The sequence below is a fragment of the Abramis brama genome (genome assembly GCF_963993115.1).
Source record: "Abramis brama genome assembly, chromosome: 14".
Taxonomy (NCBI): Eukaryota; Metazoa; Chordata; class Actinopteri; order Cypriniformes; family Leuciscidae; genus Abramis; species Abramis brama.
In genome coordinates, this window is record NC_139976.1 from 3,184,389 (window position 1) to 3,246,062 (window position 61,674).

At 42.5% G+C, this 61,674-nt stretch overlaps 1 protein-coding gene across 1 annotated transcript; it reads left to right on the forward strand.

The window, feature by feature from the left end:
• Positions 1 to 2,597: 2,597 nt before the first annotated feature.
• LOC311096286 (uncharacterized protein) lies at positions 2,598 to 42,026 on the forward strand. The gene is made up of 9 exons (XM_084135353.1): positions 2,598 to 2,671; positions 5,112 to 5,508; positions 5,598 to 5,672; positions 6,727 to 7,098; positions 7,176 to 7,262; positions 7,587 to 7,682; positions 7,908 to 8,888; positions 39,624 to 41,098; positions 41,642 to 42,026. The coding sequence occupies exons 2-8, from the start codon at positions 5,211 to 5,213 to the stop codon at positions 41,075 to 41,077; spliced, it is 3,363 nt and encodes a 1,120-aa protein (XP_083991479.1). The 5' UTR covers positions 2,598 to 2,671; positions 5,112 to 5,210; the 3' UTR covers positions 41,078 to 41,098; positions 41,642 to 42,026.
• The last annotated feature ends 19,648 nt before the right edge of the window (positions 42,027 to 61,674 follow it).

The window sequence follows — 61,674 nt, forward strand, 5'->3', positions numbered from 1 at the left end:
CTGAAACAATAAACTTTAAAATATCTAAATAGGCTGTAGTAGCGACGGTGAATTCACCTGCGGCAAGTTTACTTTTCACCAACTCCATTTTCTTCTCTCCAGGCTAAAGGCGTGCACGCAACGGCGTCAGGTCTGCCCCCGCCCCTCTCCATAATGCACGTTGCACGCAGCAGCCAGACTTTCTTTACGGTGAACAGCAGCGATGATTAATAAATGTTTTTTTTGTTTTTTACTGAGCGGAAAAGATTAAGCCCGAGGTCCGACCAGACCCGAGTCATTTGATTATATTTTCGACCCGAACCCGCGGGTCCCGTCGGGTTTGTCGGGCCGACCCGTTGAGAACTCTATGCTGCGTCATCAGAGCATGATCGTCATAACCGGTGGTGCCACTGATTTTCTCTACACATGTGTATAAACTGTATTGTGATTTATATAATAATAATAAAAATTATGAATATTGAAGTGACTAGCTCCTTGTTCCAAAATGTATTTTTATCTTGTTTATGAATGTTATGTGCTCACCTACTAGCATAAAATTATTTGCTATTTAATTTTGATTTGCATCATGTATAATGTAATAAATTACCTAATCTTTACCTAAGATTCATAATCTGTCTATTTTCTCTTTTGTTTTTGAGTAATATAACATTAATTAGCCTAATGAGATAAATGTGATATTGATATTTGTGATACCATCTAAGCAATTTTTTTTAATTTCCCTAGTGATGATACTGATACGTATTTGTGTCAAATTTGTGTGGCAATGCAACTTGATTTCTAAAGGACCTGAAGAATGTTGCAGCACTGGTTGCAGTTCTCTTTTAGAAGGTTCAGTTAGGGTGAGGTTCAATTATTGCTCAGAATACCAGATCATGCTTAATGTTCACACAGGCTGCTGCTCCTAGTCAAAGCAGACAATATTCTTTGAATAGCTTGGAAGCTTGGCAGCATTTCTCCCCACACAAAAATACCATAATAGATTTAAATTCTAAGCAATTTGTCATTATGGTTTTATAACGTCATAAAAAGTTGTTTCTCAATTGATTTTTCACAAATTCTCCAAACTAAGTTTAATGATCTCAAAAACAATGAATACAGAAACATACAGCAAAAAAGTTCAGGTTCACTGCACAATTAAGTAAATAAGCAGAATTTCATATCAATAACACATTTAATAAAACAAAAGAGGATGAGTCATTTACTGTATAAAGTCAGGTCTTGTGTACGATCACCTCAAGACCCCATTGCTGATTCATAAGTTAGATGAACTCGTTTATACTCTATCTCTTCTCTCCAATTCTTACAACACATCAAAATTCTCTTCCAATGCCCTCCACTCTTATTCTCTCTTCTTCCTCTCCTTTTTATACATCTCCTATTATTCTTCCATCATCTCTTTCTACCTTATCAACACTTTCTTCTCCTCTTGTTCTGCCAATTGCACTTCTTCCTCTTCTTTTTCTTCCTATTCTTCTGGTAACTTATTCATATAAAGGGAACTCATAATTGTTGTGTAGTTTAATAAAATGTACTTTGTGGAGATATGGCTTAATTTAAACTTGGAAAGGATAAATTTGTGTAAAATTAGTATGTTTTAAAATGTTGTGTGTGATTTGTATTAAACCATCAAATATTTACAATAATGTTTAGGGAAAATACAAACTTTTGAGGTGCTCTGTTAACTGTTTTGAGAAGATTAACCTTAGTTTGACTAAATGTGTAAAAGCAAACTGTAAAACAGGCTGAGAGACTGAATAGCCTATCCTCATAATTCAGATTAATTTGATAGTCTTAGTTGTTCTATCTACGTTCATCTATTCAAGACTAAAAAAATGTGTTTCTGAATAGCAGGTGTACAAAGAAACACTGGCGTTATGCAACATGGGGGAAAAATGTTGTTGTTGTTGGAGGTGGGGTATTGTTGAGTTGTCAACCCATCTAGAAAAGGTCCACCCACACTTAATACAGTCATAAGATTGTGAGGCCTGTAGTTCATTCTTCATTGTATTCTGCAACTGGATTAACTAAGTGTTTTGAAATTTGTGAAGCAACATTTTTGTATCAGGTAATGTCACTTAGTTCATTTTATCACTTTGAGCTCTAATTACTCTTTCAGTAATCTGCTTTTGGTAAATCTGAATTATTTTTAAAACATATATAAGTTTTGGTTACACTTTACAATAATTTGTTAAAATTAGTCAATGCATTAACTAACACAAAGTGACAATGAACAACATAATTTTACTCCATAATAATATTAAAAAAAATAGGTTACCCTTTATTTTAAAGTGTCATTGTTACAGTGTAATTATATATTTAAGTACTGAGTAATATTACGCAACTACATGTACTTACTATAGGGTTATGGTAGGATTAGGATTTGGTTGAGGGTTAGTTGCATGTAATTATGCATAATTTACCATTATTACTATGGTAAGTACATGTAACATATGTAAAAAGGACACTGTAAAATATACAAAAATATAAGACAGTAATAGATAATAAATAAGATAACAAAAAATATTTTTTTTATTAAAAATGTGTTGACAACACTACATGTAATACAATAAATATAGAAACATGTATGTTCATGTGTGCAGGTGCAGGAGGTTCTGTTTATTACAATGAGTTTTCTATTCTCATTGTGTGTTTCAATATTGCTGTTTGGTGAGTGTTTTTTACTTTGAAGTTTTATTACATGAGGCTGGAATGATGCTACAGTATATTCAAATAAGTGAACTGACTGTATCATCTTTCAAAATGAAACCATTGTTCTTATATTTTTTATTTGTTTGTTTTAAAGGTAAAATAATTGATGGACAATCAGGTAATTCTTTCCATTCATCTTCTTATAATAACACTACACTTATACTTCATCTTCACCAGTTTTAATACTGCTTCCCCTTTCTACCTCTAGCTTTCTATTAGACAAACAAAGCATGTAAAAAAAAAAAAAAAAAAAAAAAGATCTTCATTGTGGAACTTTATGATAGACATGTTATTTCAATAGTACAATAGTAGAGACACTTTTAATAACTTTTAGCTGAATATGTACATTTAGCATAAAAAAAAAGTTGGCTAAAGTAAGAGGGCCCTATTTTAACGATCTGAAACGCAAGTATCAAGCGCGAAACGCAAGTAACTTTGTGGGCAGGTCTTGGGCGCTGTTGCTATTATACCGGCGGGATAAATGACTCTTGCGCCCGACGCAAATCTAAAATGGGTTGGTCTGAAGTAGATACATTACTCATAGGTGTGGTTTGGGCGTAACGTGAAATAAACCAATCACAGCGTCATCTCACATTCCCTTTAAGAGCAGGCGTGCTTGTTCCATGGCGGATTGCTATTATAATGGCGGATTTGCCAGGCGCGCACCAGGAGCGATTCACAGCCGAGGAGACTGACGTTCTCGTCAGGGCCGTAAAACACAAAGAAGTGACATTGGGGATGGAGAAACCCACCCAAATTAGCTTCGGTTAAACAGGTGTATGATAATTTGGGTAAATGTGTAAGCTAGATTTATGGCTATTTTTTCACATGTTCATGGACACAACAATGATTTCCCTCTTGTGTTAATATTTTTCCTTGTAATAATATATGATTTGCAAAAATGAGAACTACTGCGTCTGTGTGTTGATGAGATAAGCAAAGTGTATGGGCGTTGTGCACATGCTACATTGATTATGGCTAAGCATGCACCCTTAAAATAGCATATGAATAACATGCGCAACGCGCCACTGACTTTAGACTTTAGGTTTTTCCTGGTCTACGGCAGAATTGTTTTCTAAACCTGCAAAATAGCACCAGGGAACGTTTGCGCCAAAACACTCCTCCTCTTTGCGCTGAACCGCCCCCGGGAGCACAAGTTCATTCCCTAGTTTACTGGCGTACGTCTGTGGAGGGAAAAGTCTGCTGTGCGCGGGTGCAAAATAGGAATGATATATGCGTCGGTGTACAAAGTCAATTGCGCTGGGTGCAAGATAGGGCCCTCGGTGCAGAAACGATCGCTGCACTGCTACGCATCGCTCCTGGAACGGATCGCCGGACCGCATCCGCGTGCAGTGTGAAACCTGGGTACGGGAAAAAATACGCATCGCATACGCACTGCAAACGGAGTATGTGTGAAACGGGAAAAACTATAAATGGAATCAGAAGTTCCCCACTACTTAGTTTATTGAAAAGTGCAATCATTTATGTCTCAGATAAATGCACGGATCGTGACAAAATTTGTTCTGTGTTGCAATTTGCCCTAAAACTATGGCCTAAAATTATGTACTGTTTGTCATAATAAAGAGCATATTTTTTGAGCATGTCACAATACGGTGTACACATCTAAAGGGATGTACACTGCGTCATGGAATTTCATCTTGAAAACCACATAGTGTAGGCGTGTGCATCATTTCACCACAAACTGTCAATCATTCTGTCACAATGACATCATGAGATACACATTCCACATTTCAATACTTTAAAGGTGAACTAAGTAACTTTTTTACCTTAACTGAATAGCTTTGGAGTCATTGGAATGGTTCTATTACTTATTTCGGGTTGAATGGTGGTCGTTTCGCACCCCCCTGGTGCCCGTGAGCGGAGAATCCGCACTTGCAACTTTGAGCCGGCGGGTCGCCGGCCGCCGCATCAGGAAGTCTCGCGTGATATCAGGTCTCGCGATGTAAACAATTGCTTTACGGCCAAAAGAAATCTGCTAAAATGCTGTCATTATTGCGCTCCCTCACGCTGTTCGAACCCGAATGAAGAAGACGTTTTAAAGAATGTCCCATCTGCTTTGATGTCGTTGATCTACTAGCCTCTGGTGTCTGAGAATCGCCAACAAGATTTTACAACAGTGTTGTCAAATATCTATTCCGAAGCTGTGGGGGGAGCTCTAGAGAAAAACCTGCGAGCATACAGCGAAGAAATCCCGAAACTACTGAGCCCTGCTTTAAAACATTAGGCAACCAATACATTACAATACTTATCAATACTTAAATGTTAGGCTAAAAAATGTTTAATAAAAAAATGTTACAAGAGATGCTCATTCTTAATCTAATTTTAAATAGTACATGCAATGGTATGTAGCATTGAAATATGAATGTACAAATATTTACAAGCATTATTTTAATGTTTCCATTACAGCGGACCCCTGCGACAGCTACAGTGATCTGAATGATTCATGGAGAGCCACCAACAATCACTATCCATCTCAAATAATGTGTGACTGTGAGGTCAGCTGGAACGGCTGGTACCGTCTCTATTTTGATGATCAGAGCGTTCAGATGCCAGACACATGTGTTGATGAGTATAGTTGTGGCACTCATGCTCCACTGTGGCTGAACGGAGGACATCCAACAGTTGAGGATGGAGTGGTCACTCGAGATGTCTGCGGTCACTATGACAATGACTGCTGTGCTTTTCAGTCCAATCCCATTAAAGTCAAAGCCTGTCCAGGAGATTATTATGTCTATGAGTTTGTGAAACCATCTTTCTGCTATTTGGCATACTGTGCAGGTAAATATATTTACAATCGTTTTTTCACATAATTAAGTCGTAATTGCATTTTTGTTGATTTAATTTTGATCTTATTTTACTTTTCTCAGATGTAAGGAACATCAACATCACGTATACCTTCTCAACCTCAGCTATAGAAATGACATCCGTGGCTATTACGACTGGTAATGTGATGTTTTTGAAATGTTTCTGAAGTATTTTTGTTCAGATTAGCAAACCTATGCAGATCCAAGTTTTTGACTGTATGTAAAGTATGTGTGTGTAATGTGCAGCTGTGATTTTGATTCAGGTTTGCATAATTACTATTAGAGAGTTGTTTGCAGAATATAAGTGCAGATGCATTGTTTTCAATCACAAAAGTAAAAAAGGGTCTGGGGAAATGAATTGGAGCAATGTAGAAATATTCCAAAAATGTGCTTGAGTACATTTAAAATCCCTAAAATCACTAATTAAAACTAATTGATTTCTTAAGTATTTATCACCTTTAATGTGAGAAATAATAAATAGTACGGATTAAAGAACACTCGTGCAAGCAGGGAATTTTAATTGATTGTAGCTGGTGCGTCAGTAATTTGGCATAATTTACATCACGAAGAAAAAATCTACTTTTAGTAGCTTTCCAAGGCATGGATACAAGAATGTTTCCAAATCACTGGAATTCTTTAGTATACAGTTTAATCAATAATTAAAAAACAATAATTAATTTAGTTTTCCATTAAGACAATGACCCTAAATGTCAAGCCAATGGCTGAAAAACAACAATAATGTCATTGAGTGACCAAGTCAGAGTTCAGATCTCAATCAATTTACAGTATGGGTGGCCTTGGAAAAAGTCTGTTAAATCCCATTATCCATGCATGCAATCTGACAGACCTTGAATGGTTCTGCAAAGGGGGAAAATTACAGTTGCCAGATGTGAAAAGCTGATAGAGACTCAAGACTGTAATGTTGTACTGTAAGGTGCATCTACTAAATACTGACGTAAATGGAATGAGAGCAGTCAATTATTTGTGTTTAATACTTGCCATACATTTTTGAAATGTATAAAATTATACTAGTAAAAAAAATTTAAAAATAAAATAAATATGTAGTTCAGTTTTGGAAAATCATTTAAAAAGTAACATTTCGAAGATGATGAAGAATTTTGATTCTAGGATTTCATTATTAGGGGGAATTTACAAAGTATTTACAAACATTATTTTAATGTTTCAATAACAGCGGACCCCTGCGACAACTACAATGATCTGAATGATCCATGGAGAGCCACCAACAATCAATATCCCTCTGAAATAATGTGTGACTGTGAGGTCAGCTGGAACGGCTGGTACCGACTCTTTTTTGATGGTCAGAGCGTTCAGATGCCAGACACATGTGTTGATGAGTATAGTTGTGGCACTCATGCTCCACTGTGGCTGAACGGAGGACATCCAACAGTTGAGGATGGAGTGGTCACTCGAGATGTCTGCGGTCACTGGGACAATAACTGCTGCTTTTTCCAATCCAATCCCATTAAAGTCAAAGCCTGCCCTGGCAATTATTATGTTTATGAGTTTGTGAAACCAGATTTCTGCTCTTTGGCTTACTGTGCAGGTAAATACATTTACATCTTCCGTTGTTTACACAAGTTATAAAGCTTTGTTGATTTACAGTGCATCAATATTTTTCAGATGTAAGGAACACAAACACTACCTATACTACTGTCACTCCGGAGACAATGTTAACCACAGAAACCACAACGATGGACATTACAGCTGGTAATGAAATGTGCTAATTTTCCATCTGCAGGATTTATTACATGACAAGATCCATCTTAAGCATTTGTGTCTGCATATAAAGAAGTTAAAAAATTAAAAATTAAAATGTGCAGTTAGAGGTCTCTTCTGTTTATGACTTCTGTTTATGATTTGCTATTAGTAAGCAAATAATACATTTTATATATATATATATATATATATATATATATGTGTGTGTGTGTGTGTGTGTGTGTGTGTGTGTGTGTGTGTTTGCCTTAATGTCTGAGTAATTGTATATTGTTTTAATATTATCAATTGTATAATTTTTTTTATTTTTTTCCCCAGATATTGGGCACAATACCACTTTCTATACTACTATCATAATGGAGACCACTTCAAATATAACAACTACATTTATAGATACTACAAAAATGGACACTGGTAATTTAATGTGCTATGTGAAAATTATGTTTTTTGGTTTTAATGACCAGATCAGATCTGTAATGACTTGCATGTATATAAGTTAAACAGTTTGTGAAACAATTGGGAATTCCCAAATATGATATAAATTTGATTTGTGAAATAGCAGATGAAATTATGAATAAATTAAAATGTATAAAACATTTTCTAGTTTAAATGCATAAATATATTTACTGCCCCTTACAGAAAAAGTGGATACAACACTGAAAATGGAAACCACACAAACAGAAAGTAAGGCTATGGAGACTACAACTCCAGAAAGTACCACAACTGAGAACACAACAGCAGAAAGCAACTTAACTGAGACCACAACATTGGGCACCACAAAAAAAGAAAGTATGACCACAGACAAAACAACTCCGGACGGTACAACAGCCGAGACCACATCAGCAGAGAGCACCACAACTGTGGGTACCACAACAACAGAGGGTACCACAACCAAGACCACAAAAGCAGAAAGCACCACCCCTGAGGCCACAAATGTGGTTACTACAACAACAGAAAGCACCACATCAACAGAGGGTACCACAAGCGAGACAAAAACAACAGAAAGTATCACAACTGAGACTACAACAGCCGATACCACAACAGCAGAAAGCACCACAACTGTCCGTATCACGGGAACAGAAAGTTCCACAAGCCAGACCACAACAGCAGAAAGCACTACAACAACAGAAAGTATGACCACAGGCACAACAACTCCTGAAAATATCAAAACTGAGACCACAACAAAAGAAAGCACCACAGGTGAGACCACAACAGCAGAAATTACAACCACAGGCACAACATTTCCAGAACGTACAACTGCCGAGACCACAACAGCAGAGAGCACCACAACTGTGGATAGCACAACTGCAGAAAGAACCACCCCTGAGACCACAACTGTAGGAACTACAACAACAGAAAGCACGACCACAAGCACAACAACTCCAGGAAGTACAACAGCCGAGACCACAACAGTAGAGAGCACCACAACTGTGGATACCACAACAGCTGAAAGTACCACAAGTGAGATCACAACAGCACAAAGCACCACCCCAGAGACCAAAACTGTTGGTACTACTACAACAGAAAGTACCAGAGCAAAAGAAAGTATGACTACAGGCACAACAACTCCTGAAAGTACCACAACTGAGACCAAAACATCAGGCACCACAACAACAGAAAGTACAACCACAGCCACAACAACTCCTGAAAGTACCACAACTGAGACCACAACAGCAGAAAGTAACAGACCTGAGACCACAACTGATGGTACTACAACAACAACAGAAAGCACTACAACAACAGAAGGCACTACAAAAGAAAGTACAACAACAGCCACAACAGGAAAAATCACCACCCCTGAGACCAAAACTGTAGGTACTACTACAACAGAAAGTACCACAGCAACAGAAAGTACCACAAGCAAGACCACAACAACAGAAAGTACAACAACAGAAAGTACGTCTACAGGCACAACAACTCCTGAACGTACCACAACTGAGACCACAACAGCAGAGAGCACCACAACTGTGGGTACCACAACAGCACAAAGCACCACCCCTGAGACCACAACTGTAGGTAATACTACACCAGAAAGTACCACAGCAACAGAAAGTACCACAACTGAGACCACAACACCGGACATCACAACAACAGAAAGTACAACCACAGCCACAACAACTCCTGAAAGTACCACAACTGAGACCACAACTGTGGTGGCAACTACAAAAACAGAAAGCACTACAACAGAAAGTACGACTACAGGCACAACAACTCCTGAAAGTACCACAGCTGAGACCACAACACCGGACACCACAACAACAGACAGTACAACCACAGCCACAACAACTCCTGAAAGTACCACAACTGAGACCACAACAGTAGAAAGCACCACACCCGAGACCACAACTGTGGTGGCTACTACAACAACAGAAAGCACTACAACAGAAAGTACGACTACAGGCACAACAACTCCTGAAAGTACCACAACTGGGACCACAACACCGGACATCACAACAACAGAAAGTACAACCACAGCCACAACAACTCCTGAAAGTACCACAACTGAGACCACAACAGTAGAAAGCACCACAACTGTGGTGGCTACTACAACAACAGAAAGCGCTACAACAGAAAGTATGACTACAGGCACAACAACTCCTGAAAGTACCACAACTGAGACCACAACAGTAGAAAGCACCACAGCTGAGACCAAACCTGTGGTGGCTACTACAACAACAGAAAGCACCACAGCAACAGAAAACAATACAATAGAAAGTATGACTACAGGCACAACAACTCCTGAAAGTACCACAACAGTAGAAAGCACCACACCTGAGACCACAACTTTGGTGGCTACTACAACAACAGAAAGCACTACAACAGAAAATACGACTACAAGCACAACAACTCCTGAAAGTACCACAACTGAGACCACAACAGTAGAAAGCACCACAGCTGAGACCAAACCTGTGGTGGCTACTACAACAACAGAAAGCACCACAGCAACAGAAAACACTACAATAGAAAGTATGACTACAGGCACAACAACTCCTGAAAGTACCACAACTGAGACCACAACAGTAGAAAGCACCACACCTGAGACCACAACTGTGGTGGCTACTACAACAACAGAAAGCACCACAGCAACAGAAAGTACAATAAAAGAAAGTACGACTACAGGCACAACAACTCCTGAAAGTACCACAACTGAGACCACAACAGTAGAAAGCACCACACCTGAGACCACAACTGTGCTGGCTACTACAACAACAGAAAGCACTACAACAGAAAGTACGACTACAGGCACAACAACTCCTGAAAGTACCACAACACCGGACACCACAACAACAGAAAGTACAACCACAGCCACAACAACTCCTGAAAGTACCACAACTGAGACCACAACAGTAGAAAGCACCACACCTGAGACCACAACTTTGGTGGCTACTACAACAACAGAAAGCACTACAACAGAAAATACGACTACAAGCACAACAACTCCTGAAAGTACCACAACTGAGACCACAACAGTAGAAAGCACCACAGCTGAGACCAAACCTGTGGTGGCTACTACAACAACAGAAAGCACCACAGCAACAGAAAACACTACAATAGAAAGTACGACTACAGGCACAACAACTCCTGAAAGTACCACAACTGAAACCACAACAGTAGAAAGCACCACACCTGAGACCACAACTGTGGTGGCTACTACAACAACAGAAAGCACCACAGCAACAGAAAGTACAATAAAAGAAAGTACGACTACAGGCACAACAACTCCTGAAAGTACCACAACTGAGACCACAACAGTAGAAAGCACCACACCTGAGACCACAACTGTGCTGGCTACTACAACAACAAAAAGCACTACAACAGAAAGTACGACTACAGGCACAACAACTCCTGAAAGTACCACAACTGAGACAACAACACCGGACACCACAACAACAGAAAGTACAACCACAGCCACAACAACTCCTGAAAGTACCACAACTGAGACCACAACCGTAGAAAGCACCACACCTGAGACCACAACTGTAGTGGCTACTACAACAACAGAAAGTACTTCAACAGAAAGTACGACTACAGGCACAACAACTCCTGAAAGTACCACAACTGAGACCACAACACCGGACATCACAACAACAGAAAGTACAACCACAGCCACAACAACTCCTGAAAGTACCACAACTGAGACCACAACACCGGGCATCACAACAACAGAAAGTACAACCACAGCCACAACAACTCCTGAAAGTACCACAACTGAGACCACAACTGTGGTGGCAACTACAAAAACAGAAAGAACTACAACAGAAAGTACGACTACAGGCACAACAACTCCTGAAAGTACCACAACTGAGACCACAACAGTAGAAAGCACCACACCTGAGACCACAACTGTGCTGGCTACTACAACAACAGAAAGCACTACAACAGAAAGTACGACTACAGGCACAACAACTCCTGAAAGTACCACAACTGAGACCACAACACCGGACACCACAACAACAGAAAGTACAACCACAGCCACAACAACTCCTGAAAGTACTACAACTGAGACCACAACAGTAGAAAGCACCACACCTGAGACCACAACTTTGGTGGCTACTACAACAACAGAAAGCACTACAACAGAAAATACGACTACAAGCACAACAACTCCTGAAAGTACCACAACTGAGACCACAACAGTAGAAAGCACCACAGCTGAGACCAAACCTGTGGTGGCTACTACAACAACAGAAAGCACCACAGCAACAGAAAACACTACAATAGAAAGTACGACTACAGGCACAACAACTCCTGAAAGTACCACAACTGAGACCACAACAGTAGAAAGCACCACACCTGAGACCACAACTGTGGTGGCTACTAAAACAACAGAAAGCACCACAGCAACAGAAAGTACAATAAAAGAAAGTACGACTACAGGCACAACAACTCCTGAAAGTACCACAACTGAGACCACAACACCGGACATCACAACAACAGAAAGTACAACCACAGCCACAACAACTCCTGAAAGTACCACAACTGAGACCACAACAGTAGAAAGCACCACACCTGAGACCACAACTGTGGTGGCTACTACAACAACAGAAAGCACTACAACAGAAAGTACGACTACAGGCACAACAACTCCTGAAAGTACCACAACTGAGACCACAACAGTAGAAAGCACCACACCTGAGACCACAACTTTGGTGGCTACTACAACAACAGAAAGCACTACAACAGAAAGTATGACTACAAGCACAACAACTCCTGAAAGTACCACAACTGAGACCACAACAGTAGAAAGCACCACAGCTGAGACCAAACCTGTGGTGGCTACTACAACAACAGAAAGCACCACAGCAACAGAAAGCACTACAACAGAAAGTACGACTACAGCCACAACAACTCCTGAAAGTACCACAACTGAGACCACAACAGTAGAAAGCACCACACCTGAGGCCACAACTGTGGTGGCTACTACAACAACAGAAAGCACTACAACAGAAAGTACAACTACAGGCACAACAACTCCCGAAAGTACCACAACTGGGACCACAACACCAGACATCACAACAACAGAAAGTACAACCATAGCCACAACAACTCCTGAAAGTACCACAACTGAGACCACAACTGTGGTGGCTTCTACAACAACAGAAAGCACTACAACAGAAAGTATGACTACAGGCACAACAACTCCTGAAAGTACCACAACTGAGACCACAACAGTAGAAAGCACCACACCTGAGACCACAACTGTGGTGGCTACTACAACAACAGAAAGCACTACAACAGAAAGTACGACTACCGGCACAACAACTCCTGAAAGTACCACAACTGAGACCACAACAGTAGAAAGCACCACACCTGAGACCACAACTGTGGTGGCTACTACAACAACAAAAAGCACCACAGCAACAGAAAGTACAACAACAGAAAGTACGACTACAGCCACGACAACCCCTGAAAGTACCACAACTGAGACCACAACAGTACAAAGCACCACACCTGAGACCACAACTGTGGTGGCTACTACAACAACAGAAAGCACTACAACAGAAAGTACGACTACAGGCACAACAACTCCTGAAAGTACCATAACTGAGACCACAACACCAGACACCACAACAACAGAAAGTACAACCACAGCCACAACAACTCCTGAAAGTACCACAACTGAGACCACAACAGTAGAAAGCACAACACCTGAGACCACAGCTGTGGTGGCTACTACAACAACAGAAAGCACTACAACAGAAAGTATGACTACAGGCACAACAACTCCTGAAAGTACCACAACTGAGACCACAACGCCGGACACCACAACAACAGAAAGTACAACCACAGCCACAACAACTCCTGAAAGTACCACAACTGAGACCACAACAGTAGAAAGCACCACACCTGAGACCACAACTGTGCTGGCTACTACAACAACAGAAAGCACTACAACAGAAAGTATGACTACAGGCACAACAACTCCTGAAAGTACCACAACTGAGACCACAACCGTAGAAAGCACCACAACTGAGACCACAACTGTGGTGGCTACTACAACAACAGAAAGCACTACAACAGAAAGTACAACTACAGGCACAACAACTCCCGAAAGTACCACAACACCGGACATCACAACAACAGAAAGTACAACCACAGCCACAACAACTCCTGAAAGTACCACAACTGAGACCACAACAGTAGAAAGCACCACACCTGAGACCACAACTGTGGTGGCTACTACAACAACAGAAAGCACTACAACAGAAAGTACGACTACAGGCACAACAACTCCTGAAAGTACCACAACTGAGACCACAACAGTAGAAAGCACCACACCTGAGACCACAACTTTGGTGGCTACTACAACAACAGAAAGCACTACAACAGAAAGTACGACTACAAGCACAACAACTCCTGAAAGTACCACAACTGAGACCACAACAGTAGAAAGCACCACAGCTGAGACCAAACCTGTGGTGGCTACTACAACAACAGAAAGCACCACAGCAACAGAAAGCACTACAACAGAAAGTACGACTACAGCCACAACAACTCCTGAAAGTACCACAACTGAGACCACAACAGTAGAAAGCACCACACCTGAGACCACAACTGTGGTGGCTACTACAACAACAGAAAGCACTACAACAGAAAGTACAACTACAGGCACAACAACTCCCGGAAGTACCACAACTGAAACCACAACAGTAGAAAGCACCACACCTGAGACCACAACTGTGGTGGCTACTACAACAACAGAAAGCACCACAGCAACAGAAAGTACAATAAAGGAAAGTACGACTACAGACACAACAACTCCTGAAAGTACCACAACTGAGACCACAACAGTAGAAAGCACCACACCTGAGACCACAACTCTGGTGGCTACTACAACAACAGAAAGCACTACAACAGAAAGTACGACTACAGGCACAACAACTCCTGAAAGTACCACAACTGAGACCACAACACCGGACACCACAACAACAGAAAGTACAACCACAGCCACAACAACTCCTGAAAGTAACACAACTGAGATCACAACCGTAGAAAGCGCCACACCTGAAACCACAACTGTAGTGGCTACTACAACAACAAAAAGTACTTCAACAGAAAGTACGACTACAGGCACAACAAGTACCACAACAACACCTGAAAGTACCACAACTGAGACCACAACAGTAGAAAGCACCACACCTGAGACCACAACAGTGCTGGCTACTACAACAACAGAAAGCACTACAACAGAAAGTACGACTACAGGCACAACAACTCCTGAAAGTACCACAACTGGGACCACAACACCGGACATCACAACAACAGAAAGTACAACCACAGCCACAACAACTCCTGAAAGTACCACAACTGAGACCACAACAATAGAAAGCACCACACCTGAGACCACAACTCTGGTGGCTACTACAACAACAGAAAGCACTACAACAGAAAGTACAACTACAGGCACAACAACTCCTGAAAGTACCACAACTGGGACCACAACACCGGGTATCACAACAACAGAAAGTACAACCACAGCCACAACAACTCCTGAAAGTACCACACCTGAGACCACAAATGTAGTGGCTACTACAACAACAGAAAGTACTTCAACAGAAAGTACGACTACAGGCACAACAACTCTTGAAAGTACCACAACTGAGACCACAACAGTAGAAAGCACCACACCTGAGACCACAACTGTGGTTGCTACTACAACAACAGAAAGCACTACAACAGAAAGTACGACTACAGGCACAACAACTCCTGAAAGTACCACAACTGAGACCACAACAGTAGAAAGCACCACACCTGAGACCACAACTTTGGTGGCTACTACAACAACAGAAAGCACTACAACAGAAAGTACGACTACAAGCACAACAACTCCTGAAAGTACCACAACTGAGACCACAACAGTAGAAAGCACCACACCTGAGACCACAACTGTGGTGGCTACTACAACAACAGAAAGCACCACAGCAACAGAAAGTACAACAACAGAAAGTACGACTACAGGCACAACAACTCCTGAAAGCACCACACCTGAGACCACAACTTTGATGGCTACTACAACAACAGAAAGCACTACAACAGAAAGTACGACTACAAGCACAACAACTCCTGAAAGTACCACAACTGAGACCACAACACCGGACATCACTACAACAGAAAGTACAACCACAGCCACAACAACTCCTGAAAGTACCACAACTGAGACCACAACAGTAGAAAGCACCACACCTGAGACCACAACTGTGCTGGCTACTACAACAACAGAAAGTACAACTACAGGCACAACAATTCTTGAAAGTACCACAACTGGGACCACAACACCGGACACCACAACAAAAGAAAGTACAACCACATCCACAACAACTCCTGAAAGTACCACAACTGAGACCACAACAGTAGAAAGCACCACACCTGAGACCACAACTCTGTTGGCTACTACAACAACAGAAAGCACTATAACAGAAAGTACAACTACAGGCACAACAACTCCTGAAAGTACCACAACTGGGACCACAACACCGGACACCACAACAACAGAAAGTACAACCACAGCCACAACAACTCCTGAAAGTACCACAACTGAGACCACAACAGTAGAGAGCACCACACCTGAGACCACAACTGTGGTGGCTGCTACAACAAAAGAAAGCACCACAGCAACAGAAAGTACAATAAAAGAAATTACGACTACAGGCACATCAACTCCTGAAAGTACCACAACTGAGACCACAACAGTAGAAAGCACCACACCTGAGACCACAACTGTGCTGGCTACTACAACAACAGAAAGCACTAAAACAGAAAGTACGACTACAGGCACAACAACTCCTGAAAGTACCACACCTGAGACCACAACACCGGTCATCACAACAACAGAAAGTACAACCACAGCCACGACAACTCCTGAAAGTACCACAACTGAGACCACAACAGTACAAAGCACCACACCTGAGACCACAACTGTGGTGGCTACTACAACAACAGAAAGCACTACAACAGAAAGTACGACTACAGCCACAACAACTCCTAAAAGTACCACAACTGAGACCACAACAGTAGAAAGCACAACACCTGAGACCACAGCTGTGGTGGCTACTACAACAACAGAAAGCACTACAACAGAAAGTACGACTACAGGCACAACAACTCCTGAAAGTATCACAACTGAGACCACAACAGTAGAAAGCACAACACCTGAGACCACAACTGTGGTGGCTACTACAACAACAGAAAGCACTACAACAGAAAGTACGACTACAGGCACAACAACTCCTGAAAGTACCACAACTGGGACCACAACACTGGACACCACAACAACAGAAAGTACAACCACAGCCACAACAACTCCTGAAAGTACCACAACTGAGACCACAACACCGGGCATCACAACAACAGAAAGTACAACCACAGCCACGACAACTCCTGAAAGTACCACAACTGAGACCACAACAGTACAAAGCACCACACCTGAGACCACAACTGTAGTGGCTACTACAACAACAGAAAGTACTTCAACAGAAACTACGACTACAGGCACAACAACTCCTGAAAGTACCACAACTGAGACCACAACAGTAGAAAGCACCACACCTGAGACCACAACTGTGGTGGCTACTACAACAACAGAAAGCACTACAACAGAAAGTACGACTACAGGCACAACAACTCCTGAAAGTACCACAACTGAGACCACAACACCAGACACCACAACAACAGAAAGTACAACCACAGCCACAACAACTCCTGAAAGTACCACAACTGAGACCACAACAGTAGAAAGCACAACACCTGAGACCACAGCTGTGGTGGCTACTACAACAACAGAAAGCACTACAACAGAAAGTACGACTACAGGCACAACAACTCCTGAAAGTACCACAACTGAGACCACAACACCAGACACCACAACAACAGAAAGTACAACCACAGCCACAACAACTCCTGAAAGTACCACAACTGAGACCACAACAGTAGAAAGCACAACACCTGAGACCACCGCTGTGGTGGCTACTACAACAACAGAAAGCACTACAACAGAAAGTACGACTACAGGCACAACAACTCCTGAAAGTACCACAACTGAGACCAGAACAGTAGAAAGCACCACACCTGAGACCACAGCTGTGGTGGCTACTACAACAACAGAAAGCACTACAACAGAAAGTACGGCTACAGGCACAACAACTCCTGAAAGTACCACAACTGAGACCACGACACCAGACACCACAACAACAGAAAGTACAACCACAGCCACAACAACTCCTGAAAGTACCACAACTGAGACCACAACAGTAGAAAGCACCACACCTGAGACCACAGCTGTGGTGGCTACTACAACAACAGAAAGTACGACTACAGGCACAACAACTCCTGAAAGTACCACAACTGAGACCACAACGCCGGACACCACAACAACAGAAAGTACAACCACAGCCGCAACAACTCCTGAAAGTACCACAACTGAGACCACAACAGAAAAAAGCACCACACCTGAGACCACAACTGTGGTTGCTACTACAACAACAGAAAGCACTACAACAGAAAGTACGACTACAGGCACAACAACTCCTGAAAGTACCACAACTGAGACCACAACAGTAGAAAGCACCACACCTGAGATCACAACTGTGGTGGCTACTACAACAACAGAAATCACTACAACAGAAAGTACGACTACAGGCACAGCAACTCCTGAAAGTACCACAACTGAGACCACAACAGTAGAAAGCACCACACCTGAGACCACAACTGTGGTGGCTACTACAACAACAGAAAGCACTACAACAGAAAGTACGACTACAGGCACAACAACTCCTGAAAGTACCACAACTGAGACCACAACACTGGACACCACAACAACAGAAAGTACAACCACAGCCACGACAACTCCTGAAAGTACCACAACTGAGACCACAACAGTACAAAGCACCACACCTGAGACCACAACTGTGGTGGCTACTACAACAACAGAAAGCACTACAACAGAAAGTACGACTACAGGCACAACAACTCCTGAAAGTACCACAACACTGGACACCACAACAACTCCTGAAAGTACCACAACTGAGACCACAACACTGGGCATCACAACAACAGAAAGTACAACCACAGCCACGACAACTCCTGAAAGTACCACAACTGAGACCACAACAGTACAAAGCACCACACCTGAGACCAACTCTGTAGTGGCTACTACAACAACAGAAAGTACTTCAACAGAAACTACGACTACAGGCAGAACAACTCCTGAAAGTACCACAACTGAGACCACAACACCGGGCATCACAACAACAGAAAGTACAACCACAGCCACAACAACTCCTGAAAGTACCACAACTGAGACCACAACAGTAGAAAGCACCACACCTGAGACCACAGCTGTGTTGGCTACTACAACAACAGAAAGTACGACTACAGGCACAACAACTCCTGAAAGTACCACAACTGAGACCACAACGCCGGACACCACAACAACAGAAAGTACAACCACAGCCACAACAACTCCTGAAAGTACCACAACTGAGACCACAACAGTAGAAAGCACCACACCTGAGACCACAACTGTGGTTGCTACTACAACAACAGAAAAAACTACAACAGAAAGTACGACTACAGGCACAACAACTCCTGAAAGTACCACAACTGAGACCACAACACCGGACACCACAACAACAGAAAGTACAACCACAGCCACAACAACTCCTAAAAGTACCACAACTGAGACCACAACAGTAGAAAGCGCCACACCTGAGACCACATCTGTGGTGGCTACTACAGCAACAGAAAGCACTACAACAGAAAGTACGACTACAGGCACAACAACTCCTGAAAGTACCACAACTGAGACCACAACACCGGTCATCACAATAACAGAAAGTACAACCACAGCCACGACAACTCCTGAAAGTACCACAACTGAGACCACAACAGTACAAAGCACCACACCTGAGACCACAACTGTGGTGGCTACTACAACAACAGAAAGCACTACAACAGAAAGTACGACTACAGGCACAACAACTCCTGAAAGTACCACAACTGAGACCACAACAGTAGAAAGCACAACACCTGAGACCACAGCTGTGGTGGCTACTACAACAACAGAAAGCACTACAACAGAAAGTACGACTACAGGCACAACAACTCCTGAAAGTACCACAACTGAGACCACAACACTGGACACCACAACAACAGAAAGTACAACCACAGCCACAACAACTCCTGAAAGTACCACAACTGAGTCCACAACACCGGGCATCACAACAACAGAAAGTACAACCACAGCCACGACAACTCCTGAAAGTACCACAACTGAGACCACAACAGTACAAAGCACTACACCTGAGACCACAACTGTGGTGGCTACTACAACAACAGAAAGCACTACAACAGAAAGTACGACTACAGGCACAACAACTCCTGAAAGTACCACAACTGAGACCACAACACCGGGCATCACAACAACAGAAAGTACAACCACAGCCACAACAACTCCTGAAAGTACCACCACTGAGACCACAACAGTAGAAAGCACCACACCTGAGACCACAACTGTGGTGGCTACTACAACAACAGAAAGCACTACAACAGAAAGTACGACTACAGGCACAACAACTCCTGAAAGTACCACAACTGAGACCACAACACCAGACACCACAACAACAAAAATTACAACCACAGCCACAACAACTCCTGAAAGTACCACAACTGAGACCACAACAGTAGAAAGCACAACACCTGAGACCACAGCTGTGGTGGCTACTACAACAACAGAAAGCACTACAACAGAAAGTACGACTACAGGCACAACAACTCCTGAAAGTAACACAACTGAGACCACAACAGTAGAAAGCACCACACCTGAGACCACAGCTGTGGTGGCTACTACAACAACAGATAGCACTACAACAGAAAGTACGACTACAGGCACAACAACTCCTGAAAGTACCACAACTGAGACCACAACACCGGGCATCACAACAACAGAAAATACAACCACAGCCACGACAACTCCTGAAAGTACCACAACTGAGACCACAACAGTACAAAGCACCACACCTGAGACCACAACTCTGGTGGCTACTACAACAACAGAAAGCACAACAACAGAAAGTACAACCACAGCCACAACAACTCCTGAAAGTACCACAACTGAGACCACAACAGTAGAAAGCACCACACCTGAGACCACAACTGTGGTTGCTACTACAACAACAGAAAGCACTACAACAGAAAGTACGACTAAGGGCACAACAACTCCTGAAAGTACCACAACTGAGACCACAACACTGGACACCACAACAACAGAAAGTACAACCACAGCGACAACAACTCCTGAAAGTACCACAACTGAGACCACAACACCGGGCATCACAACAACAGAAAGTACAACCACAGCCACAACAACTCCTGAAAGTACCACAACTGAGACCACAACAGTAGAAAGCACCACACCTGAGACCACAACTGTGGTGGCTACTACAACAACAGAAATCACTACAACAGAAAGTACGACTACAGGCACAACAACTCCTGAAAGTACCACAACTGAGACCACAACAGTAGAAAGCACCACACCTGAGACCACAACTGTGGTGGCTACTACAACAACAGAAAGCACTACAACAGAAAGTACGACTACAGGCACAACAACTCCTGAAAGTACCACAACTGAGACCACAACACTGGACACCACAACAACAGAAAGTACAACCACAGCCACAACAACTCCTGAAAGTACCACAACTGAGACCACAACACCGGTCATCACAACAACAGAAAGTACAACCACAGCCATGACAACTCCTGAAAGTACCACAACTGAGACCACAACAGTACAAAGCACCACACCTGAGACCACAACTGAAGTGGCTACTACAACAACAGAAAGTACTTCAACAGAAACTATGACTACAGGCACAACAACTCCTGAAAGTACCACAACTGAGACCACAACACCGGGCATCACAACAACAGAAAGTACAACCACAGCCACGACAACTCCTGAAAGTACCACAACTGAGACCACAACAGTAAAAAGCACCACACCTGAGACCACAACTGTGGTGGCTACTACAACAACAGAAAGCACTACAACAGAAAGTACAACCACAGCCACAACAACTCCTGAAAGTACCACAACTGAGACCACAACACCGGGCATCACAACAACAGAAAGTACAACCACAGCCACGACAACCCCTGAAAGTACCACAACTGAGACCACAACAGTACAAAGCACCACACCTGAGACCACAACTGTGGTGGCTACTACAACAACAGAAAGCACTACAACAGAAAGTACGACTACAGGCACAACAACTCCTGAAAGTACCATAACTGAGACCACAACACCAGACACCACAACAACAGAAAGTACAACCACAGCCACAACAACTCCTGAAAGTACCACAACTGAGACCACAACAGTAGAAAGCACCACACCTGAGACCACAACTGTGGTGGCTTCTACAACAACAGAAATCACTACAACAGAAAGTACGACTACAGGCACAACAACTCCTGAAAGTACCACAACTGAGACCACAACAGTAGAAAGCACCACACCTGAGACCACAACTGTGGTGGCTACTACAACAACAGAAAGCACTACAACAGAAAGTACGACTACAGGCACAACAACTCCTGAAAGTACCACAACTGAGACCACAACACTGGACACCACAACAACAGAAAGTACAACCACAGCCACAATATCTCCTGAAAGTACCACAACTGAGACCACAACAGTAGAAAGCACCATACCTGAGACCACAACTGTGGTGGCTACTACAACAACAGAAAGCACTACAACAGAAAGTACGACTGCAGGCACAACAACTCCTGAAAGTACCACAACTGAGACCACAACACCGGACACCACAACAACAGAAAGTACAACCACAGCCACAACAACTCCTGAAAGTACCACAACTGAGACCACAACACCGGTCATCACAACAACAGAAAGTACAACCACAGCCACGACAACTCCTGAAAGTACCACAACTGAGACCACAACAGTACAAAGCACCACACCTGAGACCACAACTCTGGTGGCTACTACAACAACAGAAAGCACAACAACAGAAAGTACAACCACAGCCACAACAACTCCTGAAAGTACCACAACTGAGACCACAACACCGGTCATCACAACAACAGAAAGTACAACCACAGCCACGACAACCCCTGAAAGTACCACAACTGAGACCACAACAGTACAAAGCACCACACCTGAGACCACAACTGTGGTGGCTACTACAACAACAGAAAGCACTACAACAGAAAGTACGACTACAGGCACAACAACTCCTGAAAGTACCATAACTGAGACCACAACACCAGACACCACAACAACAGAAAGTACAACCACAGCCACAACAACTCCTGAAAGTACCACAACTGAGACCACAACAGTAGAAAGCACAACACCTGAGACCACAGCTGTGGTGGCTACTACAACAACAGAAAGCACTACAACAGAAAGTACGACTACAGGCACAACAACTCCTGAAAGTACCACAACTGAGACCACAACACCGGGCATCACAACAACAGAAAGTACAACCACAGCCACAACAACCCCTGAAAGTACCACAACTGAGACCACAACAGTACAAAGCACCACACCTGAGACCACAACTGTGGTGGCTACTACAACAACAGAAAGCACTACAACAGAAAGTACGACTACAGGCACAACAACTCCTGAAAGTACCACAACTGAGACCACAACACCGGACACCACAACAACAGAAAGTACAACCACAGCCACAACAACTCCTGAAAGTACCACAACTGAGACCACAACAATAGAAAGCACCACACCTGAGACCACAACTGTGGTGGCTTTTACAACAACAGAAATCACTACAACAGAAAGTACGACTACAGGCACAACAACTCCTGAAAGTACCACAACTGAGACCACAACAGTAGAAAGCACCACACCTGAGACCACAACTGTGGTGGCTACTACAACAATAGAAAGCACTACAACAGAAAGTACGACTACAGGCACAACAACTCCTGAAAGTACCACAACTGAGACCACAACACTGGACACCACAACAACAGAAAGTACAACCACAGCCACAACAACTCCTGAAAGTACCACAACTGAGACCACAACAGTAGAAAGCACCATACCTGAGACCACAACTGTGGTGGCTACTACAACAACAGAAAGCACTACAACAGAAAGTACGACTACAGGCACAACAACTCCTGAAAGTACCACAACTGAGACCACAACACCGGACACCACAACAACAGAAAGTACAACCACAGCCACAACAACTCCTGAAAGCACCACAACTGAGACCACAACACCGGTCATCACAACAACAGAAAGTACAACCACAGCCACGACAACTCCTGAAAGTACCACAACTGAGACCACAACAGTACAAAGCACCACACCTAAGACCACAACTCTGGTGGCTACTACAACAACAGAAAGCACAACAACAGAAAGTACAACCACAGCCACAACAACTCCTGAAAGTACCACAACTGAGACCACAACAGTAGAAAGCACCACACCTGAGACCACAACTGTGGTGGCTACTACAACAACAGAAATCACTACAACAGAAAGTACGTCTACAGGCACAACAACTCCTGAAAGTACCACAACTGAGACCACAACAGTAGAAAGCACCACACCTGAGACCACAACTGTGGCTGCTACTACAACAACAGAAAGCACTACAACAGAAAGTACGACTACAGGCACAACAACTCCTGAAAGTACCACAACTGAGACCACAACACCGGACACCACAACAACAGAAAGTACAACCACAGCCACAACAACTCCTGAAAGTACCACAACTGAGACCACAACACCGGTCATCACAACAACAGAAAGTACAACCACAGCCACGACAACTACTGAAAGTACCACAACTGAGACCACAACAGTACAAAGCACCACTCCTGAGACCACAACTCTGGTGGCTACTACAACAACAGAAAGCACTACAACAGAAAGTACGACTACAGGCACAACAACTCCTGAAAGTACCACAACTGAGACCACAACACTGGACACCACAACAACAGAAAGTACAACCACAGCCACAACAACTCCTGAAAGTACCACAACTGAGACCACAACACCGGTCATCACAACAACAGAAAGTACAACCACAGCCACGACAACTCCTGAAAGTACCACAACTGAGACCACAACAGTACAAAGCACCACACCTGAGACCACAACTCTGGTGGCTACTACAACAACAGAAAGCACAACAACAGAAAGTACAACCACAGCCACAACAACTCCTGAAAGTACCACAACTGAGACCACAACAGTAGAAAACACCACACCTGAGACCACCACTGTGGTTGCTACTACAACAACAACAGAAAGCACTACAACAGAAAGTACGACTACAGGCACAACAACTCCTGAAAGTACCACAACTGAGACCACAACACTGGACACCACAACAACAGAAAGTACAACCACAGCCACAACAACTCCTGAAAGTACCACAACTGAGACCACAACAACGGGCATCACAACAACAGAAAGTACAACCACAGCCACGACAACCCCTGAAAGTACCACAACTGAGACCACAACAGTACAAAGCACCACACCTGAGACCACAACTGTGGTGGCTACTACAACAACAGAAAGCACTACAACAGAAAGTACGACTACAGGCACAACAACTCCTGAAAGTACCACAACTGAGACCACAACAGTAGAAAGCACAACACCTGAGACCACAGCTGTGGTGGCTACTACAACAACAGAAAGCACTACAACAGAAAGTACGACTACAGGCACAACAACTCCTGAAAGTACCACAACTGAGACCACAACGCCGGACACCACAACAACAGAAAGTACAACCACAGCCACAACAACTCCTGAAAGTACCACAACTGAGACCACAACAGTAGAAAGCACCACACCTGAGACCACAACTGTGGCTGCTACTACAACAACAGAAAGCACTACAACAGAAAGTACGACTACAGGCACAACAACTCCTGAAAGTACCACAACTGAGACCACAACACCGGACACCACAACAACAGAAAGTACAACCACAGCCACAACAACTCCTGAAAGTACCACAACTGAGACCACAACAGTAGTAAGCACCACACCTGAGACCACAACTGTGGTGGCTACTACAACAACAGAAATCACTACAACAGAAAGTACGACTACAGGCACAACAACTCCTGAAAGTACCACAACTGAGACCACAACAGTAGAAAGCACCACACCTGAGACCACAACTGTGGTGGCTACTACAACAACAGAAAGCACTACAACAGAAAGTACGACTACAGGCACAACAACTCCTGAAAGTACCACAACTGAGACCACAACACTGGACACCACAACAACAGAAAGTACAACCACAGCCACAACAACTCCTGAAAGTACCACAACTGAGACCACAACAGTACAAAGCACCACACCTGAGACCACAACTCTGGTGGCTACTACAACAACAGAAAGCACTACAACAGAAAGTACGACTACAGGCACAACAACTCCTGAAAGTACCACAACTGGGACCACAACACCCGGCATCACAACAACAGAAAGTACAACCACAGCCATGACAACTCCTGAAAGTACCACAACTGAGACCACAACAGTACAAAGCACCACACCTGAGACCACAACTGTAGTGGCTACTACAACAACAGAAAGTACTTCAACAGAAACTACGACTACAGCCACAACAACTCCTGAAAGTACCACAACTGAGACCACAACACCGGGCATCACAACAACAGAAAGTACAACCACAGCCACGACAACTCCTGAAAGTACCACAACTGAGACCACAACAGTACAAAGCACCACACCTGAGACCACAACTGTGGTGGCTACTACAACAACAGAAAGCACTACAACAGAAAGTACAACCACAGCCACAACAACTCCTGAAAGTACCACAACTGAGACCACTACACCGGGCATCACAACAACAGAAAGTACAACCACAGCCACGACAACCCCTGAAAGTACCACAACTGAGACCACAACAGTACAAAGCACCACACCTGAGACCACAACTGTGGTGGCTACTACAACAACAGAAAGCACTACAACAGAAAGTACGACTACAGGCACAACAACTCCTGAAAGTACCACAACTGAGACCACTACACCAGACACCACAACAACAGAAAGTACAACCACAGCCACAACAACTCCTGAAAGTACCACAACTGAGACCACAACAGTAGAAAGCACAACACCTGAGATCACAGCTGTGGTGGCTACTACAACAACAGAAAGCACAACAACAGAAAGTACAACCACAGCCACAACAACTCCTGAAAGTACCACAACTGAGACCACAACAGTAGAAAGCACCACACCTGAGACCACAACTGTGGTTGCCACTACAACAACAGAAAGCACTACAACAGAAAGTACGACTACAGGCACAACAACTCCTGAAAGTACCACAACTGAGACCACAACACTGGACACCACAACAACAGAAAGTACAACCACAGCCACAACAACTCCTGAAAGTACCACAACTGAGACCACAACACCGGTCATCACAACAACAGAAAGTACAACCACAGCCACGACAACTCCTGAAAGTACCACAACTGAGACCACAACAGTACAAAGCACCACACCTGAGACCACAACTGTGGTGGTGGCTACTACAACAACAGAAAGCACTACAACAGAAAGTACGACTACAGGCACAACAACTCCTGAAAGTACCACAACTGAGACCACAACAGTAGAAAGCACAACACCTGAGACCACAGCTGTGGTGGCTACTACAACAACAGAAAGCACTACAACAGAAAGTACGACTACAGGCACAACAACTCCTGAAAGTACCACAACTGAGACCACAACGCCGGACACCACAACAACAGAAAGTACAACCACAGCCACAACAACTCCTCAAAGTACCACAACTGAGACCACAACAGTAGAAAGCACCACACCTGAGACCACAACTGTGGCTGCTACTACAACAACAGAAAGCACTACAACAGAAAGTACGACTACAGGCACAACAACTCCTGAAAGTACCACAACTGAGACCACAACACCGGACACCACAACAACAGAAAGTACAACCACAGCCACAACAACTCCTGAAAGTACCACAACTGAGACCACAACAGTAGTAAGCACCACACCTGAGACCACAACTGTGGTGGCTACTACAACAACAGAAATCACTACAACAGAAAGTACGACTACAGGCACAACAACTCCTGAAAGTACCACAACTGAGACCACAACAGTAGAAAGCACCACACCTGAGACCACAACTGTGGTGGCTACTACAACAACAGAAAGCACTACAACAGAAAGTATGACTACAGGCACAACAACTCCTGAAAGTACCACAACTGAGACCACAACACTGGACACCACAACAACAGAAAGTACAACCACAGCCACAACAACTCCTGAAAGTACCACAACTGAGACCACAACAGTACAAAGCACCACACCTGAGACCACAACTCTGGTGGCTACTACAACAACAGAAAGCACTACAACAGAAACTACGACTACAGCCACAACAACTCCTGAAAGTACCACAACTGAGACCACAACACCGGGCATCACAACAACAGAAAGTACAACCACAGCCACGACAACTCCTGAAAGTACCACAACTGAGACCACAACAGTACAAAGCACCACACCTGAGACCACAACTGTGGTGGCTACTACAACAACAGAAAGCACTACAACAGAAAGTACAACCACAGCCACAACAACTCCTGAAAGTACCACAACTGAGACCACAACACCGGGCATCACAACAACAGAAAGTACAACCACAGCCACGACAACCCCTGAAAGTACCACAACTGAGACCACAACAGTACAAAGCACCACACCTGAGACCACAACTGTGGTGGCTACTACAACAACAGAAAGCACTACAACAGAAAGTACAACTACAGGCACAACAACTCCTGAAAGTACCACAACTGAGACCACTACACCAGACACCACAACAACAGAAAGTACAACCACAGCCACAACAACTCCTGAAAGTACCACAACTGAGACCACAACAGTAGAAAGCACAACACCTGAGATCACAGCTGTGGTGGCTACTACAACAACAGAAAGCACTACAACAGAAAGTACGACTACAGGCACAACAACTCCTGAAAGTACCACAACTGAGACCACAACGCCGGACACCACAACAACAGAAAGTACAACCACAGCCACAACAACTCCTGAAAGTACCACAACTGAGACCACAACAGTAGAAAGCACCACACCTGAGACCACAACTGTGGTTGCTACTACAACAACAGAAAGCACTACAACAGAAAGTACGACTACAGGCACAACAACTCCTGAAAGTACCACAACTGAGACCACAACGCCGGACACCACAACAACAGAAAGTACAACCACAGCCACAACAACTCCTGAAAGTACCACAACTGAGACCACAACAGTAGAAAGCACCACACCTGAGACCACAACTGTGGTTGCTACTACAACAACAGAAAGCACTACAACAGAAAGTACGACTACAGGCACAACAACTCCTGAAAGTACCACAACTGAGACCACAACACTGGACACCACAACAACAGAAAGTACAACCACAGCCACAACAACTCCTGAAAGTACCACAACTGAGACCACAACACCGGTCATCACAACAACAGAAAGTACAACCACAGCCACGACAACTCCTGAAAGTACCACAACTGAGACCACAACAGTACAAAGCACCACACCTGAGACCACAAATCTGGTGGCTACTACAACAACAGAAAGCACAACAACAGAAAGTACAACCACAGCCACAACAACTCCTGAAAGTACCACAACTGAGACCACAACAGTAGAAAGCACCACACCTGAGACCACAACTGTGGTTGCTACTACAACAACAGAAAGCACTACAACAGAAAGTACGACTACAGGCACAACAACTCCTGAAAGTACCACAACTGAGACCACAACACTGGACACCACAACAACAGAAAGTACAACCACAGCCACGACAACTCCTGAAAGTACCACAACTGAGACCACAACACTGGACACCACAACAACAGAAAGTACAACCACAGCCACAACAACTCCTGAAAGTACCACAACTGAGACCACAACACCGGTCATCACAACAACAGAAAGTACAACCACAGCCACGACAACTCCTGAAAGTACCACAACTGAGACCACAACAGTACAAAGCACCACACCTGAGACCACAACTCTGGTGGCTACTACAACAACAGAAAGCACAACAACAGAAAGTACAACCACAGCCACAACAACTCCTGAAAGTACCACAACTGAGACCACAACAGTAGAAAGCACCACACCTGAGACCACAACTGTGGTTGCTACTACAACAACAGAAAGCACTACAACAGAAAGTACGACTACAGGCACAACAACTCCTGAAAGTACCACAACTGAGACCACAACACTGGACACCACAACAACAGAAAGTACAACCACAGCCAAAACAACTCCTGAAAGTACCACAACTGAGACCACAACACCGGGCATCACAACAACAGAAAGTACAACCACAGCCACGACAACCCCTGAAAGTACCACAACTGAGACCACAACAGTACAAAGCACCACACCTGAGACCACAACTGTGGTGGCTACTACAACAACAGAAAGCACTACAACAGAAAGTACGACTACAGGCACAACAACTCCTGAAAGTACCACAACTGAGACCACAACAGTAGAAAGCACAACACCTGAGACCACAGCTGTGGTGGCTACTACAACAACAGAAAGCACTACAACAGAAAGTACGACTACAGGCACAACAACTCCTGAAAGTACCACAACTGAGACCACAACACCGGACACCACAACAACAGAAAGTACAACCACAGCCACAACAACTCCTGAAAGTACCACAACTGAGACCACAACACCGGTCATCACAACAACAGAAAGTACAACCACAGCCACGACAACTCCTGAAAGTACCACAACTGAGACCACAACAGTACAAAGCACCACACCTGAGACCACAACTCTGGTGGCTACTACAACAACAGAAAGCACTACAACAGAAAGTACGACTACAGGCACAACAACTCCTGAAAGTACCACAACTGAGACCACAACACTGGACACCACAACAACAGAAAGTACAACCACAGCCACAACAACTCCTGAAAGTACCACAACTGAGACCACAACACCGGTCATCACAACAACAGAAAGTACAACCACAGCCACGACAACTCCTGAAAGTACCACAACTGAGACCACAACAGTACAAAGCACCACACCTGAGACCACAACTCTGGTGGCTACTACAACAACAGAAAGCACAACAACAGAAAGTACAACCACAGCCACAACAACTCCTGAAAGTACCACAACTGAGACCACAACAGTAGAAAGCACCACACCTGAGACCACAACTGTGGTTGCTACTACAACAACAGAAAGCACTACAACAGAAAGTACGACTACAGGCACAACAACTCCTGAAAGTACCACAACTGAGACCACAACACTGGACACCACAACAACAGAAAGTACAACCACAGCCACAACAACTCCTGAAAGTACCACAACTGAGACCACAACACCGGGCATCACAACAACAGAAAGTACAACCACAGCCACGACAACCCCTGAAAGTACCACAACTGAGACCACAACAGTACAAAGCACCACACCTGAGACCACAACTGTGGTGGCTACTACAACAACAGAAAGCACTACAACAGAAAGTATGACTACAGGCACAACAACTCCTGAAAGTACCACAACTGAGACCACAACAGTAGAAAGCACAACACCCGAGACCACAGCTGTGGTGGCTACTACAACAACAGAAAGCACTACAACAGAAAGTACGACTACAGGCACAACAACTCCTGAAAGTACCACAACTGAGACCACAACGCCGGACACCACAACAACAGAAAGTACAACCACAGCCACAACAACTCCTGAAAGTACCACAACTGAGACCACAACAGTAGAAAGCACCACACCTGAGACCACAACTGTGGCTGCTACTACAACAACAGAAAGCACTACAACAGAAAGTACGACTACAGGCACAACAACTCCTGAAAGTACCACAACTGAGACCACAACACCGGACACCACAACAACAGAAAGTACAACCACAGCCACAACAACTCCTGAAAGTACCACAACTGAGACCACAACAGTAGAAAGCACCACACCTGAGACCACAACTGTGGCTGCTACTACAACAACAGAAAGCACTACAACAGAAAGTACAACCACAGCCACAACAACTCCTGTAAGTACCACAACTGAAACCACAACAGTAGTAAGCACCACACCTGAGACCACAACTGTGGTGGCTACTACAACAACAGAAATCACTACAACAGAAAGTACGACTACAGGCACAACAACTCCTGAAAGTACCACAACTGAGACCACAACAGTAGAAAGCACCACACCTGAGACCACAACTGTGGTGGCTACTACAACAACAGAAAGCACTACATCAGAAAGTACAACCACAGCCACAACAACTCCTGAAAGTACCACAACTGAGACCACAACAGTACAAAGCACCACACCTGAGACCACAACTCTGGTGGCTACTACAACAACAGAAAGCACTACAACAGAAAGTACGACTACAGGCACAACAACTCCTGAAAGTACCACAACTGGGACCACAACACCGGGCATCACAACAACAGAAAGTACAACCACAGCCATGACAACTCCTGAAAGTACCACAACTGAGACCACAACAGTACAAAGCACCACACCTGAGACCACAACTGTAGTGGCTACTACAACAACAGAAAGTACTTCAACAGAAACTACGACTACAGGCACAACAACTCCTGAAAGTACCACAACTGAGACCACAACACCGGGCATCACAACAACAGAAAGTACAACCACAGCCACGACAACTCCTGAAAGTACCACAACTGAGACCACAACAGTAGAAAGCACAACACCTGAGACCACAGCTGTGGTGGCTACTACAACAACAGAAAGCACTACAACAGAAAGTATGACTACAGGCACAACAACTCCTGAAAGTACCACAACTGAGACCACAACACCGGGCATCACAACAACAGAAAGTACAACCACAGCCACGACAACCCCTGAAAGTACCACAACTGAGACCACAACGCCGGACACCACATTAACAGAAAGTACAACCACAGCCACAACAACTCCTGAAAGTACCACAACTGAGACCACAACACCGGGCATCACAACAACAGAAAGTACAACCACAGCCACGACAACCCCTGAAAGTACCACAACTGAGACCACAACAGTACAAAGCACCACACCTGAGACCACAACTGTGGTGGCTACTACAACAACAGAAAGCACTACAACAGAAAGTACAACTACAGGCACAACAACTCCTGAAAGTACCACAACTGAGACCACTACACCAGACACCACAACAACAGAAAGTACAACCACAGCCACAACAACTCCTGAAAGTACCACAACTGAGACCACAACAGTAGAAAGCACAACACCTGAGATCACAGCTGTGGTGGCTACTACAACAACAGAAAGCACTACAACAGAAAGTACGACTACAGGCACAACAACTCCTGAAAGTACCACAACTGAGACCACAACGCCGGACACCACAACAACAGAAAGTACAACCACAGCCACAACAACTCCTGAAAGTACCACAACTGAGACCACAACAGTAGAAAGCACCACACCTGAGACCACAACTGTGGTTGCTACTACAACAACAGAAAGCACTACAACAGAAAGTACGACTACAGGCACAACAACTCCTGAAAGTACCACAACTGAGACCACAACGCCGGACACCACAACAACAGAAAGTACAACCACAGCCACAACAACTCCTGAAAGTACCACAACTGAGACCACAACAGTAAAAAGCACCACACCTGAGACCACAACTGTGGTTGCTACTACAACAACAGAAAGCACTACAACAGAAAGTACGACTACAGGCACAACAACTCCTGAAAGTACCACAACTGAGACCACAACACTGGACACCACAACAACAGAAAGTACAACCACAGCCACAACAACTCCTGAAAGTACCACAACTGAGACCACAACACCGGTCATCACAACAACAGAAAGTACAACCACAGCCACGACAACTCCTGAAAGTACCACAACTGAGACCACAACAGTACAAAGCACCACACCTGAGACCACAAATCTGGTGGCTACTACAACAACAGAAAGCACAACAACAGAAAGTACAACCACAGCCACAACAACTCCTGAAAGTACCACAACTGAGACCACAACAGTAGAAAGCACCACACCTGAGACCACAACTGTGGTTGCTACTACAACAACAGAAAGCACTACAACAGAAAGTACGACTACAGGCACAACAACTCCTGAAAGTACCACAACTGAGACCACAACACTGGACACCACAACAACAGAAAGTACAACCACAGCCACGACAACTCCTGAAAGTACCACAACTGAGACCACAACACTGGACACCACAACAACAGAAAGTACAACCACAGCCACAACAACTCCTGAAAGTACCACAACTGAGACCACAACACCGGTCATCACAACAACAGAAAGTACAACCACAGCCACGACAACTCCTGAAAGTACCACAACTGAGACCACAACAGTACAAAGCACCACACCTGAGACCACAACTCTGGTGGCTACTACAACAACAGAAAGCACAACAACAGAAAGTACAACCACAGCCACAACAACTCCTGAAAGTACCACAACTGAGACCACAACAGTAGAAAGCACCACACCTGAGACCACAACTGTGGTTGCTACTACAACAACAGAAAGCACTACAACAGAAAGTACGACTACAGGCACAACAACTCCTGAAAGTACCACAACTGAGACCACAACACTGGACACCACAACAACAGAAAGTACAACCACAGCCAAAACAACTCCTGAAAGTACCACAACTGAGACCACAACACCGGGCATCACAACAACAGAAAGTACAACCACAGCCACGACAACCCCTGAAAGTACCACAACTGAGACCACAACAGTACAAAGCACCACACCTGAGACCACAACTGTGGTGGCTACTACAACAACAGAAAGCACTACAACAGAAAGTACGACTACAGGCACAACAACTCCTGAAAGTACCACAACTGAGACCACAACAGTAGAAAGCACAACACCTGAGACCACAGCTGTGGTGGCTACTACAACAACAGAAAGCACTACAACAGAAAGTACGACTACAGGCACAACAACTCCTGAAAGTACCACAACTGAGACCACAACACCGGACACCACAACAACAGAAAGTACAACCACAGCCACAACAACTCCTGAAAGTACCACAACTGAGACCACAACACCGGTCATCACAACAACAGAAAGTACAACCACAGCCACGACAACTCCTGAAAGTACCACAACTGAGACCACAACAGTACAAAGCACCACACCTGAGACCACAACTCTGGTGGCTACTACAACAACAGAAAGCACTACAACAGAAAGTACGACTACAGGCACAACAACTCCTGAAAGTACCACAACTGAGACCACAACACTGGACACCACAACAACAGAAAGTACAACCACAGCCACAACAACTCCTGAAAGTACCACAACTGAGACCACAACACCGGTCATCACAACAACAGAAAGTACAACCACAGCCACGACAACTCCTGAAAGTACCACAACTGAGACCACAACAGTACAAAGCACCACACCTGAGACCACAACTCTGGTGGCTACTACAACAACAGAAAGCACAACAACAGAAAGTACAACCACAGCCACAACAACTCCTGAAAGTACCACAACTGAGACCACAACAGTAGAAAGCACCACACCTGAGACCACAACTGTGGTTGCTACTACAACAACAGAAAGCACTACAACAGAAAGTACGACTACAGGCACAACAACTCCTGAAAGTACCACAACTGAGACCACAACACTGGACACCACAACAACAGAAAGTACAACCACAGCCACAACAACTCCTGAAAGTACCACAACTGAGACCACAACACCGGGCATCACAACAACAGAAAGTACAACCACAGCCACGACAACCCCTGAAAGTACCACAACTGAGACCACAACGCCGGACACCACATTAACAGAAAGTACAACCACAGCCACAACAACTCCTGAAAGTACCACAACTGAGACCACAACAGTAGAAAGCACCACACCTGAGACCACAACTGTGGTTGCTACTACAACAACAGAAAGCACTACAACAGAAAGTACGACTACAGGCACAACAACTCCTGAAAGTACCACAACTGAGACCACAACGCCGGACACCACAACAACAGAAAGTACAACCACAGCCACAACAACTCCTGAAAGTACCACAACTGAGACCACAACAGTAGAAAGCACCACACCTGAGACCACAATTGTGGTTGCTACTACAACAACAGAAAGCACTACAACAGAAAGTACGACTACAGGCACAACAACTCCTGAAAGTACCACAACTGAGACCACAACACTGGACACCACAAGAACAGAAAGTACAACCACAGCCACAACAACTCCTGAAAGTACCACAACTGAGACCACAACACCGGTCATCACAACAACAGAAAGTACAACCACAGCCACGACAACTCCTGAAAGTACCACAACTGAGACCACAACAGTACAAAGCACCACACCTGAGACCACAACTCTGGTGGCTACTACAACAACAGAAAGCACTACAACAGAAAGTACGACTACAGGCACACCAACTCCTGAAAGTACCACAACTGGGACCACAACACTGGACACCACAACAACAGAAAGTACAACCACAGCCACAACAACTCCTGAAAGTACCACAACTGAGACCACAACAGTAGAAAGCACCACACCTGAGACCACAACTGTGGTTGCTACTACAACAACAGAAAGCACTACAACAGAAAGTACGACTACAGGCACAACAGCTCCTGAAAGTACCACAACTGAGACCACAACACCGGTCATCACAACAACAGAAAGTACAACCACAGCCACGACAACTCCTGAAAGTACCACAACTGAGACCACAACAGTACAAAGCACCACACCTGAGACCACAACTCTGGTGGCTACTACAACAACAGAAAGCACTACAACAGAAAGTACGACTACAGGCACAACAACTCCTGAAAGTACCACAACTGGGACCACAACACTGGACACCACAACAACAGAAAGTACAACCACAGCCACAACAACTCCTGAAAGTACCACAACTGAGACCACAACACCGGGCATCACAACAACAGAAAGTACAACCACAGCCACGACAACTCCTGAAAGTACCACAACTGAGACCACAACAGTACAAAGCACCACACCTGAGACCACAACTGTAGTGGCTACTACAACAACAGAAAGTACTTCAACAGAAACTACGACTACAGGCACAACAACTCCTGAAAGTACCACAACTGAGACCACAACACCGGGCATCACAACAACAGAAAGTACAACCACAGCCACGACAACTCCTGAAAGTACCACAACTGAGACCACAACAGTACAAAGCACCACACCTGAGACCACAACTGTGGTGGCTACTACAACAACAGAAAGCACTACAACAGAAAGTACGACTACAGGCAAAACAACTCCTGAAAGTACCACAACTGGGACCACAACACCGGACATCACAACAACAGAAAGTACAACCACAGCCACAACAACTCCTGAAAGTACCACAACTGAGACCACAACCGTAGAAAGCACCACACCTGAGACCACAACTGTGGTGTCTACTACAACAACAGAAAGCACTACAACAGAAAGTCAGACTACAGGCACAACAACTCCTGAAAGTATCACAACTGAGACCACAACAGTAGAAAGCACCACACCTGAGACCACAACTGTGGTGGCTACTACAACAACAGAAAGCACTACAACAGAAAGTACGACTACAGGCACAACAACTCCTGAATTTACCACAACTGAGACCACAACACTGGACACCACAACAACAGAAAGTACAACCACAGCCACAACAACTCTTGAAAGTACCACAACTGAGACCACAACACCGGGCATCACAACAACAGAAAGTACAACCACAGCCACGACAACTCCTGAAAGTACCACAACTGAGACCACAACAGTAGAAAGCACCACACCTGAGACCACAACTGTGGTGGCTACTACAACAACAGAAAGCACTACAACAGAAAGTACGACTACAGGCACACCAACTCCTGAAAGTACCACAACTGGGACCACAACACTGGACACCACAACAACAGAAAGTACAACCACAGCCACAACAACTCCTGAAAGTACCACAACTGAGACCACAACACCGGGCATCACAACAACAGAAAGTACAACCACAGCCACGACAACTCCTGAAAGTACCACAACTGAGACCACAACAGTACAAAGCACCACACCTGAGACCACAACTGTAGTGGCTACTACAACAACAGAAAGCACTACAACAGAAAGTACGACTACAGGCACAACAACTCCTGAAAGTACCACAACTGAGACCACAACGCCGGACACCACAACAACAGAAAGTACAACCACAGCCACGACAACTCTTGAAAGTACCACAACTGAGACCACAACACCGGGCATCACAACAACAGAAAGTACAACCACAGCCACGACAACTCCTGAAAGTACCACAACTGAGACCACCACAGTACAAAGCACCACAACTGTGGTGGCTACTACAACAACAGAAAGCACTACAACAGAAAGTACGACTACAGGCACAACAACTCCTGAAAGTACCACAACTGAGACCACAACACCAGACACCACAACAACAGAAAGTACAACCACAGCCACAACAACTCCTGAAGGTACCACAACTGAGACCACAACAGTAGAAAGCACCACACCTGAGACCACAACTGTGGTGGCTACTACAACAACAGAAAGCACTACAACAGAAAGTACGACTACAGGCACAACAACTCCTGAAAGTACCACAACACCGGACATCACAACAACAGAAAGTACAACCACAGCCACAACAACTCCTGAAAGTACCACAACTGAGACCACAACAGTAGAAAGCACCACACCTGAGACCACAACTGTGGCTGCTACTACAACAACAGAAAGCACTACAACAGAAAGTACGACTACAGGCACAACAACTCCTGAAAGTACCACAACTGAGATCACAACACCGGGCATCACAACAACAGAAAGTACAACCACAGCCACAACAACTCCTGAAAGTACCAAAACTGAGACCACAACAGTAGAAAGCACCACACCTGAGACCACAACTGTGGTGGCTACTACAACAACAGAAAGCACTACAACAGAAAGTACGACTACAGGCACAACAACTCCTGAAAGTACCACAACTGGGACCACAACACCGGACACCACAACAACAGAAAGTACAACCACAGCCACAACAACTCCTGAAAGTACCACAACTGGGACCACAACACCGGACACCACGACAACAGAAAGTACAACCACAGCCACAACAACTCCTGAAAGTACCACAACTGAGACCACAACAGTAGAAAGCACCACACCTGAGACCACAACTGTGGTGGCTACTACAACAACAGAAAGCACCACAGCAACAGAAAGTACAACAACAGAAAGTACGACTACAGGCACAACAACTCCTGAAAGTACAACAACTGAGACCACAACAGTAGAAAGCACCACACCTGAGACCACAACTGTGCTGGCTACTACAACAACAGAAAGCACTACAACAGAAAGTACGACTACAGGCACAACAAGTCCTGAAAGTACCACAACTGAGACCACAACAGTAGAAAGCACCACACCTGAGACCACAACTGTGGTGGCTACTACAACAACAGAAAGCACTACAACAGAAAGTACGACTACAGGCACAACAATTCCTGAAAGTACCACAACTGGGACCACAACACCGGGCATCACAACAACAGAAAGTACAACCACAGCCACAACAACTCCTGAAAGTACCACAACTGAGACCACAACAGTAGAAAGCACCACACCTGAGACCACAACTGTGGTGGCTACTACAACAACAGAAAGCACTACAACAGAAAGTACGACTACAGGCACAACAACTCCTGAAAGTACCACAACTGAGACCACAACAGTAGAAAGCACCACACCTGAGACCACAACTGTGGTGGCTACTACAACAACAGAAAGCACTACAACAGAAAGTATGACTACAGGCACAACAACTCCTGAAAGTACCACAACTGAGACCACAACACCGGACATCACGACAACAGAAAGTACAACCACAGCCACAACAACTTCTGAAAGTACCACAACTGAGACCACAACAGTAGAAAGCACCACACCTGTGACCACAACTGTGGTGGCTACTACAACAACAGAAAGCACTACAACAGAAAGTACGACTACAGGCACAACAACTCCTGAAAGTACCACAACTGAGACCACAACAGTAGAAAGCACCACACCTGAGACCACAACTTTGGTGGTTACTACAACAACAGAAAGCACTACAACAGAAAGTACGACTACAGGCACAACAACTCCTGAAAGTACCACAACTGGGATCACAACACTGGACACCACAACAACAGAAAGTATAACCACAGCCACAACAACTCCTGAAAGTACCACAACAGAGACCACAACAGTAGAAAGCACCACACCTGAGACCACAACTGTGGTGGCTACTACAACAACAGAAAGCACCACAGCAACAGAAAGTACAACAACAGAAAGTACGACTACAGGCACAACAACTCCTGAAAGTACCACAACTGAGATCACAACAGTAGAAAGCACGACACCTGAGACCACAACTGTGGTGGCTACTACAACAACAGAAAGCACCACAGCAACAGAAAGTACGACTACAGGCACAACAACTCCTGAAAGTACCACAACTGAGACCACAACAGTAGAAAGCACCACACCTGAGACCACAACTGTGGTTGCTACTACAACAACAGAAAGCACTACAACAGAAAGTACGACTACAGGCACAACAACTCCTGAAAGTACCACAACTGAGACCACAACAGTAGAAAGCACCACAACTGATGGTGCTACAACAACAGAAAGCACCACAGCAAGAGATAGTACCACAAGTGAGACCACAACAGCAGAAAGTACAACCACAGGCACAACAACAGAAAGTACAACAACCGAGATAACAACAGCAGAGAGCACCACAACTGTGGGTACCACAACAGCGGAAAGCACCACCCCTGAGACCACAACTGTAGGTACTACAACAACAGAAAGTACGACCACAGGCACAACAACTCCTGAAAGTACCACAACTGAGACCACAACAGTAGAAAGCACCACAACTGTGGCCACTACAACAACAGAAAGCACCACAACTGAGACCACAACACCAGGCGCACAATCAAATAAAGTATGACAACAGGCAAAACAATCCCAGGTAACACAACCACAATGCAATAGTACATTTCAAAGCTATAGTGACAAAGGCAACAGTGGCAAGGAAAATTTTCAAATTAGGAAAATCTAATATTTTACATATAATTTATGTAATTCAGTCAAATTGTGTTAAGCATAATACCGACAAACTGTTTTATGTAAATCATTGTAATGCAGGTTCATTATTTTAAGCTAATACATTACTAATAGTGTTTGATTGTCTAAACCCTTGATTAATTGACATCTAAATAAGAGAAGACTTATCAATAAATATGTGTTGTATAAGTACCATTGCATGATTCAGTTGAATCATTTCATGATTCATTCATTAATCAATTTGATTATCCATTATTTATTTATTTTTCAAGAATAATAACAGCGCTTCCATATCCATGGGTCCACAGCCCAGTTAAACAAACATTTAAAAACTTGTATGCTTATTTCTTTTTCACTTATGGCAGATTATGTACATTTTGAACATATTAATAATATGCTTTGCATCATTATATTATGCACTGAGCCATATTCTTTCTTCTACTTGCAGAAAATGTAAAGATCCAAGTCCAGGGCCTCACGTCTGCACTGTTTCTTGATAATGTTGATTATTTCACTCCTGAGAGCCTACCATCTCCTATTTCCACAAACAATAACCTGTAGTTTAAATTATTATTATTTTTTGGTAATGTTTATTGACCACATTACACTCAAAAAAAAAAGGAAAAAAAAAGGAAAAAAAAAAGAAGGATTTTAACTTATAAATGATTTTTATGTGTGAAGGAATTTATTTGCTGTATCTAGTAATAATGGCTTTTTTATGGTCATAATCTTGACTTGATTATTGTTTCAGAGTAATTTTAAAAATGTATTGTACAAATTTGCTTTATTTTTGTAAAATTACTGCTTTTGCTGGGTAATAAATTATTTTTCACAGAAATGTTATAATTCCTTGAACTGATCACAGATTTTGAGATTTTGCCTGCACGAGGTCTGAAAATGATTTAATAAAAGTAATATCCAATGCCAAGTAAAAGTAATTATTGCCAGAGAAAGTATATAAAGTATAAAAGTTAAATGGTTAAATAAATAAATACAGTGATGATGAAATGAAAGCTTCTTTGATGCAGAATGATAGTGGTCCATATAATCTGCTCAACATTAAAGGTTAAAGAAGTATTGAAAATGTGACCATATTCTCGCTGACAATATAATTCATGAAAACAATCTGCATTTCCGTTCATCAGTGAACTTTGAACTTCAATGTTTACATTTTTCCAATCGTGCAACACAACCATATTTCTCTATATTGTACTTATTCGTATGTGTTTGAGGACAGATGTGGACAGTAACATACCTTCATTTATAATACAAGAATTGATTAAATGGAGGTACTGTGAAGTCAACAAGAGCCAGGTTAGCTGTGAGCTGTCAATCATTCCAGACTGGGGCAGCCTGGCATTCCCTGTGCCATTTCTGCTCCAATGATCTTCCAATTCAGCATTCATAGACTCATCAGTAGATCATTACACTGAGTTTCAATAAAAATAAAACGAAAATCCCACCTATGCTCTCACAGGAGTGACAGAGCAGGTTTATTATCAAACCCCATTTCCAGAATAGTTGGGACATTTTGTAAAATGCGATAAAATCAAGAATCTGTGATTTGTTAAATCTCTTGAACCTTTATTTAACTGACAAATGTACAAAGAAAATGTTTCCAATGTTTTCACTGACCAACTTACCGACCAATTTTGTTTTTTGTAAATATAAAGTTTGGATTTTGATGGCTGCTACACACTCCAAAAAAAGTTAGGACAGATGTATGTTTACCACTGTGTCACATCACCTTTCCTTTTAATTACACTTTTTAATCATTTGGGAATTGAGGATATTAATTGTTGAAATGTTGCAAGTGGAATATTTGCCCATCTTGTCTGATATAGGACAACTGTCCATGGCCATCGCTGTCTGATTCTCCTTTTCATGATGGGTGATCATACATTTTCAATAAGAGACAGATCTGGACTGCAGTCAGGCACATCTCTTCTATGGTGCAGTGTCTAGAAACCACTCAGTTTTAGCATGTGCAGAATGAGGCCTGACATTGTCTTTCTTCCCAGGAAATATGTCATCTTGATGGCAGTTTGTGTCTGTATAATCTAAATATACACCTCCATGTCAGTGCTACCTTCACACAAATGCAAGTTACCCATGCCGTTTGCACTGATGCCTCCCAATACCATGACAGATGTTTGCTTTTGCATCTGTCACTGATGAAAGTCTGGTTGGTCCCTTTCGTCTTTGGGACTGAGAACTCGATGTCTGTTTTTCCCCAAAACAAGCTGAAACATGGACTCATCTGACCACAGCACACATTTTCACTGTCTTATAGACCATCTGAGATGAGCTCGGGCCCAGAGAACTCGCCGGAATCTCTGTTAGAACTCATGTATAGCTTTCTCCTTGCGTAACAGAGATTAAAGTGGCTTTTCTCGATGCAGTGTCAGACTGTGTTAAGTGAAAACGGTTTTCCAAAGAACTCTTGAGCACATGTGGCTGTATTTATCAGAGTAGCATGACGGTTTCTCATGCAGTGCCATCTGAGGGCTCGAAGGTCACGCACATGCAACAGAGGTCTCCTGCCTTGCCCTACACAGACTGAGATTTCTCTGGATTTCCCAAATCTTTGCACAATATTATGTATGGAAGATGATATTTGGCACAAAGGTATGAGCCATGACCCATCTTTGCTTACAAAGACTGAGAAGCTCTTTCACACCCAATCACAATTTCCTCACCTAATGGAAATTCACCTGCTCATTTTGGACTGTTTAAAAATAGTTTGATAATCTTTTCACTTTTTTTTTTTTTTTTCTCTGTTCCAATTTTTTTTGTAGTGTGTTGCAGCCATCAATATCAAAATTTGTTTACATTTACAAAATGCAAGTGTGTTGTTCAATGTAAACATTGGAAAACTTTTCTTTGTACTTTTGTCAGTTAAAAAAAGGTCCAAGAGAATAACCAGATCCCAGATTGTGAATTTTATTGCATTTTATAAAATGTCCCAACTTCTGGAATTGTAGCACAGGGATCTGATCGTTTCAACTCACAAACTCATTAATTCAATTGCAGCAGTTTAATTGCACAGCTGTTAAGCATATAAATCAATTCATGAACATGAAGCTCTAATTATTTGATCATTTTAGCCCACGGTTTCAAAGACAAGGTTTAAGTTTAGTCTCAGACTAAAATGCATGTTTGAGCTTTTTAAATTGAATGAAACTCCTCCAAATTTTAATTCCCAGAGTTCTCATACTTCACGAATGTGAGATAAGCACACTCTAAAATACACTGGGTTAAAAACAACTTCACCCCATAAGGTCTTGGTAAATATAAAATATAAAGGGCTGGACAAACACATGTTGGGTTAATTTTACCCAGAAAATTGGGTTGTTTATTTAACCCAGCATAATGGGTTGATTTAACACATAAGTTGATTCATTTTTACTATAATACTAGCTTCTTCTTTTTTTTTTTCTTTTTTTTTTTTTTTTTACTTGATATATGAATTAATGTTTACTTATTAATTTTAATCCTCTAAACATTTTTAAAATAGGCTACTCGATACAACCACTGGCTGCCTTGATAATTCCTTTATTTTCAATAATATTTTACAGTATATTTTATATCATTTTAAATACACATTTCCAACGTTTATGCTCGTTTAACAACTATTAGAGAAGTGAAAAATAAACATTTATAAGTAATTCAAGTGTAATTGACCAGTCTCTGTTGTCCCGTTAACGGCGCTGGATCTCGTACCGGTACTTGTATCATGTTCAGCGGCGGAACTTCTAACTTCAGACCACCGCCCTGCGTTTTACTCATAACCAAGATAATACTGTGACTGACTCCATAACCTGTCCATAAACAATCAGTGTACAGTTCTGAGAACATGTTTTAACATCATACGTATTTATTCTGTATCTTTTTGTATAAAATCATAAAATTGTATGCAAGGTATCAGGCGTTTCCATCACGCGAAAAGATCGACGCAACACTTGTTTAGGTGACTCCTATCACGCCCATGTATTTTGCTTTGAATAAAATTAAACGATATACAGCACAATAATAAATTTATACATAAAATAAAATGTAGACCTGTAGGCCTATTTTACCAAAGACACACCATTTTGACAGAGCTGCACTGCTCTCTCCTGAAGAGGTCGCAAAAAGCCTGCGATAAATACCTCAATCCCTGGGTTGTTATATCTGACCCAGGAACTCGGTCACACAAAAACTACCCAGATACTGGGTTGTTACATCTGACATTACCCCCCAAAAAAATTACCAAAAAGGCTCAACCCAGTATTTGGGTAGAAAAAAAATAAAAAGGGTTTTATTGGATCTGATACTTTTCTGTGCCAGATCTCATAGATCATTAAGCATGGTGCATTGTTATCCTCGTTTACTTAAGTGTAAAACTCTTACAAATTAAAGTTGACAGGGAGTAAACTGCCGAAATGTAGCACTAAATGGCTTTTACGCTGAGACTTTTACTGTATACTGTATACTGAAGTTACTTTGATTTGTGTAACAAACAACGAGAGGTGTTTGGAAGTACATTAAAATGTTACAGAAAATTACTTGTTCACCATATTTTATGTGGAGAAAAGCAATTTTTAAATGTTTAACTTATTTGGTGTGTGGATATCTTCCCATTATGCATATGCTATTGAAATGTAAGACTGGAAAAACTGGAAGAACTGGAAGAGAGGGCAACTCTCAGAGAAAACAAAGGAAATTAACATTTGAAATCTCTCTTGTGAAATTATCACCATTCGAGATGCAAGTCTCGCCTCAGAATCATCCTTATCTACATCTTTTTGCCTTGACCCCCCATTCCCCCATTCCTTCTCTCTCTCATGCTGAGATCACCTGAAATTTACCCAAAAACTAAATGGTTTAATATGAATAACTATCATACAGTATTATACATGTTTGGTATCATTTGAAATGTCTCAGTGTGACTGGTACAAAGGTCTCATTCCTAAACAAGTAAACCAAAAGGTAATAAAGTTCTTAAGAGTTTAGAGATAACTTGCACACAGAGGAGGGTGTGTTTTCCAGGTAAATGGCATCCTGCCCAAAAGGTGTAAACTCTGAATCCAAATTCCCATTGTTAGCAAATGTTTCCATGTGAAAGAAGTTTCTGTCTATAAAGAAACGCAACAAGAGGCTCAGGGCGATTTGTAGCTCAAATTAGCCTGTGATGTGGAGTGTGAGCAAGACACTCAGCATCATGTATTTCTTGAGTCAGGTACATCTTTTACTCTTTATCTCTGAGCATTTAATGGTATTGTATTGACTATCCTTGAACCGATTATGAAACTGGCAGGATACATTTACCTGACATAATAAATTGTTACATTTGATTTCATTCTGACTTGCTCTGATATTGTTTTCCCAAGTAGATTAAACAGATTCATATGTTACCGCAAAGGCTGCGTCAGATTAGTGAAGACTGATATTTAGCACTAATTCAAGTGTACTTGGTTTTGTAAAGACAAGAAGTGAATTTCCGTTTAGGACATCAAAATGCTGCTTGACCAACCTAAATCTGGGTGTGTCTTACCTCTGTTTTAATTTAATGTCACTTTAGATAAGTGTGCATGGGAAACCACAGCATGACCAATCCAAAACTATTATAAGACAAGTAATGTTGGTCGATTTATATCTGTTATATCTTTGATTGTGTAAGCATGAATGTGACCGATCTCGGGTATATAGCCAATTACCTCTGTTTAGTGACTGAAGCTGGCGAGTTTGTGATTGTGAGACCCGCGTTAAACAGAAGGCGTGAGGACCTCAAAGCGACATAGCTTCATAACATGAATGGGTAAAATATAGGTAAAGAGTTGAAAAGAATAATCAAATGTGCTGCTAAACTATTACAAATTACCATTAACCAACTGGCTTTCCAACCTAACTTGAGGTTGTGATAAAATGGAGTCAAATAAGTTTAATTGGAACTAAATTACCACCAGCCAGCGGTCCCCACTTTTCAAAAGGCTTATAAATCACACAGGATGAGTTGTTTTGAGAAAGTAAAAATGCAGAATGTTTCCTGTGATGGGTAGGTTTAGGGGCAGGGGCAGGGGCAGGGGCAGGGGCAGGGGCAGGGGCAGGGGCAGGGGCAGGGGCAGGGGCAGGGGCAGGGGCAGTGTAAGGGGAGAGAATGTACAGTTTGTACGGTATAAAAACCATTACGTCTATGGAGAGTCCCCACAAAGATAGTGAACCAGACGTGTGTGTGTGTGTGTGTGTGTGTGTGTGTGTGTGTGTGTGTGAGAGAGTGTGTGTGTGTGTGAGAGTGTGTGTGTGTGAGAGAGTGTGTGTGTGAGTGTGTGAGTGTGAGTGTGAGTGTGAGTGTGAGTGTGAGTGTGAATGAATGTAATCCTGCCTGTACCTGTGGAATTATCTTTTGTGAGTAAAAGTTTATATTGGAATCTTCTGCCTTCATCATCTTTTTCATCATCTTACACCAAACCATGACACACATATAGGTGTGGTGTTTAGGTGCAATCTGATCCAGAAATGTGAAGTGAAAAGTAGCTGAGAGGGAGAAACAAAAGCCTAATCATAAGCAGAGGCAACTTTAATTAAATAGAATTCACTCTGAAAGGTTTGAAATGAGACAAAATATTAGAGGGAAAAATCACTGTGACAAGGTGATTGATTACCTGTAAGTCTACCTGACACAGGAATAAGAGTTTTTTTTAATGACGGGCTGTGAAATTCAAATGTTCCTCCAGAGTGTCTGTGAGTCGTCACACATCCTGTGAGGCTGAACGGCTCCAGAACAGGCACGCGGTCTCTGTCACAGAACAGTGCACTGATCCCATCTCACCTCGCTCAGGTTTCTGCATCAAACATCAGAGAGTTACACTACTGCTCATGACGTTCCACAGCTGTTACACCCAAAGCTTAGAATTAGTCCAGTTGCTGGATCGAGAAGTTTGGAGCAGTTTTTTGAGAAAAGGCATCTGTGGGTTTATGATGGGAATTTGCTCAGTTGTTTTAAAGGATAATTCCGGTATTTAACACCTTGAGTCTATTTTTTAGTTTGTTTTGGATGAACTAGAGTGGTGGACACAGAAATGTTGACGATGGGTCCTGTCTCGACTTTTTGACTCTTTTAGAATCACCTTTGACCACTTCAGAGTGGCTGTCTATGGGCATGCACAAACATGTCCTTAAAACAACCCTTAACGTTCGTTTTCAAAACTGTGCAACTCACCGAGTGGTTAGTGGTGTTCGTTGATGATTAAAAACAAATATATCGGCGCAATGTATGATTTCAATCCATGTTATTTGCTATAGTGGAACTATTTTTTCAGATACCTCACAACCGCGTATAAACTTCCGACCACTTGATGGCGACAACCACTTTGCCGTTCAAGGACGCTGTACGGAACTCGGTGTCTAGGGCATAGAGCACAGTTGCTGTCGTTGCTCTCAAAGCCATAGAGAGAAAGAGTTGCGACACTCTTTGATGTTGTCTGTCACGTGGTTCATGTAAGCCCCAATAGTTCCAAAACATACGCTGGCTGTCATGTTCTTCTATGGGACAGACAGCAGCGATTGCATTATTGAACGGTAAATATAAAATAAAACACACACCCAAGTACTTTTTCAGCTGTTATTGCATTTTGTTAATGTCAGTTTTGCATTTGGAGATAAGTTTTAGGCTATATTTTTGGAGGGAAAAGCTTAGTGTTCATGTTCACATGGGTAGCACTGGCTTTAGCGGCTCTAACTTAACTTTTCCATATCATTCATCTGATGATGGACGTCTCATGATATTTATTTTAACACAACTGGGCTGTATTAGGCTATTGATTCCTGTGATTTTGCTTATAAATTCCAATTCAGCCATTAGCCTACCTTCGTGATCACGCAAAGAGGTCTGCCGTGGCGGTCCGTTCAGAAATCGCTTAGAAGCTAGCTCACTTCTTCTGATGAAAGTGGCCACCCCCAGGACCACAACGTGAAACAATGATAATGTTAAGACTAAGAATATTATTTTAAGATTAAACCATACACATTATCAAAACTATAACAGATTAAAAACGAATTTACGCTTATATGTTTGGGTCTATAGGTAGTGCAGAATGAAGATTTTTCTCTATGGCTCTGGGTTAGTGTACAGAGTAGGCTAAGAGTAAGGGTAGCTGTAACTCAATCCAAGTAACTTAAGCAATTAACTAACAAAACAATTGTAACTTATGTTACAGCTACTGAGACATCAATTAAGCATGGCTGATATTACAAATGAAGGTTTTCAAATAAAATATTTTTTATTAAACAATGACAGACAACAAAAATGTGTGCTTGTGTGAGTGTGTGTGAACAAGAAAAACAAAAACCAGGGGCAGGTGATCCATGAAACAGACAGGACTGGTGATGGCCATAACAATCCTAGAGTTCCAGCATTGTTCTCACAAGCCGCTTCACTCAAGACAACAAAACATAATGAAAAGTTAGTATATCCCAAAAAATTAAATTAAATATAAGTTGCTATAAAGGTGGCAGCGATTCATTACCGAACTCTTACTGTCACAGTCACAGCTGACGAAGTCGCGCTAGCTAACTAGCTAGCAGGCAGTGCTTGAAAATTGGTTGAAACAACCAACATAAAATATAAATAATTACGCATGTACAAATGAAGACCAGTATAAGTATCGCAAAGGGCCTCTGATACAATATAGACAGTTGACAATTCAAAAGAGGTCGATATTTCAGCAACTTGCCTCTGGAACAACTCGACGCGCAGCAATATAAGTGAATGGGGTCCAACGCCCAAATGACAGTGTTTGGAACTAATCCGATCTTCAAATCCCGGAAGTAGGCGGTTAAAAGCGCCGCCATTTTTTACAACGGAGGTCTATGGGAGTGTCGCAACTCTTTCTCTCTATGGCTCTGGTTGCTCTGCTCACGTTAGCCTTCTGAGAGACAGAGAACTGAGAAAAAAGACTACAACCAAATGTAAACAGCCCCCTTTTCAGTTTCCGGTAGCGCAGTAATATCAACGAGCAATGAGTCCTCCAACAGAAATCAATGGGATTTTACAAAATGACAAATAAAACACGACAGAAACTGTATTTCGCTACGCTACTTGTTTTTAATCATCAATGGACACCACTAACCACTCTGTGAGTTGCACAGTTTTGAAAACGAACGTTAAGGGTTGTTTTAAGGACATGTTCGTGCATGTTCGTGCACGAACAGAGAAAAAGGACTTGACTTCATGTGTCTGACAGAAACCTGGCATCAGCCAGAGGTTTACTCTGCCCTAAATGAAGCCTGTCCCCCCGGCTACAGTTACTTGGAAGCAGCTCGCAGTACTGGTCGAGGTGGTGGCTTAGCTGTCATTCACCGACAGGACCTGGAGCTGTCCCCTATTACGCTGCCTGCTACATCTTCCTGCGAGTGTCTTGCATTTAAATGTAAGCCCCCCTTTCCAATGACTGTTCTCCTTATCTACCGGCCCCCTAAATCAAATCCCGCATTCATCACGGAAATGTCTGATCTCCTAACAACACTCTGTACTACCTCTGCTAATATGATAATTCTGGGAGATATAAATATTCATGTCGACACCCCCTCATGTTATCCCGCTGCTGATTTTCTTCAGTTGCCAGACTCCCTTAACTTACAACAACATGTTGATGTCCCCACACATTCCAGGGGACACACACTCGATTTGGTTATATCTAACTACGCTCCTATCAGCAACCTACATGTTTATGATCTTGGTGTTTCAGATCACAGGGTCGTGTCAATGGAGTTGCCCTTTCCTTCCTCCCATACCAAACCAAAGCGACAGATCCACTACAGAAAGCTGAAAAACATCAATGCGGGTGCCCTGGCCCAGGATCTACAACATCTCTCCTCCGGCTTTACTGACTCCCTTTCTGTTGATGACTCAGTGGATTTCTACAATCAGTCCCTGAGCAGTCTTCTGGACCTTCACGCACCCTTAATATCCAGGTCAGTCTCATTCACGCGCTCAGCACCCTGGTACACCTGCGAGCTGCGAAAGATGAAGACGGCTGGGCGTGTCCTTGAGCGGCGGATGAAGGTCTCTGGACTGACTGTTCACAAACAGGCATACAGGGAACAAAAGAAGGCATATGCAAAAGCTCTGAGGGATGCACGTTCCAGGTTTTATTCCACTATCATCAATAACAGTCCCGGTAACTCCAAACAACTTTTTTCAACAATAAACCACCTTCTTAAACCCCCCTTATTGTCCCACTCTGAGATTACCGAGGAGAGGTGCAACATGCACATCAATTTTTTCAAACAAAAAGTTATTAACATCCGCTCTCACCTCTCCGCCACCGCTGTCCTTACTCTCCCAACGGTCGACCCACCGCTTGAGATTGTTCAGCCCCTCTGCTCTTTCTCTGATGCCACACAGGAAGTAGTAGAGGACATCATCAAAAAAATTAAGTCGTCCACCTGTGCCTTGGACCCTTTCCCTTCAGCACTGCTGAAGGCAAACACTCCTGTTATCTCTCCATTCATCACTAAGATCATAAACCACTCCCTCATGGTTGGCCATATCCCATCAACATTAAAAACTGCTGTCATCAGACCCCTACTGAAAAAACCCACTCTGGATCCAGAAGTTCTCACTAACTACAGGCCCATTTCCAATCTTCCATTCCTATCAAAGGTTCTGGAAAAAATAGTAGCAGCACAACTTCATGTTCACCTCAAACACAATAACTTGTTTGAAAAATTTCAGTCTGGTTTCCGTCCTAGCACAGAAACAGCCTTGGTCAGGATCACCAACGACCTCTTGATGGCAGCAGATACTGGTTCCCCATCTCTACTTATCCTCCTAGACCTAACAGCTGCTTTTGATACAGTAGACCATAACATCCTCCTCCACCGTCTGCACTACACCACTGGACTCTCAGAAAATGCTCTCAACTGGTTTATTTCATACTTGACTGGCAGAACGGAGCACGTTGCCCTGGGCAAAGCAAAATCACACACTCACAACGTCACCTGTGGTGTCCCTCAGGGCTCTGTGCTCGGCCCTACACTCTTCTCCATTTATATGCTCCCGCTTGGAAAAGTCATTAGCAGACATGGTATATCTTTTCATTGTTATGCTGATGACACACAGCTTTACCTCAGGACAACCCCCACTTCTTCTGCTCCCTTGCCAGCGTCCACATTGACCACATGCCTGGAGGAGATAGAGGCGTGGATGAAGCTCAATTTCCTTCAGCTAAACAGTTCCAAAACGGAAGCCATCTTAATTGGCACACCACATCAACTCTGTTTGTCCACCATCAACAGTTTTACTTTCTCTGGCCAAAACATCGCCCTTTCTTCATCTGTCACTAATTTGGGTGTTAAAATGGATTCTCAACTCACTTTTGACACCCACATCAAACACCTCTGTAAGACATCATTCTACCACCTAAAGAACATAGCCAAGCTCCGTCCAATACTCAGCCTGACTGATGCAGAGAAGCTCGTCCACGCCTTTGTCTCCTCCAGGCTGGACTACTGTAATGCGCTACTTATTGGGATCTCTAGTAAAAGCATTCAGCGACTACAATATATCCAAAATAGCGCTGCCAGGATCCTGATGAGGGTGCGCAAGCATGATCACATCACCCCCATCCTGAAATCTCTTCACTGGCTACCTGTCCCATTCAGAATTGAATACAAGGTTACCCTCCTCACCCATCAGTGCATTCACGGACATGCCCCCCTTTACCTACAGGAACTCCTCACTCACCAGACCTCCTCACGCACTCTCCGCTCTGCAAACACAAACACCCTCTACACCCCCAGAACCAAGCTCTGCAGCATGGGTGATAGGGCCCTCTCATCGGCTGCCCCATCAGCTGAGGGCTCCACAGACTACAGATGTTTTTAAACGAAACCTAAAAATGCATCTTTTTAAAAAAGCTTTTCACTAAATGTATTCTCTTTAGGCTTAACTTGTATTAAATCTTGAATTTTTTTTTTGATTACTATATGCTCTGTAGCACTTTGAGATTGCCATAATATAAAGTGCATTACAAATAAAATGTATTATTATTATTATTATTATTATGCCCATAGACAGCCACTCTGAAGCGGTCAAAGGCGATTCTAAATGAGTCAAAAAGTCGAGACAGGACCCATCGTCAACATTTCTGTGTCCACCACTCTAGTTCATCCAAAACAAACTACAAAATAGACTCAAGGTGTTAAATACCGGAATGATCCTTTAAGAAATTTGAGACGGGTCAGTAATACTTAAAAAAATAAATAAATAAAAATCATAGTAAAATGGTTAACACTTTAAAATAAGGTCTCATGTGTTAACTTTAGTTAATGATTAGTTTATATGAACTAGTTACATTACTAGCCTACATTTTACAGCATTTATTAACCTTGTTAACAAATGGAACTTTATTTTAAAGATTTACCGTCAAATTTGGTTCTTCTAATAGAGACAATGTAGTTAGAGCTGATATTTTATGTGCAGTTTTTCAATTTGACACTAGAGGGCGCTTTGACTTTGAATTTTCCAACAATGCAGTTTTGAATATTTTCTGGATTTAGTGCATAACATTATGTACACATCATCTCATGACATTATACTTTAGGCAGTATTTCAGTAAATTCTCAAACCTTTATTGGAAAATTAAAGATTCAGAACAGAACTGTGACCCATTTTTCAACCTATCCGTTGAGACCATTACAGTATGAGAAATTTCTGTTCAGAGTTTCTACATCACTAAACGCAGATAAAACAATGCTGCCGCCTTGTGTATATTTTGTCTACCTTTCTCTCACTTCTCGCCTTGTATACACATGTGAATTTGCATAAATGCAAAATGCATACTTTTATATGTCATGGTTTTTATGGTCTTTTTGTTGCCAGCGCAGTGTATCATCTGTATGCATTCTGTGTTTTAAAAGAAGTTTAATGCTTGGGTTGTGAAAAAATCCAGTGTAGAAATCATTATCTTATAAAAACCTATAGTATACAATGAAGAAAAAAAAAAAGAAAAAAAAACTTGGTGTAAACAATTTTCACTCAGAATTTGCTAGAAAATTTCACAATTTCACAGAAACAGCAAGTTTCAATGATTGAATTGAATTACACATTACATTTTGAAGTGGAAAGAAAGTACATGTCTTGTGAAATATACTGTTTTATTTATAACTTAAAAAAAAAAAAAAAACATTTGTTATGTGACACTCACAAAAATAGGTTTTGTTGAGATTATTATCTTTTGTTTTCTTTCCTTTTATTACAAATTAAATACTATTGAGAGAATACACAGAAGTGCGCTATGACATGCTGTTTCACATAACGGACACAAGGTGGCGGTACCTTTCAGCCGCGTCACTCTGGGAGGCGCACAGGCAGACAAGCTCATAATCCGGTTGAATGGAAAAAGAGCAACTGTTGTCCAGCGTCACCAATAACTCTCTAATATTTCCAATACTTCCAGGTTAGTTTTACATCTTTTATGTGACCACTAAGGGTTATAAGTTAATATGGAATCCCTGGTGATGTGTGTTTTATTATGGAAGTAAAATAATGCCAGATGTTTTTGAAACAAAAAAGCCTGTTGAATTGCACTACTTGAAAAAAAAAATGCATTCCATTAACCATGCTTGCATTTTAATGCATTGTATTTTTAGGGCTTGCATTTGTATGGTCTGAAATTCAGCATGGTTGAATATTTAAGCTGTGAATATTTCGATTCAAAACATTTCAAACACATTTTCATTATTAAAAATTCAATAATCCATATCCCCCTTTCATATTTCACTACCAAAATAGTCAAACTGTTTAAAAATACAACCTAAAATACTGAACAGGCAATTTTGGTCCATTTTATTTCGCTTTGAAAATTCGCTTCCACAAATTCAGTGGTTCAAATTCGACAGAAAATTCTACATTGACATCCAGGAACTGCAGGAAAAGCAGTAGATTGCCGAGCATACTCTTCATCTGCTGTTAGTCGACCTCACCATAGATATCATATAATAAAGGCTAGATGTCTCGTGGTCGTGCGCGCTGCTGGCCAATGGAGGTCGACGTCCGCACACGGCGGCCATCTTACCACAGGGTGCTCGCTCACTCATAACATGGTGCATGTACTTTTAAATAACCATAACTTGCTCAGTTTTCTACCGATTTTCAAACGGTTTGGTTTGTTATAAACGTCATAGATGTAGTTATGATACTGTATACATATGAATAATTATAACAATGGACTTCCATATGAAAGAATTATAGCCACTTTAATAACGTTTGTAAGAAACCAAACCGTTTGTAAATCCGTCAAGATTTCAGCGAGATAAGAGGATTTGTGTGCGTGCTGATCACTCACCTTAATTCACAGCTTCCCTGTGGTAAGATGGGCCGGTGATGCCGGTGATGCCGGAAGTGACTATTATAACGTTATTATTATATCGTTATTATTATAGCGAGATTATAACGTTATTCCCCCGATGCGGATGTACAGATCCAATGTTACATTTGAGGTTGACATATATTTCTCTTGGTTGTTTAGTTACTTAACTTTATATTGCGGTGATGTGCTGCATGCAGTAGGCTAGGGTTTCCCTCAATACTTCAGGATTCCCCTACTGGACATAAAACGCTTAATGTACCAATACAGCAGGGACGTGCGGTCAGGGTAGGCAGGGTAGGCAGTGCCTCACCAAAGGAAATGTTGACATTACATTTATTAATTCCAAGAACTTTATTAATTCACCACATTATTAATTGCATTTATTTTATTCCAAATATTAATTTTTGTAACAAAAATTTTCAGGAATACACATATAATATACTCATTTTGCCATTGTTTGCTCCTAAAACCATTGTTTCATGCAGGAAATTCAAGGCCATGACCATTGAGGCAGAGATTAGCAGTGCCTCTTTGGTCCATAGAACGTAGTTTACGTAGGTTTGCGCATGCGCAGTCAGTTCTCATGCTGTCTTGAATTATCAACATTGAGGCAGAGACCGAGCTTGCTTCATGTCACGTGATCCACTCGCTCTCACTCAATCCGCACTTCCCGATCTAGCGGCGCCTAGCGTTGGCTGTCAACAGGCCCGGGGTGGGTAATCGGGAGAATTCCCGGTGGGCCGCTTCACTTTTGGGCCGGTCGAGGATTTTTGTTTTTTCACATTTGTCACGTTAGTTACATTAGGCTACACACGTTCCGCATTCTGACACCGCAGCGCGCAGCCTCTGCATAGGTTGTACCATGTGAGGGAGTTCTCCCCTCCCCTCCTATAGAGCTGGTTGGGTCCATAGCCCGTCTTTTCCAAAACGTTTTCTCAGGAAGGCTACCGCGGCACCGCCGGCGCCTACCGATAGCTGGGCCGGCCCGGTAGCTATGCGTCAGGGAGGATGGATGGGAGGAAGAGGCCAGGAGGTATGGAAGCTTGTTTCCGCCACAGAATAAAACATTTTAAAAGATAATTGCGACTTTTTATCTCACAATTGCGAGTTTACATCTCGCAATTCTGTCATTATTTCTCAGAATTGCGTGAAATAAAGTCGCAATTGCGTGTTATAAAGTCAGAATTGCGTGAAATAAAGTCGCAATTGCATGTTATAAAGTCAGAATTGCAAGATATAAAGTCAGAATTGTGTGAAATAAAGTTGCAATTGCTTCTTATAAAGTCTAAGTGAATTATTATTTAACCTTTACATTATTTTTTGAACCATGGCATTAATACAAACTGCACAATAGTGACTAGGCTGCTTGTCGGTTCGCTGACACCGCGCCGCCTCCCTCTCTTACTGTGTCCCGCACAAAACATTTGTTTGTTGTATAATATATATCTATCATAGATGTGTCCATTAATTTGATTATTAGATTTGATTGTGCATTAGCCTCACATATGACTTTGCTGTATGCAGGCAGCGATGTGATGATGCCTGATATGAACTTGGGTTGCTTCATTAACTGAATGAATATGAACATATGCCACATTGATAGGTCACAGCCTACCCATGACAAGATTTCACCGCACGTTACTGCAATACAGTGATATTAAAAACCAAACTTGCAGGCAAGCAGATGGACTCAGAATATGAACTTAACGTGCAAAGTTTAATGCTGAGCGTTTCCCAGTGATATACTACTGGCTTAAGGTTGGATTGACGTTGGACACTCACACATTTAGGGATCAATGTATGGCTAAGCATTTGACTGATTCTCGATTCACCACCAGGTCTCCAGATCATCCTACAGCTTCGGTGGCAGAATGTAATGGCTATTGTGAACGCTTGTATTCCTCTTCTGGCCTGCTTTCTGCCATCTTTCTCTCCCCATAGGAAGTCGAATGAGTTTCTTTGAGGACAGAACATTCAAGGAAAACTTACCTACCCTCTCCCTAGATATAATATATAATTAAATGTTTTGTTGAATGCAATTGGTTGCCTTGTATATTTTTTACTGTTGACCAAACTTCTTTCTTGACTTAAACTGACCAGCTTTAATTGATATTCACTTGTTGTGCAGGTTTATGTGAATGTATTTGAACAGAACATAACATTAGGATGTTAGTAATTATGACCATAGAAGCACGAGAAAAATATAAAGGTGACGAGTCTGCTTACAGACTGTGAGTTGAACAGCTGGCTGTCTGGTGCAGCTATAACAACCTTGAGCTGAACACGCTCAAAACAGTGGAGATGATCGTGGACTTCAGGAGAAAATCCCCAGCACTCCCCCCTCTCACCATCATGAACAGCACTGTGGAAGCAGTGGAGTCATTCAGGTTCCTGGGCTCCATCTCTCAGGACCTGAAGTGGGCAAATCACATTGACTCCATTGTGAAAAAGGCCCAGCAGAGACTGTACTTCCTTCGCCAGCTGAAGAAGTTCAACCTGCCACAGGAGCTGCTGATCCAGTTCTACTCAGCCGTCATTGAGTCTGTTTTAAGCACTTCCATCACTGTCTGGTTTGGTTCAGCTACCAAATCGGACATCAGGAGACTACAACGGACAGTCCGGACTGCAGAGAGGATTATTGGTGCCCCCCTGCCAACCCTCCAGGACCTGTACTCTTCCAGAGTGAGGAAGAGAGCAGGTAAAATCATCACAGACTCCACTCACCCTGGACACCCCATTTGAACTGTTACCATCAGGACGGCGACACAGATCACTGGCCACAAGAACATCCAGGCACAGGAACAGTTTCTTTCCACAGGCCATTTCCCTTCTGAACACTTAACATGCCCCCCAAGGCATATGCCTGTAAGTGCAATACTTCCACTGTCTAGTGCAATATTCTCTAACTCAGGTGATATTTATATCTATATTATTCATACTACTCAAAATACTGTAAATATGTTCATAATCTGTAAATGTTTATTCGGACTAAACCCAACTGTGACCCTACTTTTTTACTTTTATACTATTTTTATTTATTTTTTATATATTTTATTCTTAGAATTTGTATTACTATGTTTCTTGTTGTATTTGTATTTGTATATGTGCACTGGAAGCTTCAGTACCAATAACAATTCCTTGTGGGTGCAAGCACACTTGGCAATAAAGCTCTTTCTGATTCTGATTCTGATGTAGGTAAATACTGTAAATGTATTATACCTTATTGGGAGCAGTCCCCCTTCCCTCCAAAACACAAAATTTAATTAAATTCAAAGGGCTTTATTGACAAAAGTTTCAAGAGCAATGTATGTATGTGTATATAAAATGGACTGCATTTATATAGCGCTTTCACAGACCTATGGCCACCAAAGCGCTTTACATATAGCCTCACATTCACCCATTCATACACTGACGGCGGTGTCAGCCATGCAAGGCAAGATTTTTAATGTTTTTAAAATAAGTATCTTCTGCTCATCAAAGTTGCATTTATTTGATTTCACAATATTACTGTTTTTGTTTTAGTATTTAAAAACAAACAAACAAAAAAAAACAGTATATTGTGAAATATTATTATAATGTAAATCATCTGTTGTCAAATCAAATCAAATCAAGTATATTTGTATAGCGCTTTTCACAATACAGATTGTATCAAAGCAGCTTCACAGTATTAAAATAAAATAATACAACAAAGTTTGTTTCTAGTGGAATTTATTGATTGATAGAATAAAATTAAATATCCCCAAAATATCCCCAACTGAGCAAGCCAAAGGCAACAGTGGCAAGGAACCGAAAAAACTCCATCAAGCGGCCTAATGGTGTCCTAAAACTCCATCAGGTGACCTAATGGAGAAAAAAAAAAAACCTTGGGAGAACCCAGGCTCAGTCGGGGACCAGTTCTCCTCTGGCATTTATGAACTAGAGGCCGGATTGTAGTTTGAAACTGTGAGATTAACAATATTATATGAATGCCTGGCTGAAAAGATGCGTCTTTAATCTAGTTTTAAACTGGGAGAGCGAGTCCGAGCAACGAACAGTATCAGGAAGGCTATTCCAGAGTTTTGGAGCCAAATGTGAAAATGCTCTCCCTCCTTTGGTTGATCTGGATATCCTAGGTATGACCAAAAGCCTTGAATTTATTGATCTTAAAGAGCGCGATGGATTATAGGGCGATAGAAGATCCGTTAAATAGACTGGAGCTAAGCCGTTTAGGGCTTTATAAGTCAGTAGCAATACCTTATAATTAATACGGAACTTTATAGGTAGCCAATGTAGTGATGATAAAATCGGTGTTATATGATCATATTTTCTTGATCTAGTAAGAACTCTAGCGCCTGCATTTTGGACTAACTGTAGCTTGTTTATTGAGGATGCAGGACAACCGGCTAATAAAGCATTACAGTAATCTAGTCTCGAGGTCATGAATGCATGAACTAACTTTTCTGCATCAGAAACTGATAGCATATTACGTAGCTTAGCAATGTTTCTAAGGTGGAAAAAGGCTGTTTTTGTAACATACGAAATATGATTTTCAAAAGACAGGTTACAATCGAGTATAACACCCAGGTCTTTTACTGTAGAGGATAAAGTAACAGGACATCCTACGATGTCAAAGTTGTATTGTGAGAGGTTCTGTGGGCGGTTTTTTGAACCGATAAGTATTACCTCTGTCTTGTCTGGATTTAATAAAAGAAAATTACGCGTCATCCAATCTTTTATATCTTTAACACACTCTGTCAATTTGGATAATTTAGCGTTTTCATCCGGCCGTGATGAAATATATATTTGAGTGTCATCAGCATAACAATGGAAACTAATTCCATGTTTCCTTATAATATTTCCAAGTGGCAGCATATATATTGAGAATAACAGAGGGCCCAACACAGATCCCTGCGGCACTCCATAGTTTACTGGAATTATAATCGATTTTTCTCCATTTAAATAGACAAAATGGTAGCGGTCTGATAAGTATGATCTAAACCAGCTTAATGCTTGTCCCTGAACACCAGTATAATTTTGTAGTCGATCTAAGAGTATTGTATGATCTATAGTATCGAACGCAGCACTTAGATCAAGTAAAACTAGTATTGAGATGCAGCCTTGGTCAGAAGCTAAGAGTAAATCATTTGTGATTTTAACGAGCGCAGTTTCAGTGCTATGATGCGGCCTGAATCCTGACTGAAACTTTTCATAGATATCATTTTCTTGCAAGAAAGAGCCCAGTTGAGTGGACACAACTTTTTCTAGTAATTTAGACATAAAAGGTAGATTTGAAATGGGTCTATAATTTGCTAGATTATGCGGGTCTAATTGTGGTTTCTTAATGAGAGGTTTTATCACTGCCAGTTTAAATGTTCTTGGAACATGACCTAAAGATAAAGACGAGTTAATAATATTGAGGAGAGGCTCTTCCACTACAGGTAACACTTCCTTCAGTAGTTTAGTTGGTATAGGATCTAATAAACATGTTGTTGTTTTAGATGAAGTGATAAGTTTATTTAACTCTTTTTGTTCTATAGTTGTAAAGCACTGTAATTGTTCTTGCGGGGTGATAATTGAGGCTGAATTATAAGGTGCGATTGAGGATTGAACGTTTACAATTGTGGTTCTGATGTTTTCTATTTTCTCAGTGAAGAAGTTAATGAAATCATTACTACTAAACTGTGACGGGATATTTTGTTCGGGTGACGTCTGTTTATTTGTTAGTCTAGCCACGGTGTTAAATAAAAACCTAGGATTGTTTTGGTTGTTTTCTATTAGTTTGCGGAGATGCTCAGCCCTGGCTGCTTTTAGGGCCTTTTTATAACGTGACATACTGTCTTTCCACGCGATTCTAAAGACCTCTAAATTAGTTTGTTTCCATTTACGCTCTAAATTACGAGTTTCTCTCTTTAGAACATGCGTAGTATTATTGTACCATGGTGCTTTAATTTTCTCTGTGACCTTTTTTAATCTAACGGGTGCAACAACATCCAATGTTCTAGAGAGAATGGTGCTCATAGTGCTAGTTAGTTCTTCTAGTTCATCTGTTTGTTTGGGTTCAGGCAGCAGCTGAGACAGATCAGACAAGCAACTCGAGAAATTATCTATGGTGGATGGAAGGATTGTTCTGCCTGGTCGAAAACGCGGC

Excerpts from the sequence above, each read along its gene's own strand:
- LOC311096286 (XM_084135353.1), top strand. The coding sequence starts at position 5,211 with ATGTGTGACTGTGAGGTCAGCTGGAACGGCTGGTACCGTCTCTATTTT. Across the intron at positions 5,673-6,726 it reads ATCCGTGGCTATTACGACTG|CGGACCCCTGCGACAACTAC; the intron begins GTAATGTGATGT and ends TTTCAATAACAG. Across the intron at positions 7,099-7,175 it reads CTCTTTGGCTTACTGTGCAG|ATGTAAGGAACACAAACACT; the intron begins GTAAATACATTT and ends AATATTTTTCAG.